At 45.1% G+C, this 71,589-nt stretch overlaps 2 protein-coding genes and 1 non-coding gene across 3 annotated transcripts in view; all 3 read left to right on the forward strand.

The window, feature by feature from the left end:
• Positions 1-271: 271 nt before the first annotated feature.
• Positions 272-45,439, forward strand: HTR3B (5-hydroxytryptamine receptor 3B). The gene is made up of 9 exons (XM_019974182.2): positions 272-753; positions 6,710-6,870; positions 25,045-25,089; positions 25,556-25,665; positions 28,021-28,190; positions 28,700-28,857; positions 39,669-39,879; positions 40,267-40,449; positions 41,879-45,439. Exons 1-9 carry the CDS (start codon positions 714-716, stop codon positions 42,109-42,111), a joined length of 1,311 nt encoding a protein of 436 aa, XP_019829741.2. The 5' UTR covers positions 272-713; the 3' UTR covers positions 42,112-45,439.
• On the forward strand, positions 40,800-40,903 carry LOC139176204 (U6 spliceosomal RNA). The gene has a single exon (XR_011560659.1). It is a non-coding gene; the product is annotated as a U6 spliceosomal RNA (small nuclear RNA).
• Positions 45,440-65,013: 19,574 nt separating the features above from the next.
• Positions 65,014-71,589, forward strand: part of HTR3A (5-hydroxytryptamine receptor 3A) — a 12,931-nt gene continuing 6,355 nt past the window's right edge. The window contains exons 1-4 of the mRNA XM_070803140.1: positions 65,014-65,169; positions 67,429-67,595; positions 68,980-69,024; positions 70,152-70,261. Of these exons, the coding sequence (XP_070659241.1) occupies positions 65,100-65,169; positions 67,429-67,595; positions 68,980-69,024; positions 70,152-70,261 (392 nt within the window). The 5' untranslated portion in view covers positions 65,014-65,099. The remainder of the gene's footprint in view (positions 65,170-67,428; positions 67,596-68,979; positions 69,025-70,151; positions 70,262-71,589) is intronic.

A 71,589-nucleotide genomic window follows, 5' to 3' on the forward strand; every position in this document is an offset into this window, starting at 1 on the left:
TTAATAAGCCTGTACCCATGCTCTCTTATGTAGTTACTTTCTGAATTGTGGGCAGTGAGAATTTAAGAAGCATTTCTGTCTATCAAAAAAAAATCAATGTTTCTTTTAATGAAAGGGGGTTAGGAAAAACAAAACACACTGTTCCCACTGTACTGTTTGCAGTTGCTGTTCATTTGATGATACCAGGTTTCCATTAGCTTAGTGTAATTCAAGAGTCCAATAATCATTGTCAAATGCTGAAGATGTTCTGCATAAGTCTGATTTAGAACAGCTATTTGGATCTCAATTATTAATGAAATTAGTGTCCTGAATGTCAGCAAGAGCATTGCCTTAGGTAAAGGCTGTAAAGGAAATCATATTAGTGTGGAATTTCCCCTCCTTAGGGGCTCCTCTTAGATTACATTATTCACTTAGCTATCTCCTGTCAGGGAAATTGAAATGTTGGCCATGATCTGATCCTGGGGCAGAACCAAATGGAGAAGTTAAGGGGTATTGCAATGGCATCGGCTCCAAAACATTTGTGTGGTGTTGGTACTGCCTTTCGTCCCGTTCAGTGTTTACAAAACAGCATCGGCAAGGACGGCATAAACCGGCAAACAGAGAAGAATGGAGCAGAAAGGAGCTCTTTTAGGAAAGACTGAGTGGCACTCTACCCAGTAGGCAAGCTGTGTTTCTCATCTTCAGGACGTGCCTGGGGAATACTGGCAGGTGTGATGGCTCCTCTGTGGCCCTTCGTCCTGGCAGCTGCCTCAGGTGAGTGCGTCAGTGGTTTTACTAGGCGTCGAGTATTCACACCTAGAACCTAGAGACAAGCCTTTCTACGTTGTGCTGTGTAACTCCTCACAAGTGTTTGCTTTTATTTACCATCTGTAAAATGCCAGGCCTGTGAATCTACAAGGAGACCAACACTCTGTTGTGACTTTGCTCCTACAATTATAGGTGCGTATATCCATAGGGCCACACACAGTGGGGCTTTCCACAAAGTTAAAAGTATGCTCTGAAATGTGAACAATTGTTGGATAAATTTCTCCTTCCTTAGAAATCAAGCTCTCTTTACAACAATTGATGTTGAGGGTTTGGGGCATTCTGTTTCAGATTTACTTTTATGTCTGAAGAGTATATTTTTATTATCCAAAATAGTCTTGGTCTTTAGAAGCCCACGGAGAGAGTCCCTTGGATCCATCATAGCTACAGGCACCTGAGTGTCATTTTGGTGTTAGGGTTTTACATCTAGTCCTACAAAGTCTGTATAGACGTGGAGTATTTCTCTAAAGATGAGCTGTAGAAACTTGCATGTTTTGAATGTACAGTTCCCCTAAAAAAATACTTAAGAAACCAACACATATATGTTGTGTGTGTATGTGTATATATATATATATATATATATATATATATATATATATATTTCCCCCCCTACATTTCTGGAATTAAACTTCCATGGTGCCAGTATTAACTCTACCCTATTGAACCATTTGAGTTAGAATACAGTTGGTTCCTAGAAAACATACACAAATCAAAAATTTATGTTCATGCTAGTGTTTCCCAACACCCCTTGTTCCTGAAGGTTCTCCTAGAGCTCATATCTGAATTTCCATGTTTTAAAATATAACTGAAAGTAGAATGAGTCAATTACAGAGATGAGGAAGGAATTTGGTGGCCAAGCAGCTGGAAATGATTTTTTTATTGGATAGAGAAGAAAAATAGCCACTTATCATTAAAGTTTAAAAATCCTGGATGTTGAACTTAAAGGATAAAAGCATCTTAATTATAAAAATGAAAACAGAGGAAATTTCATTAAATGCCAAATGGGTTTCTTAGCAGAAAATAATTGTCAACATTAAACGAAGCAAGATAAAATAGAAAAATGAAGGTTTTGAAAATAGAAGAAATTCTTCTTAATGATTTCTCTTTTTAATGTTTTGTATTACGCTTGATTTTTGTTCTAAATGTGGCAGAGAAAGTGTTTTAATAGCATCTCATAGTCAGCACTTGACCATAAATCATACTGAGAACGTTCGTTGCAGAAAAATTTACTCTTTGAAAATTTTACTGGGTTAATATCAGGTTGATTTATAAATATAAGAGCACTTAACAAACCACCAATTTAGAGCTGAACCCAGAGGCAGTGTGCTGGAATAGGATAGGAGGCCTGAATTAGAACCTCGTGGTCCTATCACACTGCTCACCAGCCATGTGACCCTGGGTGAGTCCATGTACCTCAGAGATTCTGCTTCCCTGTAAGTTAACTTTTTATTTTGCATATTCATGAAGGCCAAATAAGAAAGCGTTATGAAATCATCAGGTGCAATGCAAATTTAAGATATTGTTGACCCCAAAACACACAAACCCAGAAAATAACAATGAGCTGTTTCTTTTCCAAAACTGTACACCATGCAACTCTTCCTTTTTGTTTTAAATGTTATTTATTTATTTTATGGGAGTATAAGTGCTTTACAAGGTTGTGTTAGTTTCTGCTGTAGAACAAAGTGAATCAGCCATGTGTGTACATAAATCCCCGCCCTCTTAGCCCTCCCCCCCAGCACCATCCCACCCCTCTAGGTCATCACAGAGCGTGGAGCTGGGCTCCCCGTGCTCTACAGCAGGTTCCCACTGGCTGGCTGTTTTACACATGGTAGTGGGCGTATGCAAGTCTTCCTTTTGAAGGGCTACTCACGCTGTTCCCAGGATTCTCAGGGAGCCAGGTCGGTGTAGTATCAGAGTAAGAGCTTGGTCTTTGGATCCAGATCTGCCTCGTTTCAATTCCATCCTCTTCGCTTGCAAGCTGTGTGATCTTCAGCAGTACTAACCTCACCAAGCCTAGAGTCCCTCACCTGTGAGTCCTAACAGGGTTGTAGGGTACCTATCTCATAAAGCTCTGGTAGAAGTTAAATGAGATAATTTACATAAAGGACTCAGCCCAGTGCCTGGCACACAGCAAGTCATTTAATCAGTATTAGATATTTAATAATACCACACACCTAAACCTTGTAACCTCTCAGATATATGTATTGTTATCTATTGTTCAATAGAAATTGATCAGAGACTAGACAGGAAATTCAGGCAAGTCTTTACTGGGGCCCCTGCTGCAGCAGGGAGAAGTTACACAACAGGTTCCCTAGCTCACACTCAGAGCTGAGCTGGCTCTTTACATGCGATGAAGCTAGGGGCAGGTCTGTGATCGAGCCAGAGGCGTGGCTTAGGTGTTTTGCCCACCACTTTGGTAGTGTTGTAAGCAGGGGGCAAACAGGGTAGCTTTTGCTCCCCACTCTTCAGAAGTGGCGTTTGGGATTTTGGTCTTTTTGTATCTTGTTCATAATTTGCCCCCAACTACACATGCACATGGTTATTTTTAGTCCCTTACAGCTTCTTTGTATTCTGTTTCTCCAGGAGACGTTTGCCCAGGTACAAACACTACAGCAGAGGACCCTAGGTCCCAGGTCCCAGCCTGTTGCAGTACTAGTCTCTTATATCCTAAAGGTGGTATACTCATAAACCAGAAACAGCTCTTTTCATCAAAGTGCCCAGAACACTTTAAGATAGGTGTGTATGTAACTCATTGAAATAAGGAAAGCAAAGGAATAATTCTATTATATTCTTATCTTTTTAAAACCTCTCTTTACCTAGAAGTGCTTCACAACTCAGTTCATAACACATTCTACTTTTCAGAAATCTTACAAGTGCATTGTTTGATGCTGGTTATTAGCATTCAAGGAGGCAGTGCTAGTGTGGTGTCTTTCCTGGGTCTGTTGATAGCCTCCATCAGTGTCTGTTGAAACATCACTGAACTGTGAGTCATTTAGTGCTTGTGTGAATGTCACATTAGCTTTCAAGGGGCATAATTTACTGTTAATTAATGGTCACTTAAATCCTTAATCTCTCTCCTGTAATTGATCTTTCTCCTCAGGCAAATTTGTATTCATAGTAGAAATGTAATTTATTATTTCTTCCCATTTTAAACAAAGAACTGTTTCCCCCTGTAGTTTATTTAGCCATGCTTCCCTTTGCTTCTTTTCTCCTATCACTCCCGGTTTCTCTTTTGTTCTTGTTTCCAGCTTCCAGAACTTTCTCTTTTTACCCAACGACTTTGATTCATTTTTGAAAATATGTTTATCCATTAGGGACCTATATCCCCAGGAAAGATATCAGAGGGGAATTTGAGGCCCTATGAGCAGAGGGTGTAGAGAACATTCATTTCTCAGAATTATTAACTCTGTCTCGGGTGGTTTCCTATATTGAAACACGCACATTTCCGTGTTTTCCCAGCTGGGACTTGGGAGATTCCAAGCGAGGTAAAACTGAAGTTGCCCTAAGTGAAATTCACAAGAAAAACACCATACTAATTTTTCTTTGGAGTCCAGAATTCTCTCCCATGGGGTCGGCCAGCAAGAAACAGTCCCAAGCAGAGAGATTGCAGGAGAAGGGGGCAGAAGATAAGATGGTTGGATGGCATCACCAACTCAATGGACAGGAGTTTGAGCAAACTCCAGGAGATAGTGAAGGACAGACAAGCCTGGCGTGCTGCAGTCCATGAGGTCACAGAGAGCCAGACACAACTTAGCCAGTGAACAGCAGCAAAACAGAGATTCATACCACATCTTTGACCATCGCAGTTCACAAAAACTAAAGATGATGCGTGATGTGAGCCACCCACCTTAGTTCCCGCATGCCTAAAGAGCGGCTGCCTCTTCTGGCGTCTTGTTGGATGAATAGTTAGGGAGTTTAAAACACTCATTAGATTCCCGGCTCGGATGGTAATGAAAGTGAATATTCCACTGCCCACAATGAGTCTGGAACGTCCCCTCCAGCACCGTCGTTAGCATTTTGGTCACACTGACATTGATAAATCATAGAAATTGCTGCCTGTGGCGGCAAGTGACACGGCATCATTCATAAAGAGATGGGTATAAACAGGATTGTCGCACAGGGGGAAGGTACCTCATTTCCAGTTTCCTGCTGGAGCCTGCGTACCTTCAGCAGCTCATCAAAATAACCATCAAAACCGCTGAGAGTCGCGGTGAATTCACGCGCAGGACACCATGGATAGAGTTCGCCCGCGCTGTGGCGGGGGGTGTGCAATTTGCTTCAGTCCAATGACTGAGGGAAGCTTTGAATCCCCCAGGGGCCAACAAAGCTGGTGAACAAAATATCTTTTTGCAATTTCGAGAAAGCCCTCACAGATTTGTCACTTCCAATTGCTGGTGCTCATTTCTCTTGCTTGCTTCCCCCTGGCCTCTCCAGCCTCGACACTCATCACAGTTCCTCCACAAATCAAGATTCCTGGGTCACAGGAAATGGTTGTTCCCTGGAACCTCAGAGAATTTTCCCAAAATGAAGATCTCGTTTTCTGACAAGTGCATTTTAAGACAGACTGAGTGAGAGAACAAATATGAGTTTTGAGGAGAAAAATATGAATAGGATTCTCCTTGATCCATTATTTAGAAATCCACACAGCTCTTTGGATTCAAGTGGTTTGTCCATGTTTCTGCTTAGATTTTTTATGTGATTTTTGAATTATAAATGGAAAAATCAAAAGAAAAATCCAAGGAGGAAGCTGGTTAAGTGCATCAGAAGCTTTCTCCTGTGTACCAGGAGGGGGTGATACAGGAATAAAGAAAAGATGCTGTCTTCAAGATGCAAGATAGCTGTAAAAATGGAAACGTAGAGCAAGTTTGCATCCTCAGAGATGGAGTTGATTTATTTATCTTTACAGTGAGATTTCTCCATTGGGCATTTAGGCCATCAGCTGACTTAATTGTTTATTCTTTATTGAAGTATAGTGATTTACAGTGTTCAGGTGTGCAATAAAGTGACACATTTACACACACACACACACACATGTACAGGCTTTCCAAGTGGCACTAGTGGTAAAGAATCCACCTGCCACTGCAGTGGACACAAGAGATTTGATCCCTGGGTTGGGAAGATCCCCTGGAGTAGGGAATAGCAACCCACTCCAGTATGCTTGCTTTGAAAATTCCGTGGACAGAGGAGCCTAGCAGGCTACAGTCCATGAAGCTGTAAAGAGTTGGACACGACTGAGCACTTTTACTTACACATATATATTCTTTTTCAGTTTCTTTTCCATTGTAAGTTATGATAAGATGTTGAATATAGTTCCCTGTGCTGTATGGTAGGTCCTTGGGCTTTTTTTTTAAACCTATTTTATATACTGTGTATCTGTTAATCCCTAATTCCCAACTTATCCCAACCCCCTCTTTCCTCAGAGAAGGTGATGGCAACCCACTCCAGTACTCTTGCCTGGAAAATCCCATGGACGGAGGAGCCTGGCAGGCTGCAGTCCATGGGGTCGCGAAGGGTCGGACACGACTGAGCGACTTCACTTTCACTTTTCCCTTTCATGCATTGGAGAAGGAAATGGCAACCCACTCCAGTGTTCTTGCCTGGAGAATCCCAGGGATGGGGGAGCCTGGTGGGCAGCCGTCTATGGGGTCGCACAGAGTCGGACATGACTGAAGCAACTTAGCAGCAGCCTCTTTCCCATTTGGTCACTGTAAATTTGTTTTCTGTATCATCAGTGTATTTTAAATGTGTCTGACAAAATGTCCATGAGTTGGTTGTGAACTTCAGCAGATTGGGGTGAGCTAAACACTGTATTCTTCCAGGAGCGACCAAGCCCTGGGCAGTCTGAAGTCTCCTGAAGATGCTAAGTTCTTATTTTCACCCTCACAGTGATAGCTTTCTTTTTCAGGAATCCTGGCCATAGGTATGCCTCATTCCAGGAGTCCTGCTCTGCATCATCTCACCAAGCAGCTATTACAGACGTATCGGAAGGAAGTAAGGCCAGTTCACAACTGGACCCAGGCCACCACTGTGTATTTGGATGTATCTGTTCACGCCGTGCTGGATGTGGTAAGGACCATCCCACCGTCTCCTAGTCCCATGATTCTTTTGTAAAACTACCAGCTATTTATGCAAGAGAAGTTTTTTCTTGAGACTCTCATTGAGCCGATAGAGAAGTTAGTGTTAGATTCATCTTAGCAGTGAGCCTGGGGTATCTATTTATTAGGCAAATCATGCTGACTCGCCCCCAACTTACACTGTGAGGGGCAGATAGTCTAGAAATAGGAATTTCACAGAATTAAGATGCTTTCAGAATTGTGGGCATAGGTCACACACATATTTTATGAGTATTGCTGCAACCAGAAATGGTAATAGATATTATTTTCTGTGGTTCGCATTTCTTAGTGGTAACAGTAGGTTTATGAAAACAACTTCTACAACTTACTGCTTGCAATTTTAAAATGAGGAAAAAAAATGTCTTGGTTTCCTGAGTTTTTAAGGGACTTTATACCTAAGACATTTGCTAAGGGTGGTAGAAAGATTTGTTTATTAAAGTGTGTCTTTCCTACTATGGCTTAAAAATAGGTTATTGTGGGAATTAAATGAGAAAATGCATGTAGTTACTAGAGATCTTAATAAACCCTCGGTAGATGATAGACTGTATAATTATCTCTGCTTCTTCCTTCTCCTTTTTCTTCATTACAAAGTCTTCAATATTAATAGATTCTATATTTACTTTGATTTCTTTTAAAATCAGACTTTACTGAGCTTGTTTGTTAACATGGTTTAAAATTTTTTTCAATTTACTTTTCAAAACCTTTTTCCAGTTGAGAAGTAATATACAGATATTGAAATGCACAAATGTTAAGTGTACAGTTCAATGAGTTTTGATAATTGCATGCACCCACATAATTCATATCCCTATCCATATATCAAACGTTTCCATCACCTTACAAAGATCCCCCATTTCTTTTCCAATCACCATCCCCTCCATCCGCAGGGAAAACCACCATTCTGATATCTGTCATCATAGATTATTTTTGCCAATTCTGGAACTTCATAAGAATGAAAATTTACTGTATGTACTTTCTTGTGTCTGGATTTTTCATTCAGCATAATTTTGTTCCCTGTGTTTATTTATTTTTTAATATTTTTATTGTGGTAGAAGCCAAGTAATATAAAACATACTATTTTAATGATATTTAACTGTACAGTTCAGTAGCACTAAGGACATTCACACTATTATGCAACTTTCATCATCATCCATCTCTGAAATTTTTCACCTTCCTAAACTGGGACTCTGTCCTCATCAAACGCTAACTCCCCATATACCTTCCCCACCCCACCCCACCCCACCCCCTGGCCCCTAGCGTCTACCAGTGTACTTTTTGACTCTCTGAATTTGGCTATTCTGGGTACCTCATATAAGTGGAATCAAACAATATTTGTCTGAACCTAATGTATATTGAGATGTTTTTCGAGGTTCATTCATGTTGTACATAGTAGCTTTTCTTTTTTATTGATAGGTATTATTTGGTTATGGCTATACCGTGATTTATTTATCCACTCTCCTGTTGATAAGCATTTCTGTTGTTTCCAGTTTTAGTATATTATGAATAAAGCTATGAATGTTTCTGTACAAGTATTTTGCTGTACATATGCAAAACCTAGACGTGGAATAAGCACCACTTCTCATAGAATAGATGTATATTTAATGAGAAACTGCCAGATTGTTTTAGAAAGTGATTGTACCTTATAACTCCCACCCGTCAGCTATGAGAGTTCTCATTTCCCCACATCTTCACCAGCATCAGGTATTATCGGTTTTGTTTAACTTTAGCCGTTATGGTAAACATGTAGGAGTATTTCACTGTGGTTGTGTTTTTTTATACATCCCATGACTAATAAATAGGGACTCTTTTCTAATGTGCTTATTGACCACGTGTGTATCTTTCCTAGTGAAGTATCTGTTTAAGTCTTTTCCTCTTTTTTATAGTGTTGGTTGTTGTTGTTTTTTATTATAGATGAATAGGAATTGCTTGTGTATTCTGAATACAAGTCCTTTGTCATCTATGTATTGTGAATGTTTATTCTCACTCTGGCTTGCCTACACATTTCCCTAATGGAGCTTATGATGAACAAAATTTTAAAATTTAATGAAGTCCAATTTTACCAGTTCCTTTATTTATGGTAGTGTTTTCTGGATATTGTCTTAAGAAATCTACTCCACGTTCATCAAAACATTTCCTATATGTTCTTTCAGAAGATTTATGGTTTTTAGTTCCTTATATTTAATTCTATGATATGTTGAGAATTAATTTGTATAATGGTGTGAAGTATAGGTCAGGGTTTTCATTGTTGCTGATGTGTGTTTTGTTTTTGCATTTAGAATTTGTTCCAGCACCATTTTTAAAAAAGTTTCCCTTTTTCCATTGAATTGCTTTGGTATCTTGACTGAAAATTAAGTTAACTGAGAAGTGTCAGATTATTTGTTATGTTGAAATCAGATAGTATGTGTCCTTGAACTTTATTCTTCATTTTTAAGATAGTTTGACTTCTTAGGACCTTTGTACTTCCAAATAAATTTTATATTCAACTTATCACATTTTACTTAAAAAAACCTGCTGGGAGTTTATTTGGAATGCTGTGAAATCCACAGAGAAATTTAAGGAGAGAATTGATATTTTAACAATATTGAGTTTTCCAATTGTTGAATATGGTATTTCTCTCCATTTATTTGGGTCTTCAGCAGTGTATTATTTTTAATGTAGAAGTTTCGTACATGTTTCTATTAAACTTTTTCCATAGTATTTTTGATGCTGTTATAAATATTACTTAAAATTTTAAATGTTCTATTTATTTGTTGCTATTATAAAGAAACTGGATTAATTTTGTATGTTGACTTTGTATCCTGGGACTTTGCAAAATTCACTTACTAATCCAGTAGTTCTTTTAAAATTAATATTTTCTATATATGCAATCATTTCATTTGCTAATAGTTTTACTACTTCCTTTTTTAATCTGTGTGCCCTTTATTCTTCTTATCTTGTCTTACTGCATTGTCCAAGACCTCTACCAGTGTTAATGGGAGGGACAAGAGCAGATATCTGTAATCTGTTCCATCCTCAGGGAAAAATCTTTCACCGTTAAATATGGTGTTAGTTATAGATTTTTCATAAATGATCTTTATCAAGTTGAAGAAGTCCCCTCCTATTTTTGTACACTGAGAGATATTTTTAAAATCATGAATGTTATGAATTACACCAATATTTTTCTCAATCAATTTGAATGGTCATATGATTTTTATTTTATGCAGTTAATATGGTAAATTATTTTTGATTGATTTTCAAATGGTAAACCACTCCTGCATTCCTAGAATAAACTTTACTTGATACTGATATGTTAACCTTTTTATATATTTCTGAATTTGAATTCCTACTTATGATAGGTTGCATCTGTGTTAATGAGGAGTATTGGGCTATGGTTTTATTTCTTGTAATGTAGTTGTCTGTTTTTGGTGTTGGTTTTATAAAACCAGATGAAAAGTGTTCCCTCCTCAGTTTCCTGAAGGAATTGTGTTAATACGGATAATTTTTTCCCCTAATGTTTGATAGAATTCACCAGTAAAACCATCTAGGGCTGGAGTTTTCTTTGTGGGAAGGTTTTTAAATATAAATTCAATTTCACTAACAATATACAATTTTTCAAATTTTCTATTCTTGTGTCACTTTTGGAATTTATATTTTTCAAGGAATTTGTCTGTTTTATCAGAGTTGTAAACTTATTTTCTCATAATATTCCCTTTTAATTCTTTTAATGTCCAAAGGATCATCAGTGATGTTACCTCTTTCATTCCTCATATTAGCAATTTGTGTTTTCTCTTATTTCCCTTGACCAATATTGTCAAATTGTTTATCAATTTCTTTCTTTAAAGAACCAAATGTTGCTTTTGAATTTTCGTTTCAGTTTCTATTTCACTTCTATCTACTCATGTTTATTTCCTTTATTCTGCTTGCTGGGCACTTAATTTGTCCTTCTTTGTCTACTTTCTTAAAATGGAAAGTTGTATTATTGAGTTTAAACCTATTTTCATTCCTACTTTTAGCATTTAAAGTTATAAGTTTTCCTCCAAACACGAACTTAACTGCATCTTATGAAATTTTGATGCATTTCAAAATTTGAGGTATAAATTATACAGACTGAAACTCATCTTTTTAAAGCCAATCCCTTCCCCCGCTGACCCCAGTCTCTGGCAACCACAGATTTTATTTTTCTCCCTATGTTTTTGCCTTTCTCATATACATGGAATCATATTGTGTTTTCCTCTTTGTCCTTTGGCTTCTGTCACTTAGAATAACGCCTTTGAGATCCATCCACGCTGTGTTGTATGTGTGTGTGATCCATGTATCAGTAGTAGTATTCCATTGTGCAAATGGACTGCAATTTGTTTATGTGTTTACCAGTTGTTTGACATCTGAGTTATTTCTGAGCTCGAGCAATTTTGAATAAAATCACTGTAAATATTTGCATATGTTTTTACTTCTGTTGGATAAATACTTGCGAGTGGGATTGTTGAGTTGTATAAGGCAATTTTAACTTTACAAATGAAACTGTCAAACTGCTTTCCACAGTGGCTGGACATTGTACATTCCACCTGCAAATTATGAGCATTTCAGTTCCTCCACATGATTACTACACTTGATATTGTCAATCTCTTTAAACGGTAACCATTCTGTTAGCTTTGTGGTGGTATCTCAATGTGGTTTTAAACTCATTTCACTAAAGACTAATGATGTTGAACATCTCTCTGTGTGCTTATTTGTCAACTATCTATCTTTTAAAATGAAGTATTCACTCAAACCTTTTACCTTTTTTTCAAATCTTTTACTTTTTAAAAAAAAAGTTGTTTGCTTTCTTATTATTGAGTTGCAAGAGTTCTTTGTAGAGTGTTAGTCTATTTCTGGATTCTATTCTGTCCAGCTAGTCAATATATTTCTCCTTACTTACATCAATATATTGTGTCAATTATTGCACATTACAGAAGTCTTGAAATCAGGTGGTGTGAGTCTTCCAAACATAATTTTCTGTTTTAAAATTGTTTTGACTCTTCAAGGTACTTCGCATTTCCATACACACTTAAGAATGTATGTTCATTCATTTACTTAGTTCACTCATTCACTTAGTTCACTCATTTCTGTTTTTAAGACTGACATATTTTTTATTGAGGTTACATGAAATCTATAGATCAATTAAAGGAGAGTCAGAATCTTAACTTCTAATCCATGACAACACTGTATCTCTCCATTTGTTTAGTTCTTTAATTCTTTGTGTAATGTTTAGCATTTTTCAGTTTTGTACTGTTGCTGCTGCTGCTAAGTCGCTTCAGTCGTGTCCAACTCTGTGCGACTCCATAGCCGGCAGCCCACAAGGCTCCCCCATCCCTGGGATTCTCCAGGCAAGAACACTGGAGTGGGTTGCCATTTCCTTCTCCAATGCGTGAAAGTGAAGTCACTGAGTCTTGTCCGACTCTTAGCGACCCCATGGACTGCAGCCCACCAGGCTCCTCCGTCCATGAGATTTTCCAGGCAAGAGTGCTGGAGTGGGGTGCCATTGCCTTCTTCATCAGTTTTGTACATATCTGGTTAAATTTAATCTCTAAGTAATGCACATTTTTGATGCTATCATAAATGATATTTTAATTGTAGGTTTCTGTTTCTTGCTAGTATACAAAATATAAATGATCTCTATATATTGGCCTTAACCCTGCCATTACATTAAATTTTGAGCCTTTTTGTAGATTTTTTTCAGATTTCCTATGTAGAAGATCATGTTGCCTGTAGATAATGAAAGTTGTACTTCTTTCTTTCCAATCTTTATACCTTTTCTTTTATTGCTTATTGCACTGGCTCAAACCTCTAGTACAATGTTGAATAGAAGGGGTACACTGTTCTATAAATATAAATTCAATAAACATGTTTACAGTATTGCTAAGGGTTCTTAAAACTTCAATGTTTTTTGTTGTTGTTCTATTAATTCATGGAGAGGTGTGTAAAAATCCCCAACTATATTGTGGTTTGTCTCTTTCTCTGTCATGTTATTAGATGCATATACATTTAAGATTATATGTCTTCTTGACAAATAGAACCTTTTACCATTATGAAATACCCTTCTTTACCTCTGGTAATACTTTTTTTCTTGAAGCTTTTTTTTTATGCTTACTTTTTGCATGGTATATATTTTGCCTTCCTTTTATTTTCAGTATCTGTGGCATTGTATTTAAAGTCATTTCTTAGAGCAAGTAGTTTGGTCTTGCTTTTTCCCAACTTTTTATTTTTAAATAATTATAAATTTATTGGAAGTTGCAAGTAAATTTATAGAGAGGTTCTGTCCACCCTTCACCCAATGCCCCCTGTATTTATCTTACATAAATTTGGTATAGCAGCAATACTAGAAAATTGACATTGGTGCTTATTCTGATTTCTCTAGTCTTACATATACTTCTTTGTGTGTATGTGTATTTGTGTGTGTGTTTCTCTGTAATTTATTATACATGTAGCTTTGTGTAACCTCCACTACCACCACATCCATCTACACGATCTTCACCATAGGGTTCCCTGATGCTGGTCACTTACAGACACAATCCTTTCTTCTGACAACTCCTGGCAACCAATGGGTCTCTCCTCCATCTTTATAATTGTGTTATTTGAAGACTACTATATAAGTGGAACCACATAGTATGTTCCCTTTGAGGTTGCCTTCTTTCATTCAGTAGAATTCCCTTCAGGTTCACCCAGGTCTCTGTGTGTATATCAATTGTTCACTCCTTTTTGTTGCTGAGTTCCAGGGTACTGCTGTTTTAACCTGTCAATCTGTGCATTTTAATTGGAGTGTTTTATCCATTTATGAATACCATCTTGTTATTTGTTTTCTAGCTGTCTCATCTGTTTTCTGCTCCTCTTATCCTGCCTTATTTGGGATAAACTAAATATTTTTTAATATTTGATTTTAGTTCCTGTAAAATCAAATTGACTTTTTTGCAGTCCCTCTGTGTATTATTTTTAGATGTTATTTTAGGGGTTTCCATACCCATCATTAACTTAATATAATGTACTTAGAATTAGTGTTATTATAGTTCATAAAATACACAAAACTTACAACAGTAAAATTCCACATACCTGTTCCCTTTACATTTGCATACATAATGTATCCTACAATACAATGTTATTATTTTAATGTAGTTTGTTAAAATAATTCAATAATTTCTCTTTAATTTATTTTAATGGAGGTGGTTTTCTACGTTAATATTTGAGTGCTATGCTATGAATTACAGACTCTGATTTTTTGACTGAGATTCAGGTATTGAAATTGATGGAAAATAGTTTAAAGTAAAAGTATAAATTATCTGTTATAACAGGGTTCAAATTATTTTTTATCTGATGTAAGTTATTTTAGCATAATTTTTCTCTAGCTTAGATAAACCCCTACTCATTAGTTCCTCATAAGCACGTGCATTTAAATGGAGCACACACAAAAAATCCCCCATTTAGCAAACAGTTTCACTTTATCCAGCTTTACTTTCCCATTCACACTAGTAAAAGCACTATATCCAGGATCCTAGAAAATACTTTTTAATCAAATGGCAGAAAATGCCCACTCTTACTCTCCACAATGTAGTCTTACACAATGCTCCAATAGAAAACTCCTTTAAATCTCTTTTCTATTTTGATGTTGATCTAGAATTTTAGAGACAATTTTATGGGGCTGCATCTTCACTTACTTAAGAGATATTCAGTTCAATTCAGTCGCTCAGTCATATCTGACTCTTTGCGACTCCATGAATTGCAGCACACCAGGCCTCCTTGTCCATCACCAATTCCTGGAGTTCACTCAAACTCATGTCCATCGAGTCGGTGATGCCATCCAGCCATCTCATCCTCTGTCATCCCCTTCTCCTCCTGCCCCCAATCCCTCCCAGCATCAGGGTCTTTTCCAATGAGTCAACTGTTTGCATGAGGTGGCCAAAGTATTGGAGTTTCAGCTTCAGCATCATTCCTTCCAATGAGCACCCAGGACTGATCTCCTTTAGGATGGACTGGTTGAATCTCCTTGCAGTCCAAGGGACTCTCAAGAGTCTTCTCCAACACTGCAGTTCAAAAGCATCAATTCTTCAGTGCTCAGCTTTCTTCACAGTCCAACTCTCACATTCATACATGACCACTGGAAAAACCATAGCCTTGACTAGATGGACCTTTGCTAGCAAGGTAACATCTCTGCTTTTGAATATGCTATCTAGGTTGGTCATAACTTTCTTTCCAAGGAGTAAGCATCTTTTAACTTCATGGCTGCAATCACCATCTGCAGTGATTTTGGAGCCCCCCAAAATAAAGTCAGCCACTGTTTCCACTGTTTCCCCATCTATTTCCCATGAAGTGATGGGACCAGATGCCATGAGCTTCGTTTTCTGAATGTTGAGTTTTAAGCCAACTTTTTCACTCTCCTCTTTCACTTTCCTCAAGAGGCTTTTGAGTTCCTCTTCACTTTCTGCCATAAGGGTGGTGTCATCTGCATATCTGAAGCTATTGATATTTCTCCCAGCAATCTTGATTCCAGCTTGTGCTTCTTCCAGCCCAGCGTTTCTCATGATATACTCTGCATAGAAGTTAAATAAGCAGGGTGACAATATATAGCCTTGATGTACTCCTTTTCCTATTTGGAACCAGTCTGTTGTTCCATGTCCAGTTCTAACTGTTGCTTCCTGACCTGTATATAGGTTTCTCAAGAGATATGTCAGGTGGTCTGGTATTCCCATCTCTTTCAGAATTTTCCACAGTTTATTATGATCCACACAGTCAAAGACTTTGGCGTATTTCATTAGTCCTCGCTATTTAGTTGTCAGTAGGTTATTATGTCTGTATTGTTTATTGGACATTGTCCAATGGGAGAAGCATGATTTGAAAAAGACATGATATGAACCATGTTACATGAAACTCCAACACGGGGATAACATCAGCTTTGAGTAAGAGACGAAGACAGGTTTCTAGGTCTTTCCTCATCCTTCTACTTTCTGACTTCATATTGATGAAGGTAAAGTAGAATTGCTCAGACTTTGCTTTACAGGCTTATTTTGAGATAAGGGAAAGGAGTAAAGTTATATTAATATTTTCCCTTGGAACAACCATATCAAATTGAGTTTTGTTTTGTTTTTTTTTTTAGAAGTTTAGTGTTTATTAAAAAAAAAAACAATAATCACCAAAAGAATTACTGAAAACCAGGGCAAATTAGTTAACATTCACCAAATAATTTGACACCCTTAAAGCCTGGGATTATCATTGCTGTAAACTATAAAAACACTAGGCCTCTGCAAGAACTTAATGCATCACTCCATCAATGACAGTGAACTTGGAGCTTCTGGTCTGGCAATGCTTAGCTGCCCACATGACATCTGGAATCCAAATCTGTCCACATAAGTGCAAAGAAATGCCCTGTAGGCCAAAGCTTCGAGAACAGTACAATTCATGCCACTCCACTCCTTGTTGCCTACCCAGTACCTCAGGGCAACTGACAGTTTTAGATCGCTTACATGACAATCACATCAAGAGATGAGAATTATTAATATCTTTTGAAATAGTGGTTTTTTAAAAAATGTTTCACTTGTCTGTACTAGTTGAAGGTATTGAATTTGAATTTTTGGTCTAACTCTTCCTACCCTGATAAGAGAAAACAAATCATATCCATTATGATAGGTAAGGAGAACACTGTTATTTTTTCAAAGATAATGCTTTACTCCACTGTTGTGAAATATACTGTTTTTTACAAGAATATGTTAGACATATCCTTTTACTGGATATGGAAAACTTGTCTTCTGAAATATGGAAAAATCTTACATTCCACCCCTCTAGTTTCTTCCCTATCTCCTGTCTTGACTTTATCTTCTACGTGTACTCAATGTTACAATGAACCTGAACTTCTTGGATCCTGTCTGTATGCTGTTCATTCTGCTGTTTCCTCAACTGAATGTGTCTTCTTTATCATTCTCCATCTACAAAAGATTAGAACCCTCAAATCTCAGCTCCTAAAAGAGATTTTACTCAGTTCTCCAATCTGGCAGCAATGTCTCCTTCCTTTGAATACAGTGAAGTATGTGTATTTCTCTATGCACATGGTTGACAGTTAAAATGACACATACTATGCTGCTGCTGTTTCATCACTAAGTTGTGTCCAGCTCTTTGCGACACCATGAACTGAAGCCCACCAGCCTCCTCTGTCCTTGGAATTTTCCAGGCAACAACACTAGAGTGGGTTGCCATTTCCTTCTCCAGGGGATCTTATCAACCCAGGGATTGAACCACCATCTCCTGCATGGCAGGCGGATTCTTTACCACTGAGCCATCTGGCAAGCCCAAAATGTCTCACACCCTAATGTATTAATAGCTACTTGAGGGACTTCCCTGGTGACGCAGTGGTTCAGACTTCACCTTCCAATGCAGGGGGTGCCAGTTCAATACCTGGGGGAGCTAAGATCCACGTGCCTCGTGGCCAAAAAAAAGACGTAAAACAGAAGCAATATTGTAGCAAATTCAATAAAGATTTAAACATAACCTATATCAACAGTAATAATAATAATAATAATAACACTATTTAAAACTAGCTACTGGAGGGAAGGGTTTTCAAACTCATGATCCTATTTACCACAATATCCAGGACAATATATCTTACTTCGGGCTTCCCAGGTGGCTCAGTGGTAAAGAGCCTGCCTGCCAAGGCAGGAGACATAAGAGATGCCAGTTCAATCCCTGGGTCAGGAAGATCCCCTGGAGAAGGGCATGGCAACCCACTCTAGTATTCTTGCCTGGAGAATCCCATGGACAGAGGAGCCTGGTGGGCTACAGTCCATAGGGTCACAAAGAGTTGGAAATGACTGAAGTGACTTCACTCACACACACACACACACACACACATCTTCCTTCAAAGCTAGCTGTGTAGATATTTGCTTAATCAGTTAATTAGGATATGTGAATTCAATTCTAGAATCATCTTTATGAATGACTTAGTCTAATATGCTTTGCAAATGTCTATATTACATTCAGGTGGGCTGATCCTAAGGTTCATTCCAGAGGCATGACTGGTTTGAAGAACTTGATGAAAATTGCTCACAGATTCTGCTCAGGCAAGGACATTCCCAATGTGAATAGATAACTTGCTGGATGCATCTGCCAGCAGCTGAACTGCTGGCAACTTTTGTTTAGAGTGAAGAGCTTTCAGCCCAGCTTTCATCACTGCACCTCACTTCCATTATAATGTTTTGCCTCCTGTTTTATTTACATGAAAGACTACAGTCTCAGAATTTCTGGGTATTATGAGTACCTTAGGGAAATCTGATTATAGAGATAATCTACTCAACAGTGAAGAGTTTCCATTTGTTTCTATTGAGTTTTGTCAATTCCGAATCACAGATACCTTTGTATTCCAGTCCATTGACTAGAGCCTCCCAGCCAGACGTTGAGGCATCTGTTTCTATAGTCTTCAGAACTGGGAAAGATAAATAAGAATGTGCGGGAATTATCTGTATATTTGCTAACCACCAATTTAGATCTAAATAGACTCCCTCTGTTAGGAAGACTAATGAATTCCAATTCTCTGAAATATCCTTTGCTTTTAACAAGCAGGATGGAAGGTATCTAAAGAAAAAAAAAAGAGAGAGATACACAGAGGGAAAAGCTGTGAATAATGCCACCAGAGAACCAATTATGTTCACCAGCTGGCATTGAGAAACTTGTTTCTCTTGACAAAAAAAAAAAAAAGACTTCAGTTTTAGCCTCAAACTTCTTTTTGACATTGTGTTCTTTAGGGCTGAATAACCAATCCTCCCAGACACCCCCTCTAAGATGTTAGGGAAAAAAATCCTTGACACTATTATTATGTGTAACATGACAAAGGGCTGGACAGGAAGAGAAAAACAAGCAAAGGCATCAACATGGCAGTTAACAGAACCAAACTGGGTACAATGACGGTGGAAAGGAAACATTAGGATATGGAGACCTTCCTCTCCAGCCGTGTGACTGAGTCAACAAGACACACAGTGGGGAAGAAACTGGTCCCGACACTTCCTAGATGTAAAAGTGTATTTGTTAGGAGAGAGTAGTGAAAAGCTGTATTACTTGGTAATGGAAACTACATTTCGGACTTTTTCTCCCTATGATGATTTCTCCCTGGTTGATTGGAACTAAGCCTATATACTCTCAGACACTCAGTAGTGTCCAACTCTTTCAGACTCCCTCGGCAAGAATACTGCAGTGGGTTGCCATTTTTCTCCTCCAGGGCATCTTCCCGACCCAGGGATCAGACCCGTGTCTCCTGGATTGGCAAGAGGATTCTTTACCACTGAGCCACCTAGGAAGCAACTAAGCCTAGAACGAAGTCTTTTTGTGCTTTCGTGGGTGAGACATGATCCATTTCAGGCTGTCTCAGCCAGTGGAACTTGGAAGAAAGAGGTGTGCCCAACCCGGAGCTCTCACTAGAGGTCTTATTTTTTTAAGTCTTTATTGAATTTGTTTCAATGTTGCTCCTGTTTTATGTTTTGATTCTTTGGCCACAGGTAAGCTCTCCACCCTGAGCCTCACAGAGCTGATATTGTCTGGGAGTCCCCTCTGTCCCTCTTCCAAGCTGTTTCTTGGGGAAATGCTGTGAATTCAGTGCTTTCACTTTGTACAATCAGTCCTCCATATCTTTGGAGATTGCAGATATTTGTGGATTGAACCAACTCTGCATCAAAAATATTTTTATTTATTTATTTAGCCATGCCCAGCAGCTTGTGGGATCTTAGTTCCCTGACAGGGATTGAATGTGGGCCCTCCAAAGTGAAAGCATGGAGTCCTAACCGTTAGACCAAAAATATACATATTTTTTAAATTCCAGAAAGTTCCAGCAAATAAAACTTGAATTTGCCTGCCGTGCACTGACAACTATTTACATGGCATTTATATTGTATTGGGTAATTATGGGTATTCTAGAGACGATTTGGGCTTCCCAGGCGGTGCTAGTGGTAAAGAACCCATCTGCCAGTGCAAGAGACACAAGAGACGTGGGTTCAATCCCTGGGTCAGAAAGATCCCCTGGAGGAGGGCATGGCAACCCATGCCAGTATTCTTGCCTGGAGAGTCTCATGGACAGAGGAGCCTGGTGAGCTACAGCCCATGGGGTCGCAAAGAGTCGGACACAACCAAAGCAAATAAGCAATTACAGCACAGAGATGATTTAAAGTATACAGGAGAATGTGTGGAGGTTATATGCAAATACTTCTCCATTTTACACATAAGAAACTTGAGTATCTGTAGATTGTGATAACCAAGAAGGTTTTGGAGCCACTGGAGCCAATCCCCCATGGATACTGAGGGATAACTGTATACCATTTTAAAACCTGCCTTTCCCAAGTATCTGTTTGAAGTTCATAAAAATCTGTAGAGTAAGTTCACTCAGGCTAGCCTTTGTTGAACAACTATAACAGGGTTACTGTATCTTTGAACCATCCTTTTTTTCTAAAGGTACCTAGAAATATTTATGCAATAACAACTTGCTTTCTTGATTGTAGAAAGGGGGAACTTTAAAAGTTTATTGTTTCTCTTTCAAACTATGCCACCCCCTGTGCACACCTATATAGTATTGAGTATTGCACAATTCCAGGTGCACCCCCTCCAAAGAGAGGAGAAGGTGATGGCACCCCACTCCAGTACTCTTGCCTGGAAAATCCCATGGATGGAGGAGCCTGGTAGGCTGCAGTCCATGGGGTCGCGAAAAGTCGGACATGACTGAGCAACTTCCCTTTCATTTTTCACTTTCATGCATTGGAGAAGGAAATGGCAACCCACTCCAGTGTTCTTGCCTGGAGAATCCCAGGGACAGGGAGGCCTGGTGGGCTGCCATCTATGGGATCGCACAGAGTCAGACATGATTGAAGCGACTTAGCAGCAGCAGCAGCAGCCCCACCCAGCCTGGATTGAGGACAGTGGTAGTCTTGGCCCCATGCACAAACATCATCTATCTTTGATGTGGTTGGATAATTCACTGGATAATTAATTTAATGTATCTTGTTCTAGGGAAGAAAATGGACCTGTTATTTGCTTTCATGCCATAACTCCCCAGCTCCATTGTTTTACTGAAATTGATATTATACTTAATATTACAGAAGTACAAATGTTAGTTAAATGACTCTATACCTTTGAACCAAAATCAGCAGAAGCGTTTCACATTTTATTTTACATATTTTCATCTTGGATTTTCTATATCTCTATTCTCTTTGAATGATGCAACTTTTAATGATGGATTGTGAAAGTGAAAAAGTTGCTCATTCGTGTCCAACTCTTTGGGACCCCGTGGACTATACAGTTCATGAATTCTCCAGGCCAGAATACTGGAGTGGGTAGCCTTTCCCTTCTCCAGGGGATCTTCCCCATCCAGGGATCAAACCCAGGTCTCCTGCATTGCAGGTGACTTCTTTACCAGCACAAAGGAAGCCCAAGAATACTGGAGTGTGTACCGTGTCCCGTCTCCAGGGAATCTACCTGACCCAGGAATCGACCTGGGGTCTCCTGCATTGCAGGCAGATTCTTTACCAACTGAGCTATCAGGGAAGCCCATGGGAAGAAATGGATTTATCTGCAGTCTATATCAGCCTCCTTACTTATACATTCCCTGGAAATGTTTTCAAAGATGGTTTCCTTTTTCTCTATTCATACATTTTTTAAATGGCAGCTCTATTGATGTACAACCCAACTACGAAATTCATGTATTTAAAGTATACAATTCAGTGGTTTTAGTATATTCACAGAGCTGTGCAACCATCACCACTATCTAACTTCAGAGCATTTCATCACTTCAAAAAGAGCCTTCATACCGTTAGCAGTCACATCCTGCATCCCATCCCCACCAGCCCTAGGCAAACACTAATCTAATTTTTACCTCTATAGATCTGCCCATTCTAGACATTTCATATAAATGGTATCTTACAATAAATGGCCTCTTGTGACCGAATTCTTTCATTTAGCATAATGTCTTCAAGGTTCATCTATATCGTAGCATATATCATATTTCATTACTTTTTAGTGCTGGAAAATATTCTATTGAATGGATATATACTAATTTTGTTTATCCATTCATCAGTTGATGGGCATTGGCTTATTTTCACTTTTTAACTGCTGTGAACATTCCTGTACAGGTTTGCTTTTTTTTTTTCTGTACAGGTATTTTTGAGTGTGTGGACTTGCTTTCAAGTCTCTTGATTATTCACTTAGGAGTGGAATTGCTAGGTCATATGGTAACTCTATATTTAACATTTTAAGGAACTACCATATTATTTTGCAAAGTGGCTGCACAACTTTAAAATCCCACTAACAATGTATGAGGGCTCCAATTTTCAACATTCTTCCTAACACTTGTTATTTTAATTTTATTCCTCCTAATGGGGTAGAGTGGTATCTCATTGTGGTTTTGAATTGCATTTCCCTAATAACTAATGATGTTGAGCATCTTTTCAAGTGCTAATTGGCCACATTTGTATATCTCTTTTGGAGAAATATCTATTCAAGTCCTTTGCTCATTTTTTTTTTCAAATTTGTATTGGAGTATAGTTGATTTACAATATTATATTCGTTTCAGGTATACAGCAAAACGGTTCAGCTATACATATACATACCTATTCTTTTTCAGATGCTTTTCCCATTTAGGTCATTACAGAACATTGAGTAGTCATTTGAAAAATTTTTTTGGCCGCACAGCATGTGGGATCTTCGTTCCCTGTTCATTCAAACCCATACCTCCTGCTTTGGAAGTTCAGAGTCTTAATCACTAGACTGCTAGAGAAGTCCCTAAATTATTATTTTTGTTGTGGTAAAATACACATAATATAAAATTTACCATCTTAATCATTTTTTAAGTGTACAGTTCAATGGCACTAGGTACATGCTCATTGTTTTGCAATCATCACCACCGTCCATCTCCAGAACTCTTCATCTTCTGAAACTGAAACTTTATACCCATTAAACACTAACTCCCCGTTTCCCAGCCCCTGGGAAACACTCCATCATTCTACTTTCTGTCTCTCTGAATTTGACTGGTTTAAGTACCTAGTGTATAGTGGAATCACCTTGTCCTTCTGTGACTGGCTTACTTCGTGACTCAGCATAAAGTCTTCAAGTTTCATCCATATTGTAGCATGTGTCAGAATTTCCTTTCTTTTAAAGACTGAGTAAATATTACATTGTATGTATGCACTACTTTTTGTTCATTTATTCCTCCATTGATGGACACTTGTGTTGCTTCCACCCCTTGGCAACTGTGAATAATGCTGCCGTGAACACGGATGTGCAAATATCGGACCTAGTTCTTGTTTTCAGTTCTTTTGGGTAAACGCCAAGGAGTGGAATTGCTGGACCACGTAGTAGTCCTATTTTTAAGTTTTTACGAACAGCACACTGTTGTCCACAGCAGCTGCACCATTTTACATTCCCAAGAACAGTGCACAAGAATTCCAATTATCCTCACCAACACTTATTTTCTGCTTAAAAAACAAAGTAGCCATCCTAATGAGAGTGAAATGGTATTTCATTGTGGGTTTCAATTTGTATTTCCCTAGTGATTAGAGATTATATAAGCCAGCTCTGACTCTGACTGCCATAACAAATATCATAGACATGGTGACTGAGACAACAGAAATTTATTTCTCACAGTTTGGGAATCTGGGAAGTTCAAGATCAAAGTTCTGGCCAGTTTGGTTCCTAGTAAAAGTTGTCTTTCCGGCTTGCAGATGGCTGCCTTCTCACTGTGTCTTCATATGGAGGAAAAAGAGATCATTCTCTCTTCCTCTTTCTCTAAGGCCACCAAGCCTCTTGCATGAGGGCCCACCCTTGTGACCTCATTTTACCTTAGTTATCTCCTGAGAGTCCTGTCTCCAAATACAGCCACATATGAATTTTGGAAGAACACAGTTTGGTCCATAGCCGTGATGCTGAGCATATTTTCCTGTGTTTATTGGCATTTGAATATCTACTTTGGACAAATGTCTGTTCAAGTCTTTTGTCCATTCTTAAATAAGGATTTTGGTTTTGAGTTGTAGAAGTTCTTTAATATTTGGGATAATAACCCTTTATCAGCTATATGATTCACAAATATTTTCTCACATTCCATGAGTTTCCTTCTCACTATATTATGTTCTTTGATGCTTGTTTTAAATTTTGGTTACTTATCTTTATTGTTGAGTTGTAAGAGTTCTTTATATATTCTAGATACAAACCTCTTACTAGCTGTGTGATTTGCAAGTATTTTCTCCCACACTGTGGGTTGTCATCGACTTCCTGTCATTTGACTTTAAAGCACAAAAGTTCTAAATTTTGATGAAGTCCCATTTACTTCTTCTTCTGTTGCTTGTGCTTATGGTGTCTTATCTAAGAAATTATTGCCTAATTCAAAGTCATGAATATTTACTCCTATGTTTTGTTCTAAGAGTTTTGTAGTTTTAGCTCTTACATTTAGGTTTATGATCCATTTTGAGTTAATGTTTGAATGTGGTATGAAATATTCCTTTTAATCCCTAAGAACATAGTAACTATAGCATGTTTTTGTTTTTTTACTAGATTCAATATGAAAAAAATTTAATGAAGAGGATTTTTTTTTTTGTTTGGGGGGGTGGTCTTTGCTTTTTTAATCACTGATTCATTGCAGAATGGGGAATCACATCTATTTATATCATCAAAAATATACCTCACTTGGATTAAGCTCATTCAATCTGTTATATAAGCAGAGAAATCCAAACATAAGGTAACAACAGGAAAGGCTGCCAATGGCAATTGAAATAATAATACTCATTCGAAGATTAGGAATAACATCTTAATTACAGATAAGAGCTTGGTCTCATCTTTTTAGTCCAGAATTGACTATGACTATATATCATGTTTTAGTCTGATTAATGGCAGAGTAACTATTAAAGTAGGAAAGAGATTAGCAAATCATTTAACATGTCAAGTGTGGTTAAAGCATCATTTTGTCATAGATAATACAGTAAAGCTTATAGCAACAGGTGTATGTAATAAATAACTGGGAATACTCAGATCTTAAAGAGTCAAGGTGATGTTTTTAAAATCAGCATTATTTACCTGGATGCAATTTTCTTCCTCTGAATTGTCATACTGTTGAATTGGGCTTTGATTTACTGACTCTCTAAGATTTGCTGTGTATTTAATTTTTGCTTTGCAGGATACACAGAATCAAAAATTAAAGACAAGCATATGGTATCGTGAGGTAAATGATTATTTTTTTTCCTTCTATGCATGCTGGACTCCTGAAATTGATCTGCTGAAAAATGTAATTATTTGAAAGAATAGATATTATCCTTTTTTTCCTTTTTTTGGCTGCATCATGTGGCATGTGGGGTCTTATTTCCCTGACCAGGGATCAAACTCATGCCCCCTGCAGTGAAAGCTCTAAGTCTTAACCACTGGATTGCCAGCGAAGTCCCAGGAATAAATATTATCTTTCCTTTTAAATTTCCTTACATCTGCAGCAGACCTGATTTATTAGAATCCAAGTAAGATATATGGCTGTTGTTTCTGATTAGGGCAAACATCTTTAGGAGTTGGATGAGAAGTCCTCTCCCCTAACAGATAGTAGCAACAGGCTGATCAATTGAGTTACTCATCTAAATTCCTCTTCAGTTCTTTGATGGAGCTGACATTACCTCTTTGTGACATTTTCTTTTTGGCTACAGGTTTGGGATGATGAGTTTTTATCCTGGAACTCCAGCATGTTTGATGAGATTAGAGAGATCTCTCTACCTCTAAGTGCCATCTGGGCCCCTGATATCATCATAAATGAGTAGTAAGTGTGTTCGGGTGTGTTTCTGTGGGGTGTAGACTGCTTAGAATACTCAAACCAGTTGCTGCTTCCTTTCAGACATTGTTATTATTTTTTGTCTCTCAACTTGAAGAGGAGCTGTATTGTTGGGAGCATTCAGGTTAGCAGTATCAAAACCGTGAGTTGACATCATTTAAAATACAGTGTGTACATGCATGCTAAGTCCCTTCAGTCGTGTCCAACTCTTTGCAATCCCATGGACTGTAGCCCACCAGGCTCCTCTGTCCATGGAATTCTCCATGCAAGAGTACTGGAGTGGGTTGCCATGCCCTCCTCCAGGGGATCTTCCCAACCCGGAGATTGAACCTGAATCTCTTCCATTTCCTGCATTGGCAAGCAGGTTCTTTACCAATAGCGCCACCTGGGAAGCCCTTTAAGATAAAGATTTGATTGCTAATGCTTGATGTTACCCATGGATTATGTCTATGTTTTAACAGTAGCAAGTGAGTTGACCCATGAGGCTGTCATCGCTGAACCCACATTTGCCAGGTGACTGTCTCATGGACAATGTGATTCAGTCTTTGCACTTCTGGGCTAGTCTGGGATGATATATGGTCACTACCGGAAACCAGATGATATATGGTCCATACTGGAGAAATGGTATGGACCTAACAGAAGCAGATGATATTAAAAAGAGGTGGCAAGAATACACAGAAGAACTGTACAAAAAACATCTCGACAACCAAGATAATCACGATGGTATGATCACTCACCTAGAGCCAGACATCCTGAAATGTGAAGTCAAGTGGGCCTTAGAAAGCATCACTACGAACAAAGCTAGTGGAGGTGATGAAATTCCAGTTGAGCTATTTCAAATCCTGAAAGATGATGCTGTGAAAGTGCTGCACTCAATATGCCAGCAAATTTGGAAAACTCAGCAGTGGACACAGAACTGGAAAAGGTCAATTTTCATTCCAATCCCAAAGAAAGGCAATGCCAAAGAATGCTCAAACTACTGCACAGTTGCACTCATCTCACACACTAGTAAAGCAATGCTCAAAATTCTCTAAGCCAGGCTTCAGCAATATGTGAACCATGAACTTCCAGATGTTCAAGCTGGTTTTAGAAAACGCAGAGGAACCAGAGATCAAATTGGCAACATCTGCTGGATCATGGAAAAAGCAAGAGAGTTCCAGAAAAACATCTATTTCTGCTTTATTGACTATGCCAAAGCCTTTGACTGTGTGGATCACAATAAACTGTGGGAAATTCTGAAAGAGATGGGAATACCAGACCACCTGATCTGCCTCTTGAGAAACCTATATGCAGATCAGGAAACAACAGTTAGAACTGGACATGGAACAACAGACTGGTTCCAAATAGGAAAAGGAGTACGTCAAGGCTGTATACTGTCACCCTGCTTATTTTACTTATATGCAGAGTACATCATGAGAAAGGCTGGGCTGGAAGAAGCATAAGCTGGAATCAAGATTGCCGGGAGAAATATCAATAACCTCAGATATGCAGATGACACCACCCTTGTGGCAGAAAGTGAAGAGGAACTCAAAAGCCTCTTGATGAAAGTGAAAGAGGAGAGTGAAAAGGTTGGCTTAAAGCTCAACATTCAGAAAACGAAGCTCATGGCATCTGGTCCCATCACTTCATGGGAAATAGATGGGGAAACAGTGGAAACAGTGGCTGACTTTATTTTGGGGGGCTCCAAAATCACTGCAGAAGGTGATTGTAGCCATGAAATTAAAAGACGCTTACTCCTTGGAAGGAAAGTTATGACCAACCTAGATAGCATATTGAAAAGCAGAGACATTACTTTGCCAACAAAGGTCCATCTAGTCAAGGCTATGGTTTATCCAATGGTCATGTACGGATGTGAGAGTTGGACTGTGAAGAAAGCTGAGCGCAGAAGAATTGATGCTTTTGAACTGTGGTGTTGGAGAAGACTCTTGAGAGTCCCTTGGACTGCAAGGAGATCCAGCCAGTCCATTCTAAAGGAGATCAGTCCTGGGTGTTCTTTGGAAGGAATGATGATAAGCTGAAACTCTAGTACTTTGGCCACCTCATGTGAAGAGTTGACTCATTGGAAAAGACTCTGATGCTGGGAAGGATTGGGGGCAGGAGGAGAAGGGGACGACAGAGGATGAGATGGCTGGATGTCATCACTCAATGGGCGTGAGTTTGAGTGATCTCCGGGAGTTGGTGATGGACAGGGAGGCCTGGCATGCTGCGATTCACTGGGTCGCAAAGAGTCGGACACGATTGAGCGACTGCACTGAACTGAACCATCTCATGATCAGTTCTGTTTATGTATTAGAATGATGAAAGCTCACTCTGTAACCACAAGATCTCTTGTGTTTCTCACAGTGTGGACATTGAAAGATCACCTGACCTTCCCTATGTCTATGTGAACTCATCTGGGACCATTAAACACTCCAAGCCCATCCAGGTGGTCTCTGCATGCAATTTGGAGACATATGCTTTTCCATTTGATGTCCAGAATTGCAGCCTAACCTTCAGTAGCATTCTGCACACAGGTAAGTCATGAGAGGTGCAGTCTGCTAGTGGGCAAATACACTTGTGCTGGGTGGGCACGCAAAGGTGAAATTATGTTATGTGGTCTCTCAATTGATTTTATTTTTGCACATAACTGATTTTTTATAAATCTAAAATCTTCTTGCAGTTATTTGGCTCCTGGTGCAATTCAGACTAACCACAATATTGTGCCCAGAGATAGGGCCCTTTGCTGCTGTTGATTTGAAAACACAATATTAGGCCTCCATTGCCATTGAGAACATTATAGAATTCTCGTTCTATAGAATGAAGTGCAAACCCTAAGTTCATAGCTGCTTTTTTTTTTCACGACCAGAAAGTTTTTGTTCCTCATCATTACCCCTAATTCAAAATGGTATATTGAACCCCATCTCAGTAAGACTGTCCATATGGGAGCAAGAATTAAAAGGAAGGGTTTTAATTGGGAATTAGAAAAGTGGGCTGTCTTTGGTGCCTGTTTCTATGGGAAATCAACTGTTTCTGTTATTTTCAGTGGAAGATGTAGACCTGGCCTTCCTGAGAAGCACAGAAGACATTACACATGACCAAAAGGCATTTTTGAATGACAGTGAGTGGGAACTTCTTTCTGTGTCCTCAACCTACAGCATCCTGCAGAACAGCGCTGGAGATTTTGCACAGATTCAGTTCAATGTAGGTTCCACCCCTCTTCCTGTCCCCATTGCCTGCTTCTCTGCAGTCTTTCACCTTCCCTATCAGGCTGAGCAATCTCTGCTCTCCTGCATCTTCTCATTCGTATCCCCTAAGCACAGCTGATTCAGATGGCTCCAGACATCCGTTTGCATCTGAGACCAGAGGTTCAGCCGTAGATCCTGGACTCCTGCTGGAGTGGTTCCATACATGAACATAAAGAGGATGGTTTTCAGACACAGAGCCCTGAACCAGCCACTGCAGCAGGAGTCCTCACACCTTTCAGCACATATAACATTCTCACTTCTAACTGCTACTGAGAAGGAAAAAGAAAGAAGAAACCCACACACAGCAACCAAAATTAGGAGAAAAACATCTCTTCAATATGAATGTCCTGTGTGACATTAAGTAAATTATTAATTATTCCAGATGCAAATGCATAAAATTACCATATTATTAACTTAAGTATCTTGAGGGATTAGCTAACCTGTCATCAGGAGGATCCTCAGAGACCACTGGTGGTTTCCAGATCTGAGAAGTACAACTGCTCAGCAAGGACCTGATAAAAACCCAGACTTCTCAGATACGCCACCAGGAGTGCTTTTGGGTGTATTGTTCCTGGGGAAGTGCGTCCACTGGGTGCCTGGAGCGGGCAGTGGGGAGCAGGACAGTGAAGCCTGCTGCTTTGCAGTCCAGAGGCACCGTTCCTCCTTCCCGCCTGACAAACCATCCTGACATGTGGTCTGCAGCAAGTTTCTGCAGCCAGTAGACTTGTCATTTGCGTTCAGCCCTGCTTTTCTGCACAAAGTCAGCTAGTGATGGTGGTAGCTGGGGGTGGGAGGGTCCTTCAGACCAGGTAATCTGCCTGAGAGCTAGAGACTACAGACAGGTCAGGATTAAGCACAGCTGAATTCTCCTAGAAACAAACCTTTTGGACAAGAAGGGAAAATTTAGACTACACCAAGGTGCTATGGTTACAATGGATAATTACCTGCTAAGGAGGATGGTGGTGGTGAAATAAGTGATTATTGAGGGCACAGAAACCCTCCATTGGTTAAAAGGTGTGGTATGCAGTTTTCTAGTAAAGCACTTGTTAAAACAAGGCCTCTTAAATACAGCTGTGATTTGAACCTGACTGATGTATAATGCTGGGCACCAGCTAATCCCAATTCATGCCTTCCTTGCGGTAGGGCTTGAGTCCTTGCCTCTTCTACTTGTTTTTTTAGCAAAGCTTACACTGTGGCTTGTTTGTCCACTTTTTTACCGAGGGAAAGGGAGGGGGGTGCGGAAAAGAAAGCTTTTTTAATTTCAATGAGTTTCTTAGCTCAGAGTAAACACCTCATTAATTTTAAAGATATCAGCCTGCAAACATTATTAATGCAGCCCGAATAATGGAGAGCATTAAAGGGAAATGTGAGGGAGTAGCACGTGCAAGGTGGAACACAGTCACCTACCAAGCACTCCGGAGAAGGCTGCACACACCATTACCTACACTGCACGGAGGAGAAAAACAAAGACGGGAGAAGGGGCAGGTAAGCCAGAGTGTGGGAGGGCAGCACACACACTCGCTCCCCCTCTCTGCACAGCGCAGCCGCTGTTTGTAGCTACACGCCACCCTCTAACCTAAATATTGTCTTCTCAACGCTGGTCAAGTTTTTCTGTGTCCTAGCTCCATTTTAAATATGATGAGCACAGGCATAAAATATTGTTAAAGGGAGGAGAGGCTTCCCTGAATCACAGGGAACAGGTCCGCGTTTCTTTGCTGTCTTCTGTGCCATGCTTCTTCTCCATTCAGGGTTTACGCTGAGGGCAGCCGGAGAGGGCAGTGAACCGATTTCTTGCTCTGGGAGCTTTTCCCAGGGTTCTGTTGCCGTGGGGGCTACGGTGGGTTGTTTGCTGGGGTTGGGGGAGCAGGGTTGCCTTCCACCCTGGCCCTCGGGAGCAGAATCTTGAGAAGAGTCACAGATCGTGCTTGGTGAGGCAGGGAGCCGAACTCAGGAACATTTCTGCAACTCTGGAAGACAAAGTAGACTGAGTGACTCTCCAGGTCAGTTCTCAGCCCCCTTGACCTCTCTCAGCCTTCACAACTCCCCCGTTCCCACTACGAGCACAAAGATGGCTCATGTTCTCTTACTCCGCGCCAGATATCCAACTCCGAATTGAGCAGTCAAGTCACCTTGGTGTCCTTCAACAACCTTCAGGCAATGATGTAAAATTCAGAGACCAGTTTCCTGCCCACGTTGGACTCTCCAGGGTCCTGACAGCAAAAGGCCAGCTTCCTCTTAACCTAATCACCTGCTGTGTCCCCATCCTGGCTGCCCAGCACGGGGTTGGGGACAGATACGGCAGAAGGAGGAACAAAGATCTAAATACACGTTCCACCTGGGCCTGATGTACACGCTGCTGCTGACACTGAATCAAATGCTTCGGGTGCCCGTTGGTTCCTGCTAACGTGCAGTCTGTCTGTGGCTCCAGGACATGTATTGTTGATCAGAGAGCACCGCTGACACCTTGGAGTCAGGCTGCATTCCACAGGGAGCCCAGAGCAGAGGCACGTCTGTGAGCAGCCTGGTGCCCAAGCCAGCGGCCACGGGAGGGGAGGCTTCCTTCAATACACTGTTGGAGGCGCTGGTTCCCAGAAACAGGATGAGCATTCAATTTCTGTACAGCAGTGCTTTTTGAAAAAGTAATTTTATTTATTTATTTATGGCTGTGCTGGGTCTTCATTGCTGCGTGGCTGCTACTCTCTGGCTGGTGTGCGCTCGGGCTTCTCATTGCTGTGGCTTCTCTTGTGGAGCACGGGTTCTAGAGCACTCGGGCTTCCAAAGTTGCAGCTCACCGGCTCTAGAGCACAGTTTCAATAGTTGTGGTGAATGGGCTTCGTTACTCTGTGGCACGTGGTCTTCCCAGACTAGGGATCAAACCTGTGTCTCCTGCATTGGCAGGCGGATTCTTTACCACTGAGCCACCAGGAAAGCCCATGTGTGGCAGTGTTTTGTTTCCTTTTTGTTTTCTAAAGAATGACGGTAGAAGTGTGAGGAGGTAGAAATGATACTTTAGAACTCTTATTGGGTGCAAGGGCTTCCCAGGTGGTGTTAGTGGTAAAGAAGCTGTCTGCCAATGCAGGAGACATAAGAGAGGCCAGTTTGGTCCCTGAGGCAGGAAGATCCCCTCGGGGAGGGCATGGCAACCCACTCCAGTATTCTTGGACATAGGACTCTGCAAGCTGCAGTTCATGGGGTTGCAAAGAGTTGGACACGACTGAAGTGACTTAGTATACACGCATTGGATGCAAACTGGCAGACAGTTGTGGGAGCTGTAGTGAGGCCTGACCCCAGATATCCTCTCTCGGAGTAAATGCTCATGCGAGCAGGAACTGGGACACCTACAGGGGCCTCCTAGAAAAATGAAGAGGGGCATTTGTGAAAGGAATGTGCCTCATGTATCCCATTTTTCAGATGTAATTTTCCTTTCTATATTAGAGTAGATTAATTTTGTTGAGATATCGATTGAATCCAGCTCATAAACTTGATAGAAGATCCTTCCAAGCTCTACAGGTCACTCCAGAGAGGAGAGAGAAAGAGAGAATTTGGACCCCTAGAAACCCTCCAGGGTGAATCATGGACTTTCTGCTAAAGCAACTCGACCCATGGTCTAGATCCAAGAAGCTCTCACTCTTGCACAAGGATCTTACTTAAATGGCAGCAACTTTCCCATTCTTTCTGAATTGGGAATGCTGGGAGGGGCTTGGGAGAGGAGGCAAATGGGCTTCTGTATGAAGCGTGAGTCTGGCCGTCAAAATTCCAAGTATGTCATAAAGACGGTCATGCAAAATTGAGTACTGGTGGGGTCTATCATCAAGGAGGCAATTAGAGGCTAACCTTGGGGCCTATTCCATCTCCAAGGAGCTCTCCACACACACATTCTGAATTAGATTGATCTCTTTCATTAACATCAATAGGCTCCAAATACCTTTGTGTACTTATTATTACCTGGCTTTAATGGATAATGAAATTGTGGCATAATATTGCTAACACCTGAAGGGTGTCTAATGGAGAACACGGACTGAAACTAAAGTGCTTTTTCTTCCCTTTCTGTGGAATTTAAAGGCACCAGCTCCTTTAGTCCATTAGAAATGATGGGCTCTAGGTAGGGGCAGTTCTGCAGAGAGCAGTGTCTTGCCGAGCTAGTGATGTACCATCCCCCTGGCATACGGGGGGTCACTGCCTCTGACATGAGCTGCAGAGAAGTGGCCCCCAGAAGACTGACTTCAAGAGGGGAGCCCCACTTTGGGCTCACTCCACTCTCTCACCCATTGGAACTAAAAGAACCATTATTAGCAGACTCTAATACAACTTGATGCACCTCTTTTGAGTTCTTATCCCGTGCCAAGCTCATTGCTAAGCACCGAGGACAGCAGCATGGATAAAACAAGACTCTAGGTTCCTCTCACGGGCCTCAAAATCTGTCCAAGGAGGCACGATAACAGTGACCACAAAACCAAGCACTGAGTCTATATTAGGCAGCATTTTAAAGGTTTCTGTATTTAATCCTTACATCTCTACGAGATGAGGACTCCACATATCCGCATTTTTACAGGTGGTTGAATTGGGGTGCAGAGAAGTTAAGCAACTTAACCAAGGTTAACAGGTGACCGGTGCAACCAGGACTTGACTGACACACAGCTAAAGAGAAGCAGTATGTTCCAGTCCATTTTGTGGCATTTTCCCACTGCGTGTTACTGGCCAGGTCACCTGTATCAGGTTTTATTTTTTAATTATTTATTTTATTTATTTGGCTGTACCGGGTCTTAGTTGCAGCAGGCAGGATCCTTTAGTTATTGCATGCCAGATCTAGTTTCCTGCCCAGGGATCAAACCTGGGCCCCCTGCATTGGGAGCCTGGCCTCTTAACCCCTGGACCACCAGGGAAGTCCCCACCTGATTAGTTTCTTTGGGTTGCCGTAACAAAGTACCACTTTAAGACAATAGAACTGTCTTCTCTCATAGTTCTGGAGGTCAGAAGCCTGTAATCGAAGTGTACGCAGGGTTGGTTCCTTCTGGGCACTCTGAGGGACAGTCTGCTTCTTGCTTCTCTCTTAACTTTTGGTGGTTTCTAGCAACCTTGTCTTCCCTGGGCTTGTAGGATGTATCACTCCAATGCCTGCCTCCATCTTCACATGCCTACAAAGGTATTATCCTTTGTATGTCTCGTCTCTTCTTTTTACAGGGACACCTCATTTGCAATGATCTCATTTCCAAATAAGGTTGTATTCTGAGCTTCTGGAAGGACATGAATTTTGGGGAGCATTATTCAACCCAGTGGAGCTTCCGAGGAGGCTCAGTGGTAAAGAATCCACCTGCCAATGTAGGAGACGCAGGTTCCATCCCTGGGTTGGGAAGATACCCTTGAGAAGGAAATGGCAACCCATTCCAATATTCTTGCCTGGAAAAATCCCATGGACAGAGGAGCCTGGTGGGCTACAGTCCACGGGGGTCACAAAAGAGCTGGACAGAACTGGTGATAAACAGCAACATTCAACCCAGTAGAGTCTGCCACCTTCTGACTCCCCCAAATTCATGTCTGTCCCACGTGCAGAATATAGTCACCCTATCCCAACATCCCCAAACATCTTAACCCGTTTCAGTACTGATTCTAAGACCAAAAAGTAGTGAAAGTGTTAGTCACTCAGTTATGCCTGACTCTTGATGACCCCATGGAGTGCAGCCCGCTAGGCTCCTCTGTTTATGGGGTTTTCCAGGCACGAATACTGGAGTGGATAGCCATTCCCTCCTACTGGGGATCTTCCTGATCCAAGGATCAAGCCTGGGTCTCCTGCATTGCAGGCAGATTCTTTACAGTCTGAGCCACCAGAGAAGCCCTCTAAGATGAAAATATCATCCAAATATAAACTCAGAAAGTCCCAAATGTTATCATCAAATCAAGCATAGACTCTGGGTATGGTCCATTCCGGAGCAAACTTCTGTCTGCAGACCTGTGAAACATCTAACTGTCAGAATCTGGTTCCTGATCCCATAAGACGTGGGGTCAGGAGTCAGGGGCAAGAGCAGGGACCTGTCCTGTCAGCAGTTCTAACTCTAGGATTTAGGATTTAGGATTTAGGATTGTGCCTGACCTCTGTTCATGCTCAATTCATGTTTCTTGAACATGAGCATAAAGGGCTTTGAGGCTCAAATGAGATCATGGGAATAAGACATTTCCCAAAACTGTAGGATAAAATTAGAGTTTCTTTAGGCCGCACTGGGCTTGTAGAGAAAAGTAGACTAGTCCATGGGTAGTATTGCCCCCAAATCATCCTAAAGAAAAAGGTGGGTCCTTTGTTCTTAAGAAAAGCAAAACTACAGGTACTGTTGGACCGAACTTAAGAACTGGCCCATCCTCGCTAAAAGGCAGAAGAATGGATGAAGTGGTTTTGGAAGGCCTAAGTTTATGATTTTATGTCAGCTTGTAACTTATACAATTTTTTGAGTTGGAGAACTTTCTGCTTTATGTCACAGCCCAAGCTAATTGTCTACCCCTGTTTCCTCTCTACTTTCAACTACTCTCGAAATCCAGTGAGGAATATCCTCACAACAAGACTGGCTACATAAATTTGTGGGGCCTCATGCAAAGTGGAAATGCAGGGTCCCTTGTTTAAAAATTATTGAGAACATCAAAATGACACCAAGCCAAGCATGGGGCTCTTCTAAGTGCAGGACTCCCTATGACTGCATGAAGCCAGCCTGCCTCCCAGCCTCTCAGTTCTTGCCATGCCTCTGCCCTGACACCTTGTGGAACCTGAGGTTCGGTGAAATTGCACTTGCTTGGGAACCAGGGACCCTAAGGAGCCACACTGCTTCTCTTTGGTTCTGACCCAGATTTCTATTCAGCATCAGCATCTGGGTGGAGAGGAATCGTCTCAGCATGTGCTATTTACATGGGAACTTTATTTAAAGAGTACAGCAGCTGATCTCAATTGTACCCAAGATGCTTGGCGAGGCAAAAGTAAACTGTTCTTTAAAAACGGGGGGAAAATCAAGGCTTGAAGAGGTTTGATACCATCCAGAGTCCCTGAAACCAGCACATGGAATGGAGGGGCTCAGGGCCTCTGCTGTTCCTTTGACTCTAAGTCTGGGCTGTCTCTGCTTAACCAACATGCCTGCTTGTGCTTTTCTTTGGGGTAGCATTCTTATTCTCTTCATCTCCTTTATGTAACGTCCACCATGAAGTCTCAGGGGATCTTCTTGCTCCTACCCTCCAGAGACAGCAGACTTGGTTGCCCCTCCATCCCCACAGCCCAGGTGGGGCCCACAACACAAGACTTTGTGTGGACTCTGGCCCTGAACTCCCTTCTCCCCAACCCCCCTACCGCGGCCACACCTGTCACAGCACAACAAAGCAAGGAGAGAGATGCAGGGTTTTGACAGTTCATGGTTTTTCTTGTTGACTGCACTTTGGTAAAAATGTATTTTAACCAAATGATGGCAAAACAGTGAGTGTCACTCTGGTTTAGATGTTTGCAGGCAATTAAGTTTAATGTGGAAGACCACAGTCAGACTACAATTGGCCAAATGGCCTTGGTCTACTGAGCTCCACTGAGTCAGGATATGCTTCCAGACCCAAAGGCTGAGGAGCCCTGACTCCCACCAGCAAGGTGACATCTCATCTCATCCAGTCAGGCTCCTCCCCTACCACCTTCTGCTCCGTCTTCCGTCTATGCAATTCTTTTCCAAACAGGGAGGCCAAGGTGAGAGAGAAGACCCTGAACTCAGCTCAGAGGTCTGATCAAACTGAGAGGAGGCTGTCTGGGAAACAGCGGAGCTTGGAACCAGAAGGTGCATGGGCACATCCCACTTACTCAGCTTACTTACGGGGCTGAACTTTATTCTCAAAAATCTACAGAGTGGGATGCCATACTACCTGCCAACAAACTCACACTGAGTATGAAATAAATCACATCCCATGTGAAAAAGGGTCTAGCACACTTTCTGACATGCAGAAATCATTCAGTTGTTTGGTGAACCAGAGTAGTGGGAGGTTTCAGACATTGGTTTTTTTTTTTTTTCCTTCAAATCTAGCAGCACCGGGCCCAGAACATTCATTTGTTTAGTGAACATTTACTGAATGTGTGTGTGTGTGTGTGTGTGTGTGTGTGTGTGTGTTTTCAGTTCTGGAGTCATGTCCAGCTCTTTGTGACCCCATGGACTATAGCCTGTCAGGCTCCTCTGTCCATTGGGTTCTCCAGCCAAGAATACTGGACTGGGTTGCCATTTCCTTTAGGGGATCTTCCCAAATCCAGGATCAAACCCATGTTTCCTGCATTGGCAGGTGATTCTTTACCGCTGAGCTACTCATCAGTTCAGTACAGTCGCTCAGTCGTGTCTGACTCTTTGCGACCCCATGGGCTGCAGCACGCCAGTCTTCCCTGTCCATCACCAACTCCCAGGGCTTGCTCAAACTCATGTCCATAGAGTTGATGAAGCCATCCAACCATCCCATCCTCTGTCATAAAATAGGCATTATTTTTGACCCCATGAGGGATTAAAAATTACTATTCCCACCCTCAAAGGGTCCATAGTCTGATGGGGGAAGCAGCCCTGTCATATCCTGTTTCTCTCCAGGAAGGATGAGAATAGATTTTGTGTTCATTATAGGCACGTCCTATGACCATCCTGGAGAAGGAAATGGCAACCCACTCCAGTATCCTTGTTTGGAAAATCTCATGGACAGTGGAGCCTGGTGGGCTGTAGTCCATGGGGTCGCAAAGAGTGGGCCACGACTGAGCGACGAACACTAACACTATGACCATCTCAGAGAAGCTGGGTATAACAAAATGGCAGCAGCTCTCACTGTAATTTTATGAGACTTAAATTCCCAGCTATAAGACTTCTCTCACGGCCCAGTGGTGAAATATCCACCTGCCAATGCAGGAGACGCAGCTTTGTTTTCTTGCCTAGGAAGATCCACATGCCACAGGGCAGCTGAGCCCCTGCACCACAACCACTGAGCCTGCGCTCTAGAGCCCGCACGCTGCAACTAACGGAGCTCACGCACCCTAGAACCTGTGCTCTGCAACGAGAAGCCACCGCAGTGAGAAGCCCGCACACCGCGACTGGAGAGGAGCCCACACTCGCCGCAACTACAGAAAGCCTGTGGGCAGCAGCAAAAACCCAGCACAGCCAAAAAATAAATTAATTAATTAAAAAAAAAAAAAACAATTCCCGGCTACTGGACCAGCTCTCTGCCCAGCCATGCTGTGGGCTCTGGTGGATTTCTGCAGTTGCCCCACTTCACAGCTACTTTTGCTCTTGGAGGCTGGACTGTGGCCTGTAGAGATGGGAGCCCTGGTCCAGTTTGGGAGTAGCGGGCAGGGGGAGCAGTGGCCGGAGGTTGGAGGGAGGGAGACACCGAGTGAGGTGTTTATCTTTCCATTTCTCCCCACTCCAAGGAGCCTCCACCCACGGTCCGGGCTCCTAAGAGGACGCCACACGTCCCCCAGCCTTCTGTCCCCTCAGATTCAACCACATTGCCGGCCCTGGGCCCCTTCAGGCCTACAGATAGGAACAGCTCAGCCAGTGCCCCAGTCCCTGGGGGATTGCTCTCCTCCTGTGATCACCTTATGTCCCACCCACCTCTTGTCAAGCCCGCCTCGGCTTTCCTAGTTTCATTGTGCTATTTGCTCCTAGCCAGTCTCTGACACACACACACAGGTACTAAAGTGTGTGCATTCCAAGAAAGAAGAGACTAAACCAAAACCAGTGTAATATTTTGCAAACTAAGTGGTTTAAGAAGAAAGATTTTGAGTGTGAGACCTGATTTTAAAACAGTTTCTCACTCTCCAGCTATGTGAATTTGGACAAGCCATTTAGTCTCTAGGATCCTCTGTCTCCTGGTTAAAATGGAGGTTATAATACTCAGCCCCCAGCGTTGCTGTGAGGACTGCTGCTGCTGCTGCTAAGTCGCTTCAGTCGTGTCCGACTCTGTGCGACCCCATAGACGGCAGCCCACCAGACTCCCCCGTCCCTGGGATTCTCCAGGCAAGAACACTGGAGTGGGTTGCCATTTCCTTCTCCAATGCATGAAAGTGAAAAGTGAAAGTGAAGTCACTCAGTCATGTCTGACTCCCAGCGACCCCATGGACTTCAGCCTACCAGGCTCCTCCATCCATGGGATTTGCCAGGCAAGAGTACTGGAGTGGGGTGCCATTGCCTTCTCGGACTGTGAGGACTAAAGAAGACAAATCGTATGAAATGCTTAGTCCAATGCCTGGCACACAGCAGGTGCTAAATAAATGGTGGCTTCTTCTTCTTATAATTATGAATAATATTATTAATATTTTTATACAGAAAAGCTTAAAGGATTCCCCTCCTATTTTCTAAACCACAAAATAACCTCCTATTTCTGAACGACATGAGGGACTTCCCTGATGGGCCAGTAGTCAAGAATCTGCCTTGTAATGCAGGGGACACAGGTTCAGTCCCTGGCGGAGGAACTAAGATCCCACATGCCTTGGAGCAACTAAGCCCATGCACCTCAACTAATGAACCCGTGCTCTCTGGAACCAGTGGGCTGCAAATACTGACCTGCACACCACAACTAGAGACTTCGTGTGCTACAGTGAAAGATCATGCATGATGTAACGAAGATCACATGTGCTGCAGCTAAGACCTGACATGGCTAAATAAATACATTTTTAAAAAATAAAAATAAATTATGTAGACTTTTCATATTATGTAAAAATGCTGGGACGGCAGTGTTGTTGGCTAGTCCATTGGCTTGGACCCTCTTGTCAACAGACTGTGTGTCCCTGCCCAGGTCGTGATTCGCAGGCACCCTCTGGTCTACGTGGTGAGCCTGCTGATCCCCAGCATCTTCCTGATGCTCGTGGACCTGGGCAGCTTCTACCTCCCGCCCACCTGCCAAGCCAGGATTCTGTTCAAGACCAGCGTGCTGGTGGGCTACACCGTCTTCAGAGTCAACATGTCTGATGAGGTGCCAAGGAGTGCAGGGAGCACCCCTCTGATTGGTGAGCAGCCCCGGGGTCACCAGGCCTTTAAAAAAATTATTCATTTATTTTTCACTGTGCTGGACGTTCATTGCTGTGCATGGGCTTTCCTTAGTTGAGGGGAGCAGGGGCTACTCTCTAGCTGCAGAGCACAGGCTCTAGGCTGGTGGGTTCAGTAGCTGCAGCGCTGGGCTTAATTGCCCCAGGGCATGTAGGATCATCCCAGACCAAGGATGGAACCCATGTCACCTGCGTTGGCAGGTGGATTCTTAACAACTGGACCATCAGGGAAGTCCAGGTGCCCATCTGGCATTACTTCTGTCCAAGATCTGATGTTGCCTTTCAGACAGGGAAGCAAGGGGCCCAGAGACTCCTGCTAACCCCACCTCCTCCGTCTCCTTCCCTCAGGGGTCTTCTTCACGGTCTGCATGGCCTTCTTGGTTCTTAGCTTATCCAAGTCCATCCTGCTGGTCAAATTCCTCTATGATGAGCGGTGCAGCCAGCAGGAGCAGACCCTCCTGTGTCTTCGAGGGGACATGGATACCAACCAGCGTCAAATGGATCCCGGGGCCCAGCTTGCTGGGGTAACAGGTTTGTGAGAAGCCTTGAGGTCCCTGTTTGTCTCACTTGATCACTCAGCCCCAGTGCCCACAGGTGGAGCCGAGGCCACGCATCACTGTGTGAAAAAATGGAAACATCTGCTTCTTAGCCTCTGCCCTGCATTTTACATCAACTCTCTGGAGACAAGACAGTCTTCTGCTGGCTCTTTGGAAAGCCTAGAGATCAGCCCCTCATCCCCTTAGCTAGTTTTACTTACCAGTTTGGAGCCACCGACCTCAGAGTAGCAAAATGCCTGCACACGCACGCACACACATGCACAAATAGTTTGCATACACTTGGGTTCTAGTTGCCAAATGTGCAGAAATATACAGGTCATCCCAGTGCCCCCTTGCTCAGCACTTACACTAAAATTGGAGTGATACAAAGGTGAGTATGGGCCCTGGGCAAGGATGACATGCAACGTCATGAAGTGGTACATATTTTTACTGTGTTTTTTTTAATTATTTATTTTTAAGGAGAATAATTGCTTTACAATGTTGTGTTGGTTTCTGCCGTACAACAATGTGAATCAGCCATAAGTATACTTATGTCCCCTCCCTCTTGAACCTCCCTTCCACCTCCCACCCCATCCCACCCCTCTAGGTTGTCACAGAGCACCAGGTTGAGCTCCCTGTTATACAGCAACTTCCCATTAACTTCACTGTATTCTTGAAAGTCAACAAGACACTATATTCCAGAAGTTCTCATCACAAGAACAAAAATCTGTAACTGTGTGAGGTGATGGGTGTTACCTGCTGCTGCTAAGTCGCTTCAGTCATGTCCGACTCTGTGCGACCCCATAGACAGAAGCCCACCAGGCTCCCCCATCCCTGGGATTCTCCAGGCAAGAACACTGGACTGGGTTGCCATTTCCTTCTCCAATGCATGAAAGGGAAAAGTGAAAGTGAAGTCGCTCAGTCGTGTCCGACTCTTAGCGACCCCATGGACTTCAGCCCACCAGGCTCCTCCATCCATGGGATTTTCCAGGCAAGAGCGCTGGAGTGGGGTGCCATTGCCTTCTCCGGGTGTTACCTAGGCTTATGATTATCATCTCACAGTATATACAAATATTGAATCATTATGTTGTATGCTTGAAACTAATGATACATATCAATTATACCTCAATTTAAAGAATCATCCCTGCCCTAAAGCTTTAAGTCAATGAGGGCTGTGCTACCTCAGAAAAATCTCCCAGAAGGATGTAACCTGGACTCATCACCCTGCTTGCTGTGTTCTCTGGGGTTCCTTCAGCACAGCCTTGCCTCCCCTCAGTTGATAGGGAGAGAATCCCCAATCTTCCAGCCCATTGGCCACTTTTGCCCACAACCTTCCTTGAAGGATAAAGCCATTGGCTTCAATGGGTAGGCAGGGGGAGCCATGATGTCCCCTGGCTCACCTACAGTGTCTTCCTCTTGTGCAGAGTCCCCCGTCTGTCAAGAGGACCAGGCCCCATCAGGGACCCTGAAGGAAGTCTGGTCCCAGCTTCGATCCATCAGCAGCTACTTCCAAACCCAGGACCAGGTGGACCGACAGGAGCTTGGGTGGCTGGCCCTCCTGGAACGCTTTGACCGCCTGCTCTTCCAAAGCTACCTCATTGTGCTGGGGCTCTATGCCGTCACCCTGTGCTCCCTCTGGGTGTCGTGGAGTGGCTAGGAAGACCCAGGGTTGCTAGTGTCCATCCATGGGCTCTCCTGGCACTTGGGGAAGGCTGAACATTTTTTAAGGAGATATTGGAAGGAGAGGAATGGTGAGTTAAAAAGCTCTCCAACCCGTTTCTTCTTTTCACTTACCCCAGAACACACATCATCTAATGTGCTATTGAATGACCCAGGAGTAATACGCTCATGATGAAAATGCATAAACAGTGTGAGGTATCCGGGGAAAAGTAAGCCTGCCTTCTTTCCCAGTTCACTCCCCAGAAGGGACCACCATTAGCAGCCTCTTTCAGAACGTTTCTAAGCACATACAAACATATGTGTATGTTTAAACTGGTTTTTAAAAGGTGTTAAGAATGCACTCCTTCTCCCAGCCCTGTCGTGGTTACTTATTCAGTTAGTCATTCAGCGAAACTTGTATTGAGTGGCCGTGAAGCCCCAGGCATTATGTTAGGCATACCAGAGAATACAGAATAAGTCAATCTCAGGTTATTCTTCACTTGACTTGCTTCCTGAAGAACCTTGTTCCAACCAGAACACAAAGTTCTGTATCCCGGAGCCATGTCTGTCTCCTGGAGCTCTGGTTCCCACCAGCCCAGGTGAGTCCATCTCCCCTGTGCGTTCCTATTGGAAGGGATCCAGACCTAGCACATCTCATAAACACACACCACGTGTGAGGCGCTGAGCTGGGGGGGAAAGCTTAATGCATGGCCCTTGGGAGTTTCCAGGAGTTTATAATCCACTGTCCGTGCATTAGTCTGCTCTAACTGTCATAGCAAAATACCACAGACCCGTGGGGGCTTAAACAGATGGATTTTCTCACACTTCAGGAGGCTAGAAGTCCAAGGTCGAGGTGTTGACAGGGTTAGTGTCTTCTGAGACCTCTTCCTGGGCTTGCAGATGGCTGCCTTCTCCCTGGGTTCTCATATGGTCTTTCTTCTGTGTGTGCACATATGTGTCCAACCTTCCTCTTCTTCTAAGGACACTAGTCATATTGGAGTGGCCCACCCTAATGAACTCATTTAATCCTAACTACTTCTTTAAAAGCCCCTTTTTTTCTATATGCATTCCCATTTGTGAGGTGCTGGGAATTAGGACTTCAACACAAGGATCTGAGTGAGACACAGTTCAGCCCATAACCCTCACTTGACTGTGGAGACTTGCCAGGTCCGTAATCCAGAGGGTATTCTGGCAGGCTAGAGACCCAAGCAAGAATTGCAGTTGGAGTCCCAGGCTGGTCTTCTAGCAGGATTCTCTCTGCTTCTGGGGAGGTTGCTCTTTCTCTATAAGGTTTTCAAGTGACTGGATGAAGCCCACCCACATTCAGAAGGTTAATCTGTTTTACTCCAAGTCTACTGGTTTAAGACTTTAAACATCTAAGAAACACCTTCAAAGAAACATCAAGAATAATCTTTGAACAAATATCTGTGACCCAGCTAAGGTGACACCTAAAATTAGCCATCAGAGTCTCGATGGCCCCTTAGCTTCCCATCTGTGCCCACAGCCACTTGTCTAGATAGAAGAGCCCTGATCACCTTGCACTTGGGTAAGTAACCAACTTCTGGTTCAGTCTCCTCAGTAGTCAGTTCCGGATTGGTGAACCGATCTTATGCCATTTCCTATGACCTCATAACCTGAAGACTAAGATTAGAACTGAAGCCTTCCACAGTGTTTGACTTTCTTCATTTCTCATTGCTTTCTTTTTTTTTTAAATAATTTTTATTATTTTTTGGCCACATCACATGGCATGTGGGGTCTTTGTTCCCGAGCTAGGGATCAAACACAGACCCACTGCAGTGGATGCATGGAGTCTTAATCACTGGACAGCCAGTCCGTCTTGTTGTTTTCTATTAGAGTCTTCAATCTAGCCAAGCCAGCCTGCCTGTCAGCCTCCTCAGGAGAGGCTTTGCTGCCACCTAAGCCTGTACTTCTAGTCTTCTGTTTCATCCATCTGTATGTCCCTGTGTGAAGACGCTGCTCAAACTCCAGCCTTCTTCTCCCACCCTTCCCACCTGATTGCCCTATGACTGTGTCCGCTCTTCTCTAACTTTGTTGTTGCTAAGTCACTTCAGTCGTGTCCGACTCTGTGCGACCCCAGAGACGGCTGCCCACCAGGTTTCCCCGTCCCTGGGATCCTCCAGACAAGAACACTGGAGTGGGTTGCCATTTCCTTCTCCAATGCATGAAAGTGAAAAGTGAAAGTGAAGTCGCTCAGTCGTGTCCGACGTTTGTGACCCCATGGACTGCAGCCCACCAGGCTCCTCCACCCCTGGGATTTTCCAGGCAAGAGTACTGGAGTGGGGGTGCCATTGCCTTCTCTGTCTCTAACTTTAGACGTACCTAATCTCATTCTCCTCTCCTTAGATATTTCATGGCCTTGTGTGTGTGTGTGTGTGTGTGTGCGTGTGTGTGTGTGCGCAGATGCATCACTTGTCAGATCAATCACACACTCCTAGAACAGAAATCTTGTTTTCTAACTCATTCCCATCTTGGCCCAGGTCCATACAGAATTTTTTTTTTCACGGTAATTCTGCTGTAACTATTGCAGAGATATGCATTCTAGCTCACCGCTGATGGTGGACAGATTTCTAGTGTGTTTCCGCAAGTCTGAAGGACTGAGTCTGCCAAGGGTCAGACACCCAGGCCCTCAGCATCCCCCACTCAGAACAGCCACTAGGAGCTGGTGGGTAGAACACAGAGGACTGAGAGACAGGCGTCACTCCCAACACTGCTTACAGAGGACTGCTGTTTTCTTGGAACTTTTTCCAGCACTGAAATTGCCTTTAAAAAAAAATCTGCCCCCCCATCCCCCCGAAGAAAGAGAATTTAAATTCAAACAGCCTTTACCTGCCTCCTCCCTCTCTCATTACCTCCCAGTTAGTGCTCAACGCCAATTGTCCATGAAATTCCACTGCTGCTGTTAATGAAATGAGGAGCAGAAGAAGTTTGTGAACAGGAAGTGTCCATGCAAACCTCCACCTGTTTCTCTCCTTGCTTCCTACTTCCTGTTCTGGCCTCCTCTGCCTTTACCTTCTCTGTTAGCCTCTAAATTGATCCTTAAATCTCTCTTCACTTCCTCGGTTATTAGAGGAGGCAAAGGCTTGCAGTAAGTCCCCACCACAGGGTTTCCATCCTTTCCATCTGTCTTGGAGAAAGCACCTGACTTTGCTCCTGGCTCCATCACTACCTAGCCAGGGGGACTTGAGACTGATCTCTCAGAGCTTCACCCTACCCTGTTTGACATCAGGACTGTGTATACTTATTCTGCCCATATCACAGAATTTTGAGGATGAGAATGAAGCAATGTACTCAAGCACACTTTGAAAGATAAGTCATATATTATGAAATAAAAAGCCTGCCTGCTATCAGCAGATGGATTCCAATCTTGAATCTTTGGCGTGAGGTTCTCTTCTAACTGTCTCTATCAGAATACAGTTATAGACTGGATTCCACAGAAGTGTCCTTGTTCCAGAATCCAAAGGCCAAGGGCTGAAGCCACTATATGCCTCCTTGTTGGCAATTCGGGTTGGTGGGGGGGGGGGGCGCTGCCCAAGGGACTTCCCATTTCATTTCCCATGCAGTTCGCCTTGGCTTCCCCTGCCCAGGGAATAGCTCCCAGGTTCTCAAGGTCAGCCTCTAGGAAGCAGCCCTTCAGGAGTGAAGCCTGGATGCTAAGCGTGGCCCCAGTGTGTGGATCTCCTCTGTCCAGTTGCCAAGCGGCCCTGATCGCAACATGGCAGCCGGGGACGCATTCTAAGCCCTCAGTCAGGTCAGCATCCTGAAGCAAAGCCATCATTAGCAAATGGCACTAGAGCCCCCCTCCCGGAAGAGGGCCCCTCTGCAGTGGGAGGAAGACAGGGTGCCAGCAGCCCTTACTTACAAAGCATTGTTAGCTCAGCCTCTCCAAGTGTTTATCAATTTCATGATTCCTGTTTCACAGAGGAAGGAAACTGAGGAACAGAGCAAAAATGGGATTTTCCCAGCTGTGATTGCTCCTACCATCTGCTGTTTCCCAGAATCTCAAGTCTTTTCAGCACTCACCAAGAAATCACAGCTCCAGCTCTTGGAGATGTCACTGATATCTAGAATAAAGAGTTGGTGGAGCACAGCCCCTGGCTAGGCAGGCAGCCCTCCGTTTGTCATTCTGTCTCAGGAGAACTTCCAAGGGCTTCTGCTAGGATCTCCCATAGCTTCCACAGGGGTCTCACTTTCCCCCCAGGACATCCCCACCTCTCCCCCAAGTTGTCCTACAGGAGAGGATCCCTGTAATTAAGGATGCTGAGCCCTTGGCCTCTTATATCTCCATGACTCAGCCAGTCTCCCAGGGGCCATCTTGAAGCTGGATAGTTTAGGTCCTCAAGTGAACCACAGAGCAGCCCTGTGAGCCACCAGCACAAAGCTGCCCCCGAAGGCATCAGCCCTCCCCTGGGTACAGCCTTAAGGGCTCCCAGGCCCTCTCACTTCTCAGGGATCTAATTATACATCTAAAGGCAAGGTTAGTAGAAAGGGGCAGGGTTTAAAATTTTACCCTAGTCTGTGGTTCTGAGGTTCCAGAAAACTTCAGGTCTTTGGGTTTAAGGTAAAGAGCTTCTCTGCCAACTCCCAGGTGGTAAGTGGTCACCCCAGGGCAGAGACCGAACTTACTGTGTCCCCTCCAAGAAGGCAATGCCTCTCTCCCTGCCACAGGGCCCATCCCAGGCTTCTCCCTGTCCCGTTTCCCGGCTCACACGCCATCTCAGCAGCTGGAAGCTCTCAGTCCTGAGTTATTCACCTGCAAGACAGTAAGCGCTTCACAATTAGCTGAGCACCAGCATGGAGGCTTTTATGAGCTGCCACGCCCCCAGCGCACTCCGGTGTGCGGAATTGAAATGACCCACACCGGTGATTAGATTAGGGGCTGAAGCAGCCCAGCATGCCACTCCAGCCCCTCCCCATCCTATCAGGGTTGGAGAGGGGTGATGTAGTTAAGTTCGTGCTTCATTTAGCAGAGACCGTAAAGTGGGGATTGCAGCGCGGCTTTCTGCTGGCTGGGAAGCAACTGCTGGGCAGTGGGCGGGCTGGGTGGCAGGCAACAAAATCCAGAGCCAGGGTGGAGGAGCCCCTTATTCACCCCTTACCCTGCCTTCTACTTCTCCCCAAGCCTAGCACCAGGCTCCCAAGACCTGGGGCCCACTTGAGCCTTGTTGGATTTTCAGTCCTAATTGGTGCCACGAGGGACAGACCTCAGGTAGATGACCAGCCCGTGATCAGAGTCCACTCTCGTCACCCTGCTCATCCTCTTTGGAGAGCTCCAGGCCAAGAACCAGGGATTGAGGGCTGTGGGCCGTTCTTTTTACCCCCCACCCTGGTCAATCTTGGCTTCCCTGCTCTTCCCCATATGCGCATCCCTGTCTCTGTCCTAACTGCCTCCTCCTGGTGCTGACACCACGGGCTTTGGGGCAGAAACGCTCATTTGTCCCACTCTAGACAGTGACTCAGAACTGACATAGCTTTGGTCTCAGTGCAAACCTGAGGCTTAGGCAGAGGCTGCCTGGAGGGCTGTCTTGAGACCGATTTTTGGGCCACAGGCCAGCTCTGCGGGAAAGAATCACAGCTGTACTGTGATCATTAGTGATGTCTGCCACAGGCAAGAAAAGAGGCAGAGAACAAGCAGAGCTGATTCTGCCATGTGCCAGTCACTATGGTGAGTGCTCAGTGGGTATTATTCTAGGACCCCTAGCACGTCAGTCCTGGGAGAGCAGGGGGGGTTATTGTGTTCACTGCTGTATTTTCAGTGCCTGATACATTAGAAACACTCAATCACTGTCAAGATGTGTTGTGTGAACCCCACTGGGTTCAAATTCCAGCTCCATCACTTATTAGCTGTGTGATTTTGGGCAAGTTGTGAAAGCTCTGAGCCTCAGTTTTCTCTTCTATACAGTGTGATGAATATTACACCTAGATTATAGAGTTATTATGAGAATTAAATTAGTTACTACATTAAGATGCTTAGAAAAATGTCTGACACAAGCTAAGGCCATGATTAAATGATGGTTTTTATCCTTAGTATCCATATCACTGTTTTACAAGTAATTAATATCACTGATTTCGGTGCCAGACACTTCTCTAAGTGCTCTCTCTCTGTAATCCCTTTAGATAGATAATATAAACATTAATAAACAGGAACCTCAATTAAAATAGGGAAGTCAGAAGAGGGAGTTCTCACACCCAAGATGACAGCAGTGTCCAACAGGAAGAAGAAAAAACATTCTCTTCTGGCCTGGCAAGAGCTCAACCAATGAAAAGCCACTCCGCTTAGACTTCTCAATTCCCGAAGTGGACGCTTAGTTTACTATAGCCCCTGCAGCTTCCTTTCCTCTCTATAAAAGAGTTCTTTTCTCCTTGCTGCACGAGATTTGCACTCGCCATGGTTGCAGACCCCAGATTGCAATTCTTTGCTGACCTGAATAAACCCATCACTGCTGAAGAAGTAACTATCTATTTAAGGTCAACAATAGGTAGATAATACTGTGCTTATTACAAAGATTACACATATATATGAGATATCATGGTATATACAGTTGTCCCATGGTATCTGAAGAGGATTGGCTTCAGGACCCCTCCCTCAGGGATACCAAAATCTGTAAATACTCAAGATTCTTATAGTCAGCCCTCCATATCTGCAGGTTCCACACCCACAGAGACAGAAAGCTGACTGCATAATCCTCATAAGAACTCTAGGATTATCATCCCCATTTCAGTGAAAGAAACAGGCGCAGAGGGGTTAAGTAGGTTGCCTAAAATCACCAAGCTAGCAAGTGAAAGAAAAAAGTGAAAAGTGAAAGTGTTAGTCACTCAGCCATGTCCAACTCTTTGTTACTCCATGGATTATGGTCCACCAGGCTCCTCTATCCATGGAATTCTCTAGGTGAGAATACTGGTGTGCGTAGCCTTTCCCTTCTCCAGGGAATCGTCCCAACCCAGGGATAGAACCCAGCTCTCCTGCACTGCAGGCTGATTCTCTACTGTCTGAACCACCAGGGCAGCAAGTAACAAAGCTAGCGTTCAAATCTAAGTTGGGTTCAGACTCTTGGGATCTTTGCTAAAAACAGGCACACTGGCTCCAGAGCTTACATCCTTGACCATTAGTTTTTAAAAGAAGCTTAAACTTGCCAACATTTATATATAATTAGAGGAGAGACCCGGCATTAGAAGATAGGAATTTGAATTCTAATTCTACCCCTCATGGGGTTTATGACTCTGGGTAAGTTACTGAATTATCTCAAAACATCAGTTTCTTTTCTCATCTGCAAATTCTGAGAAAGAACTCTTTTGCTGAGGTGCTGTAAGGACTGAGATAGGGTTTGTGAAGTGCTGAGTTCAGTGCTGTGCATTAGAGGCATTGAGAATGATAGCAATTAATAAATATTATCACCATCTTTCTACAGGGTTGTTAGGTGAGCCCAGAGATCATATACATAAAAAAGCTGTGTAAACTCTAAAGACTTCTACTCAAAACGTGGTACCTGGATCAGCAGCAGCAGGGGCCTGGGGAAACTAGCTAGAAATACAAAATCTTTGGCTCTAAACTGGAATCTGAATTCTAACCAGATCCCAGACCATTCACTCGCACTTGACAGTTGGAGAAGCCTGGGTCTAAAGAACGATGAAGGCAAAGCGGGCCAGTCTGCGTTTTGTGAAGGAGACGCACAGGAGTCCTGGGAGCTGGGGCTTCTCGGGCTGTACAGTGTCACGTGCAACCCGTTTTTGCTACCAGGACAGCTGGGCCCCGGGGCACCTGCCAATCATCGCGCTCCACTCAGTAATCTGCCCTCCCCACAATCAGAGCAGTGCAGCTGGGTGGCTGAATTATAGGCTGTGGGCAGATGGCGGAGATGGCTCTGTGTGTGCCGTCCAAAGAGAGAGGGGAGTGAAGCCCCTGCCACTGTCCTCCTTCCCCTGACAGCAGACATCCTCGTTTTTGGAGAACCAGTCTGCCAGCACCAGCCATCGGGCGCCCCCCTTTTCCTCCAGAGCACACTTGTGCTGGAGCAAACTCAGTGCAGCAAACTCCTGAGCCCTCCCGCTAGCCAGGTCATGGTCATGTGTCTCCATGCACCTCCATCATGTGAATCCCTTCCCTCATGGGAGGGGCTTCCTCTAAAAGACTGGCCTTCTGACGAAGGTAGCAAAGTTGTTCACCCGCATCCTCTCCACTCCCCAGAATCTGGTGCATTAGAACATCCAGTGCCGGCACACCTGAGACGCTAGCTTGGGTGCTGGCTTGTAGAGCAAGCCTGCATCGAGCATGCGCACTGGAAATTCGGGATGAGAGTGCTAATCTGCGCTCCAGTTTCCCCGGAAGGCCGCCCGCCAAGCTGCAGTGGGACAAGCGCTTTGCTGCCACCCCTGATCAAAGCTCTGGGTATTGGGGTTGGGGAGTGGAAGAACCCCAGGTGAGAGGGTACGCCGTGCCACCATCGCACCCTCACTGCCTGCCTTCCAGAGGTGCCAGTGCTGGGAGGAGGCACTTAAGTGGAGGCGACGCTCTGTCTCCCCACCCGTGTCTGCGCCACCATGTCTCCGGCCCAGTCCCGGGAGAGATGAGAGCTCTCTTGCCTCCCAGACTTTCTCTGGTTTCAAACATCCATTCGGTTTTATGGGGTACTGCTTCTGGGGCTGCAGGAGATGTCTCTGGGACTTCGATCCAGGCCTTCAGGGTGCCCAACAGCCTGCTGATCCTTTTGATCATTTGGCCTGTCTCCCCTACCCCCTCTGCCCTGTTGTCTATCAGCTGCCTCTCCCTGCTCTCTGAACTTGGAGAACTGAAGGTCACTGAGCAGAGCTCGGGCTTTTAGCTCTGTAGGTCTGGGGTCACCTGTGCCACTTCTTTCGAACAGTAGAGGGTATGTGTGTGTGTGTGTGTGTTTGAGGGGGAGGTCACTCAAATTGTGGATGGTGACTGCAGCCATGAAATTAAAAGACGCTCCTTGGAAGAAAAGCTGTGACAAACCTAAACAGTGTATTAAAAAGCAGAGACATTACTTTGCCTATAAAAGTCTGTATAGTCAAAGCTATAGTTTTTCTAGTAGTCATGTATGGATGTGAGAGTTGGGCCATAAAAAAGGCTGAGTGCCAAAGAATTGATGTTTTCAAACTGTGGTGTTGGAGAAGACTCTTGAGAGTCCCTTAGACTGCAAGGAAATCCAACCAGTCCATCCTAAAGGAAATCAGTCCCGAACATTCAAAGGAAGGACTGATGCTGAAGCTCCAATACTTTGGCCACCTGATGTGAAGAACTGACTCATTGGTTCTTCCAAGTGCCCAGAAAAGGAGACAGTTGGAATATTTGGATCATAGTATGAATGGTCACCATATCTGATTTCTAGTCACATTTCACAGTATCCTGAACCTGTTTCCTCATTTGTAAGGAGGGAATAATAATTCTACCTTTCAGGACTGTTGTGCTGACTACTGTATAAAAAGCCCTATCCTGGGAACCCTGTATCATGGGGGAATCTGTGTCCATGTGATCTGTGTCCATGGGGGAATCAATACTCAGGGGCTGGTCAGCTCAACCTTGGTTTGGTGAAATGACAAGTGGAGCGTTAGAATTTGGAAGGTTCCCAGGAAATAAGGGGACATGCTATGGAAAGTGCTGCTGCTCTCAGTGTGCCTGAAATAACCTATGGGGACCCAGAGGGGAGGAAATTTTCCAGGCTGACGATCACCAGCAACAGCAAGCATATAAATGTGATTATATCAGCAAATATGCAAAGCACTGTACATTTTTGGAAGACTCTTCATTTAGAACTAATTAGACTACTCTTGCCTGGAAAATCCCGTGGACGGAGGAGCCTGGTAGGCTGTAGTCCATGGAGTTGCTAAGAGTCGGACATGACTGAGAGACTTCACTTTCACTTTTCACTTTCATGCATTAGAGAGGGAAATGGCAACCCACTCCAGTGTTCTTGCTTGGAGAATCCCAGGGATGGCGGAGCCTGGTGGGCTGCCCTCTATGGGGTCGCACAGAGTCGGACACGACTAAAGCGACTTAGCAGCAGCAGCAGCAACAGATACTTGAAGCAGGAAGATGGAGAGGGTCTTCCCAGGGAAGCTTCTCCAGAGCAGCGAAACCTTTGGAAAGCATTTGTAAAGCTCCAGAGGAGGAGAGATAAGGAAGGGATGCGATGGATCAACTGCGAGCAACACGAGGCTATCAGGGCTGCCATCACCCAGGACATTGCAGCATCCTCCCACCCAAACGTGAGTCTGTGAGAGTCTGAGGTTCTATTTGTCGTGAGAAAACATACCTGTGCTGGTGGCTGTGAAGGGAAACTGCCTGTGGACTGATCTGCAGTAGATTCCTATGGCTGTTGTAACAAGTTACCAAAAATTTAGTGGCTTAAGACCATGCAGGTATGTGCTCTTACAGCTCTGGAGGTCAGAAATCCAAAATCAGTTTCACAGGGTTAAAGTCAAGGTGTCTGGGCAGGACTGGCCCCTCTAGAGGCTCTGAGGGAAGAATCTGTTTCCTCGCCTTTTTCAACTTCTCATGGCTGCCTGCATTCCTCAGCTTGCATCCCTTTCCTCCTCCTTCAAGGCTCACCACTCTGGTTTCTGCCTCTGACATCACACGGCCTTCTCCTTTTCTGTCATCACATCTCCTTCTGCCTCCCTCTTACAAGGACACTTGTAATTACATTTAAGGCAGACTGGGATGATCTAGGAGAATCTCACCCTCTCAAGATCTTTAATCATACCTGCAACCTTCCTTTGCCATATAAAGTAACATTCAAAAGATTCAGGGATTAATCCCCGAGTATCTTTGGGGCCATTATTCAGTTTGCCACGTGGAGCATGTGAGATGGGTTGGAAAGCAAAGGGGGCAACCATGAACCCAGTTGTACTGCACAGATCTGCTTGGGATTGGCACAAGGGGAACCCATGGCCATGGAGGCAACCTCTGTGGTGACTGCAGGAGAGCCTGTGTACACATGTCTTGCTTTAGCTGCCTACCCAGTACACGTGCTATAGAATAGCAAAGCTATGTCGTGTAATCAATCAATCCAACTATTAAGAAATATGTACTCAGCCCCTATTGTGCTGTATGGTAGACAATTCAGACCTGGGGCCTTGCTGGGTTCTCTGAGTAGGAGATTCATCCAACAAATATTTATTGAGCCCCTATTAGGTGTCAGGCACTGTTCTAGGTATCTTGGACATATCAGCTGACAAAGCCCCCGAAGTTCCCTCCCTTCAAGGAGGTAACAGTCTATCAGTGGAAACAGAACATAAAGAATCAACATGAGTCGATCCTGTAGAATATTAGGAGGTGAAGGGGCTATGGGAAAAAAGAGAAAGAAAAAGCACAGCAGGGTAAGAGGGATCAGGTGTGCCAGGGCAGGATGGGAGCAGGTGAAGGTACTAAATGAAGTAGTCATGATTGGTCTCACCAAGCAGGTAAAATAAAGCCAAAAGCTTGAAGGAAGGAAGGAGGGATTAGCCAAGCGGGCATGTCGGGGGAGAGAGCCCTGGGCAGAGAGAACTAGAGTAAAGGGTCTAAGGCAGGGTGGACAGGGTGATGGGGGAGGCGGTCATAAGAAGAGGGACAGAGAAGTAAGGACAGAGGGAACATGGGCCGGATGGGCTTGAGGCCAAACCCAGAAAGAAGAGAGAAGACAAACTGAAGCAAGTTCTCTAAACCTTCTGGTAAGGGACTCGGGAGAAAATCCCCTGAACTGGCACTAGTTCTGGTGTGAACGATTGTTGGCCTTGCTGACGTCACATTCTCTCTGAGATGCATTTCCTTGCTCTTACATTTAGACACTTGCACCAATTCTTTGCTTCATCCACTTACTCAAGGGACACTGTCCATTACCCATGGGGCCCCAGGCACACGGCATGGCACAGCACTGCAGACTCTAAGCTGGGTCACGCACGGCCTCAGCCCTCCCTGTGCAGTGTCCCTCCTGCTCTACACTCTGCTGAAAGAAGTGAGGGGAGGGGCCTAGAGACGGCGTGATGATGGGACGACTCTGACCTTGAAATGGAGTTCGGCTTCCTCTGAGCAGTCCCAAAGGAAGGCACTGGATGGGTGGAAGGTTTTGCTAAACAGATCTGGGAGACAAGAGAAGGAAGGCTTCTGCAAAAATCCGATGGGCTCTGCTCATTGGACGTCTTCAAGCAAAGGCTGGAAGACCATTTGCTGGAGATGTCATAGAGATTTGGGTGTTGGATGGAGGCTGGATTAGATGGTTTTTAAGGCCTGAGGGAATTTTCTCAGGTATCTGCCACTCTGGAGGACATTGGTACAAAGGCAGGTTGTGGCTGTTGGGTTGTGTTGAGAGTCTTGCTTTGATCTGAGGGTCAGACTGCTCTCCCATGAGCACTGAGGTGAATCAGACGGTGGCCTCTGAAGCAGGGGGGCATGCAGGCTTCTCGGTGGGCCTTACCTCTCCACTGGGTGCTGTGGGCAGAATGTTCCTTAACTGAGTTTGCTTCAAGGCCTCACTGCCTCCCCTTGTCAGGGCTGAGGCTGGGGTTGCTCTGGGCCTGGCCTCGCCCTACTGTCCACCTCTCTGTGTTCTCACACAGGACTCCAGGCTCTGGGACCCAGAGTGTTTCCTTCTTCCAGGTAATGGCAGCTCAGGGGGCCCAAATCATTCTCCATCCCAAGAAATGCATTATTGTGTCAATACAAGCTGCTCGGTAGCCAGTTGAATCCCATATGTCCAAGGGAGGAGCAGACCAGAGTTGTGGCAACAGTTAGACCATGACAGTCTGTGCAGAACATCCCCAGAACCAGAAAAGGCCGCGAAGACCCCAGCTCCAGGGCTGGTGACACACTCCTACCTCAGCTGGCAGGCCCCCCACCCTCCCATCCAAGAAGGCCAGGAGGGCTAACGAGCACTGGAGGAGTTTCCTAGATAGTCCCACTTTTCTTCCCTTCTGATAATGCCATTAACTCATTCACCCAACAAATATTTATTGAGCATCTACTATGTCACAGGCGGCCTTCCAGGTTCTGGGAATTCAACAACCAACAGAACAGATGGGAAAAATAATCTCTGCCTGTAAAGGATTGTTATTTAGTCACTCAGTCATGTCCAACTTTTTGTGACCCCATAGACTGTAGCCCACGAGGCTCCTCTGTCCGTGGGATTTCCTAGGCAAGAATACTGGAGTGGGTTGCCATTTCCTCCTCCAGGGGATCCTCCTGACCCAGGGGTCAAACCTAGGTCTCCTGCATTGCAGGTGTGTTCTTTACTGCTGGGCCACCTGGGAAGTCAGTCACCTGGGAAGCACCTATAAAAGACAGTATCTTCAATAAATGGTGTTGGGAAAACTGGATATTTACATGCAAAAGGATGAAATTGGACACCTATCTCATACCATTCACAAAAATTAACCTAAAATTAAAGACTTAAATATAAGGCTTGAAACCATAAAACTCCCAGGGCAAAAGCTCCTTGACGTTGGACTTGGTGATGATTTTTTTTTTTTGATATGACACCAAAAGCATAATTAACAAAAGCAAAAATGAACAAGTGGGACTACAAAGTAAAAATATTCTGCACAGCAAAGGAAACAACAAAATGAAAAGGCAACCTATGAAATGGGAGAGAATATTTGCAAGCCACATATCTGATACGGGATTCACATCTAAAACATGAGAAACAGAACTTGGTAAAACAACAAACAGTCTGCTGAAAAATGGGAAAAGGTCTTGAGTGGACATTTTTCTAAAGAAGATATACAAATGGCCAACAGGTCTGTGAAAAGGTGCTCAACCTGACTAACCATCAAGGAAATGCCAATCAAACCACAATGAGACATCACTTCACAACATACCTGTTAAGATGGCTACTATCAAAAGATAAGAATGAAGTGTTGGTGAGGATGTAGAGAGAAGGGAACCCTTGTACACTGTTACAGTCACTATAGAAAACATTATGGAGGTTCTTTTAAAAATTAGAACAGCTTGCTCAAACTCATGTCCATGGCATCACTGACTCAATGAACATGAGATTGAGCAGCTCTGGGAGACGGTGAAGGACAGGGAAGCCTGGCATGCTACAGTCCATGGGGGGGAAAAAAATTAAAACAACTACAGTAAACCTTGGACAGCAAGGAGATCTAACCAGTCCATCCTAAAGGAGATCAGTCCTGATTATTCATTGGAGGGACTGATGCTGAAGCTGAAACTCCAATACTTTGGCCTCCTGATGCGAAGAACTGACTTATTGGAAAAGACCCTGATGTTGGGAAAGATTGAAGGCAGGAGGAGAGGGGGACAATAGAGGATGAGATGGTTGGATGGCATCACTGACTTAATGGACATGAGTTTGAGTAAACTCCGGGAGTTGGTGATGGACAGGGAAGCCTGGTGTGCTGCAGTCCATGGGATCACAAAGAGTTGGACATGACTGAGCAACTGAACTGAACTGAACTGAATGGTAAGATCTGGGGCTTCACAGGTGGCACTAGTGGTAAAGAACCTGCCAGCCAATGCAGGAGAACTAAGAGACGCAACCCACTCCAGTATTCTTGCCTGGAGAGTCCCATGGACAGAGGGGCCTGGTGGGCTACGGTCCATAGGGTCGCAAAGAGCTAGACACGACTGAAATGACTTAGCACGCACACGCACGTGGTAAGACCTAGCGATCCCACTTCTGAGTTATGTATCCAAAGAAAATGAAATCAGACTCTCAGAAAGATATCTGCACTCCCACGTCTAATAACCAAGATATGGAAACAGCCAAGATGTAAATAATATGTGGCATATAGACACATGGAATATTTATTGTTCACCCATAAATGAGGAAATCCTGCCATTTGTGACAACATGGATGAATTTGAAACCATCATACTTAGTGAAATAAGCCATAAGAGAAAGATAAATACTGTATGGTATCACCTATAGGTAGAATCGTCTTTTTTAAAAAGTTGAACTCATATAAACAGAGAGTAGAATGGATGGTGGCTATTAATTCTATTGATCCCTTTTATTTGTAATGAGAAGGAAACTATACAGCTTTTGAGTACATACGAGGTCCTTGGCACTGTGCTACATGCGTTACATCCACCATCTCGTTTAATGCTCACGACAGCCTATGAGGACAAGTATGGTTGTGCCTAAGTTAGATATGAGAAAAATGAGGGTTAGGTATCTTGGCCAGGATCATACAACTAGTCAGTTGAGCAACTGACATCTGAGCTCAAGATTAGCCTGCCTTCAGCATCCATGGTTTTTGTAACTCAGACTGGTTATAAATTATGGTTTTCCTGATTGTGTAATGGGGAAGTGGGGAGTAGGTATCAGAATATCTGGGAGAGGAGGCAGGCACAGTTTCAGCCAGGTGATGCTGATACTGCCTTTCCCATTCCAGATTAATAGTTACTGAACTCCGTTATTCTCCAAAAAAGTCCTGTGTGGACATGGAAGCAACTAAATGTCCATCAAGAGAGGAATGGATAAAGAAGATGTGGCACATACATACAGTGAAATATTGCTCAGCCATAAGAAGGAACAAAACTGTGTCATTTACAGAGAGGTGGATGGATCTAGAGACTTTTACATAGAGTGAAGTAAGTCAAAAAGAGAAAAATATTATGAGTTAATGCATATATGTGGAATCTAGAAAAACTGTACAGATGAGCTTATTTGCAAAGCAGAAATAGAGTCACATTCATACAGAACCAAGGCTGGGGAAGGGGGAGTGGGATGGATTGGAGGTTGGGAATGACATGCATACACTACTGGGTATAAAATAGATAGCTAACGAGGACCTTCTCTATGACCCAGGGAACTCTACTCAATGCTCAGTGGTGATCTAAATGGGGAGGAAATCCAAGGAAGAGGGGATATATGTATGCGTGTGGCTGATTCCCTTTGCTGTACAGCCGAAACTAATGCAGCATTGTAAAGCAACTATACTCCAATAAAAAAAGCCTGTGAACTCGATAGACTGGTGAATGTAGTAGTCAGGACAATTATTCCTTATCCTCATTGATAGGTGCTGAAACTGAAGTATAGACAGTTTAGCTGGCTTACCCAAGGTCACACAGTCATGATGGAGCCATGACTACCCAGCTTATATTCCATTCTTCCCATAGCTTCTTTTTAAAACCACATTTTTAAAATAGGTAATATATTTACATAGTACAAAATTTAACAGCATACAGAAAAATCTACCTCCCCACCCAGCCTATCCTATTTCTAGATCCACATTCCACTTGCCCTAGAGGCGACAAGCATTACAGTGGGTTGGGGTTCTTTCTTTGCTTCTTACTTCAGTAGAAAAGGTGCAAGACAGCACCCATTTTTCATGAGTGTCACCCTAGCTTGGCTTAGGTTCCCAAGCAGAACTGGCTGCCTATTAGCTGAGTGATCTTGGACAAATTACTAAATATCTTGGTATGGTAGTTCTTCATTTATTAAATGGGGATAATGTCACCTATTTCAAAGAGATCAAGTGCATTTCAAAGGGAACGAGACTGTGCATCAAAGTGCATTGTAATCCATGCAGTGTGGTACAATGGTTGGTATTCTCTGCCTCTGCTTTCTTTTCTCTGGAAGAGTCTGGAAATGACCACTGTGTTCTCACCACCTCTCAGAGACAATGGAGAAGATGGATAGAGATGCAACTCATTTCTACAGGATGGAAGGAAATGATATAAACTGTACAAAGTGCAATTAAAGTAAGATATTGGAAGAAACTAAGTTTCGGAATCCCAGAGGGGTTTGTGAGATTTCTTTGAAAATTTCTCAGAAAATGCTAATAACAACATATTAAGACTCTAATTTTCCAAAAACAAAGGCATGGATAAGAAGGCCACTCCTGGCCACTCTTATCAAATTCCTTCCTGGACAGGAATTCAAGTAAGGGAGAAATTTAAGCCAAATCATCTTTTGTCCCCATGTCCAGCTCTGGGGTGGCCAGATGGATGAATGGCCATTCACTAAGAATAAGATGTGCTCTCTGGTTCCTTCCTCCCTGGAATTATTCCTTCTTTCGAGTGAGAGAGAAATTGAAGCCAAACTTAAGCCTCTGTCCCAGGTCTGGTTCTGGGGTGGCCAGGTGGACTAATGACCCATCACCATCGCCATTAAGGCTTGCCTTTGCTATCAGCTTGCTAATTCTAGATGCCCTTTTCAGGATGACCTTCTACCCTGGAGACCACCCTAGAAATGACTTTATTTGCAGGGGCGGGGGGAGCGGGTACAGAAGATGAGCTTTGAGCTCAAGGAAGTAAAAAGGCTGGAATTTGATGGAGGTTTGGGGAGAGGAGAAGTGGGAAAGTTTCATCTTTAGGTAGGAGACATATTCAAGAGGCTGGGCCATCCTCTTCTTGGATCCTCGCAAGGACTTGAGTGAGACCTCCATCCTTCTGTGCCAGACGACGCTGCCTGCTCTGCTGTTTCTCACACCCACGACCCACTCCCCCACCAAGGCTTGTGGGAAGGGTTACCAGCTCCCTTGTGAAAACGAGTCACTGATCTCCGAAGATGAGAAGCAGAAAGATCTCCAGGCAGGGGACTCAAGCAGCCCATCGTGGTCCCTTGGGCTTCACTGCACTCGGGGCTTCCTTCTCAGGCCATTGCTGCTGCCACCACGCACACGGAGCGACGTCCCTTCCTTCTCCTCCTCTTAGCGTGGAGGAGTCCCAGATGAGTGCGTATTAAGGGAAGGGATGAGGGAGGCGAGCAAAGGGGTAGGTGAAGCCTGAGACACTGTGCTGTGGGCACAGGGTGCTCAGTCCTCCCAGACCTAGTGCCCCGCAGTAGCTTCACAGGGTCCCAGAGAAACACTAAACTTCACAGGCCTCTTGCCTGGTTTCTTCATTCCTATTTCTTGCCTGTCTGCATGTGGAAGGTGGCAAATACGAGCAGCCACCTCCTAGGAACAAATCCTTGTTCATCTTGACCTTCGGGGATCAAGACAGAAAAAATCCCCCGTGTGCATTTACTTCAATATCTCCATCCTGTCTGATTGGAGGGCTAGAAAAAGCCTCTTCCCCAGGTGGCGGGACCCAAGTAATAACCGCATCCTTCTAATGAAGCCTCACTCCCATTTTCCCATACTCCACAGAATAATATTAGACTCTAAGAATTCTAGAGACTTCCCTGGAGGCCCAGTGGTTATGAATCTGTGCTTCTACTGAAGAGGGCACAGGTTTGACCCCTGGTCAGGGAACTAAACTCCCCCATGCCATATGGCTTGACCAAATAAATAAGTAAAAATAAATTTAAAAACTCTAGCATTGGGCTTCCTGGGAGGCTTAGTGGTAAAAAATCCGCCTGCCAGTGCAGGAGACATGGGTTCAATCCCTGATCCGGGAAGATCCCCCATGCTGTAGAGCAACTAAGCCCATGCACCACAACTGTTGAGCCTGTGCTCTAGAGCTAGGGAGCTGCAGGTACTGAGACCAGGCGCCCCAACCACTGAACCCCACAAGCCCCAGAGCCCATGCTCCGCAACAAGAGAAGCCACCACAATGAGAAACCCACACACCGCAACTAGAGAGTAGCCCCATGGACGGAGGAGCGTGGTGGGCTGCGGTCCATGGGGTCACGAGCAGTCGGACTCGACTGAGCGACTTCACTTTCACTTCTCACTTTCATGCATTGGAGAAGGAAATGGCAACCCACTCCAGTGTTCTTGCCTGGAGAATCCCAGGGACGGGGGAGCCTGGTGGGCTGCTGTCTATGGGGTCGCACAGAGTCAGACACGACTGAGCGACTTCACTTTCACTTCTCACTTTCATGCATTGGAGAAGGAAATGGCAACCCACTCCAGTGTTCTTGCCTGGAGAATCCCAGGGACGGGGGAGCCTGGTGGGCTGCCGTCTATGGGTCGCACAGAGTTGGACACGACTGAAACGACTTAGCAGCAGCAGCAGCCATGACTGGAGAAAAGCCCAAGCAGCAAGGAAGACCCAGCAGAGCCAAAATAACTAAAATTATCTATATGTAAAATTCTCTAGCATCACATTCATACCGTGAGGAAGAACTGCAGAAGTCACTAGTCCCACATTCACTGTGCAGCCCACACCTGACATTTGCAGAAATGGGCTTTGCTGGGACCTGAATGGTAGTGTGTGGTATTTTTGAATCCATTTTGTAGTGGTGAAAATGGTACACTTCACAGTCCATTAAGTCATTATATATTCTTACTTATGATACTCCTCGATAAAAATACCTTTAATTAGTAGACTCTGGAGCTTAGCTTTTCAACAAAACTCATCAAGGTAAGAACGAGGATCCCCATCCATTCCAGGGATTGGAGCCAGAGTCCCATCAGCCTGGATCTCAAAGAGATGCTCTGGGACCCTGTGCAAGCAGGTGGTTAAATGCTCAGGCTTTTGAGTCTATAAGACTTAATACCACACTCTCCATTTAATTGCTATGTAAGGTTGCTTAACTTCTCTGTGCCTCAGTTTCCTCACCTGCAGTATGGGAGTAATATTTTCTTCACAGGAAGTAAGGATTAAATACGATAAAGAGCTTAGCACGGTGCCTAGCACATAGAATGCTTGATAAATAGCAGGTATTGTTGCTGGCGGCCAGGCCCAGGCCATTCCAAGGATCAGATCAGGTCCTTATTAGGGAACAGGTCATGGCGGGATGGGATGGGACATCGAGGAAAGAAAGACCAAGACAGAAGAGACCCTCCAGTGTCTGAGAATGCGATTCCTCTACTCTCCTCCCTATAAAGGCCACTGCTGCCTCTTTGGGCAGGGGGACTAGGGAAACTGAGGCAGGCATCTTCCCATCCTCCTGGCTTCCACCCTTCCCATGAGCAGACAACCCCTAAGTGGCCCAGCCTCCATGCCAAAGTATGTCAGGTCCCCAGAACTGGGTAGTAGAAAGGCTGCCCCCATGCTATAACCAAAAGTGGGATCCAGCTGTTCACCGCTCGAAAGCCAATAAAGAGGCAAGACTGGTGGAGAGGAAAGTTTGCTTTATTTTGGATGTGGCACCTGGGGAGAAGGGCAGACTTCTGTTCAAAGGCTGAGCACCCCCACCCCAGCCATCACAACCAATGGGCAAGAGTTTTTATAGGCTGGGGTGGGGGCTACATGTACAAACCGCACAGCCAGCTCTGACAGTCATCTTGAAATTGGTCATTGGTAGTCTGACCAGCATCAATCATCTTGATTGTTTTAAGTACAATTAATCTTCAGTTCTAAGGTCCGTTTGTTCCCATTTCCTTGAGGCCAGTTCTCAGAGTTGTGGCAGTACAGCTAGCAGTCTGGTCATCGTGTAGTTAACTTCTTCCACCTGGTGGGGGTTTCAGTAGCTATAAGCCAGCTCATGGATATGGCTCAGAACATTATCCATAGCTCTTGGTATCGTTGTTGTTCTGTTGCTATAGCCCTTGAGGAGGAACGAAAGGTCATTGACTGTGCTTAACGACTAAGGTATGACTACTTAGTCTTGGACTATTTTCCCTTGTTTCTGCATTTTCTCGCTTTTTTGATTAAATTTATTCTCTGGCTGAAGCTTTTTCACAGTCAAAACGCAGGCTGAGGACATGGTGGGCAAGGCCCATAGGGTTCTGCTCGTTTCAATGCTCCCCCAGAGGAGAGAGGGGTGGGTCTCGCAGGGACTCAGTAAAGTGCCAAGCCTGAGTGTCCAACCAACCGTGGGGCTTCCTGAATCTCTCTCCTCATGGCTATGGGGAGTATTAAGCTGTATCTCCCACTTAGGACGATGGTGAGAAGCCACACGATTGCCCCGGCCCTTCTCTAGCAGGTGGGCCCCTAATGGGGCCAGATGTTACAGTTTGTTGCAGAATTTTTATAGGTTTATAGGTGTTAAAAGATCAGGCTCTTTGGTGATAAAAGTTTTACAGACCAGTAAAAAATCTACTGGGGAAGATGGGAAACATGCAGCTGTAATGGGAAAAGCTGAATCTCAGCTCCATCCGTAACTAGCTTTAGGAGCTGAGGCAAGTCCTGGAGGCGCTCTGGACTCTGGAGTGTTTGAACCTGGAAACTGAGAGCAAGAAAAGCAATCAGGGGTAAGTCATGAGACAGTACAACAAAGGGTGGAAAGCTCCAGACACATGTGTGCAAACAGTCCTCCTTCCCATGGTGCATGGAGCAGCCGGACTCAAAGGAAGCCCGGGGCTTTGGGCCCTGCAGCCTCCGAGCTTTTCATGACCCACGCTGGCCAGCTGCCATCTGCGTGTCTGCCTCCGCTCCCTGGGAGGAGCCTGGCCGTCTACTGGCAGAGCTCAGGAATCAAATTAGCCAGGCCTCTGTTTATCCCTCATCGCCACTGGCCAAGGAGAGTTCATCAAGGCCTCGCACTAATTCTTATCTTGTTTAAAAGGGGCAAAAGTGAGTCCACGGTTTCATCGGAGGCAATTTACACCCCGCCACTGGCCACGGCTCCAACTCCCTTTGTCTGGTGCGCCATCAAATCCATTAATAGGAAATTTCTTCAGGGGAAACCTGATTGCTGCTCCATCAGAGAGAGACGCATGGGCAATACATCTCCATCGGAGGCTGTGGCCTGCCCAGCTCACTCTAATCCTGTTACCTAAGAAGCTAATTTTCAAATGCACACACTGTGCCCATGACACGCTCTCCCCTGCTCCCAACACAATAGGGCAGTCTCGGAGGGTCCCAGGAGCTCACTGCAGCAATGTGGGCTCGTGGGACGGGGTCTCCAGGCTTCTTCACTGTCCCGAGGTGATCCACACCCAACCCCCAAGAGCCAGGGTCCCATTCCGGAAGGAACAGCTACACTCAGGCCCCCCTGGGCTCAGGGCTCAGCATCTTCCTGCTGCGTCTGATTCCTCCTCCTCCTCCTCCTTTTTTTCTTTTCCCCTTTTTGTCCCCCTCCTTCTTGCCTTTTAATTCTATTTTCCTCTTCCTTCTGTTTCCTACAAATTTCCCCATCTTTTCCTTTTCTCCTTCCTTTTCCCGCTTCTTCTCCAGGTCTTTTCTACAGTTTTACCTTCTGCTTCTTTTCATCTTCCTCTTGCCGTATTTTCCCTCCAGCTTTGGTACTACCCCTTGTAGAACAAGTTTAGTGTTTGAAGTTCCTACCTTCCCGGCTCTGTCTCCGGGGGCGGGCGGAGGGGGTGCCTGACTTGGTGGAAGGCACGGGCCCCCAGGACATACAGGCCAGGACTTGGAGCAAGAAACAGGGGAGTGGGGGTGCCTCACCGATTCATACAGGGAGCCCCAAGGACACAGAATGGGACATTTAGGGACAATGGTTAGGTGTGTCTGGGGAGCAGTTAAATGTATATTTGGTCTTTACTGATGATGCGCAGTCACCTGTTTAGCTGGGGACACGGTGTCACCTGTGGAGGAAGAGCATGGTCCTCCTGCTTCTCCTACCTCACCCCATTCTGCCCCAGTTCAATGCTGCTGCTGCTAAGTCGCTTCAGTCGTGTCCGACTCTGTGCAACCCTATGGACTATAGCCCACCAGGCTTCTCTGTCCATGGGATTTCCCAGGCAAGAACCCTGGAGTGGGTTGCCATGCCCTCCTGCAGGGGATCTTCCTGACTCAGGGATTGAACCCGGGTCTCCTGCATTGTAGGTGGATTCTTTACAGCTGAGCCACCAGAAAAGCCCTGGCTCAATGCTAGCGAGGGGCATAAGCAAAGGCAGCAGCCCAGAGCGGCTCCCAACAGACAGGCTGCCCCCTTGCTCCAGGGGCTCCTGCAGCCCTCTGTCCCCAAGTTACTCCTTGGGGAACTTGGCCAGGCCACCTGGCTGAACGGGAGGACTAAGCTCCATTGGCCCCGTGACATCAGCCTGGCGGGCTTCCTCCCCTGCCCTCCCCGCCCTGAAACCTGATCCAGCGGAAGGATTGATTGCAGGAAAACTTGGCGGCTTCCCAGCCCTGGTGGCCAGAGGCAGCGTAAGGCTGCAGCCTCAGGAGGTGTGGGAGGCTGGCTGATATGAGGCTGGTGGAGCGCAGCGGGCAGGCTGGTCCTCCGCAGCGCTCACCCTGAAGGCCGCTCTGAGAGAAGCGACTATGCTGCCCTGGCTGCCACGGGCGCTGCTCGGCTTGCTTCTGCCCACGCTGCTGGCACCATGGGGAGAGGGTAAGGAGACGGTGGGACAGCACGCAGCACCTGGCAGGCAGAGGACAGAGGTGGGGCAGGGGATGCTTAGCGCCTCCAAAATTTGAAGGAAGGAGGGTTTTGGAGTGGGTGAGGCAACAGGAAAGTCAGGGACCTTACCGCATGTGGGCAAGAGGGAATTTCCACGCCCTGGGGATACAGCTAGAAAGTTGGGCATCTCGAGCAAAGGGTGAGAGCAGAGCTTGCAGAGTGGGGCGTGGCACAGCCTGCTGTGTGGGAAATGCTTAGCGGGCTCCTCTCCTCTTTGCTCGGGCCCCCAGACTCATCGAAGGACAGCTGTAAGGGAAGTTGGAGCTGTCTTGATCCCCTCTCTCTTGTTATAAACGGGAATGCTGCAGTCCAGGGTGGGTAGATTTTACCCAGGGTCACACAGCTCCGCAGCAGTAGAGACCAGGACAGATGTCATCTTCCCTGACTTCACTGCTTTCATTGCACAAGCTCTTTGGGCCTTTGTCTTCTAGAAAAGTTCCTTCCAGGGCTCAGCTCAGATAGCACCAAACTTCTCTCTGCATTCCTTCACCCATCCTTTCCCGCCTCCTGGGGATATGAGGAGTTTTAGCCACAAAAGAATCTATTTCCTTTGTTGCAGACAATAGTCATCCCCCACTTCCACCCTTCGTGGGAAGGTTTTCTCTCCAGCCAGAGCTCTTTGAAGCCAGGGCGGGCACAGTTTAGGATGTGCTTAAATGGACAGCTCTGAAGGGCTTAGGGGCACGATGGTTTTCCTCGTGTCGTTGCGGGTAGCTCAGTGGGACGAGCAGGCCCGGGCTGTGAGTGACGACTGTGGTCTGGGGCTTGTCTGGTTGAGGGGAGCTCTGTCCCTCCCAGCACTGGTCCTTGGCCCTGAGGTCTGCGGCGCCCAGTCTGGTCAGAATCCCAGACGATAAGACCTGGGCTGTTGCTGGTGCAGTGAAGATACGCAGGGACCTGGGTCTGAATCCCAGCTCCCTTGCCTGCAGGACACAGTACTTGCCTGTCTGAGCATTGGGCATCTTCATCAGTAACGTGGGCTCTGGTAGCAGCCGGCCCAGGGGGCTGATACTGAGATGAACGATGTGCTCATTGGTATTATTCCCAAAGGGGACGCTCAGTAAACATCCTCTCATCTTCCCCTCTCTCTCTGCTGTTGTTTTTCTGAAAGTTTACTGGGGAGCGGGGGTGGGGTGGGCAGGAAAGGGAACCTGCAGGACCAATTTGCTGTAGGCATTGCACGCAGGGTAGATGAGGTGGGAGAAGAAGCAGGCTTGTCTAGGGAAAGCCTGGCCTGCCGGGCTCTGGGCTGTGAAAGGCCCCGCCCCCCGCCGCCCCCAGCAGCGCCCTGTGTACTCCAGAATGCCCCCTAACCCCGTCTTTCCCCTTTGTGTTTCTGGCATCTTTCAGGAAATGCTCTTACTGTTTCCCAGAGAGACAGCTGAGGCGCTCCTGTGAAATCCCCGCAGAGCGGGGCGAGGGCCTAGGTGTGGGGTTTCACGATTTTATCCTTGCAGGCCTCTGGATCTGGGAGCAGCTTGGTTTCTACTGGCTTCCTCCACACCCCACCCCAGCCCTCTTCCCAACCCCATCAAACCAGCCCAGAAAGCTAGACTAAGAAGGGGGCCCAGCAAGGACTCCTCGGGAGTTCGCGTGAGCGTGCAGACGGGCTCTCCCTGGGGTGGGCTTTGCAGGTCGGAGAGGGAATGTCTGCGTTCGCTGGGTGCCCACCCTTCTCTCCTCGTCAGCTGAGGGCTGGGGTCCTGGGGACCGTGAGCTGTGCAGACACTGAGCTCTGACCTCTGCTGAGGCTGACACCCTGCAGACCGCTGGGCTTAGAATCTGTGCACTTGGGGCCACACTCTCTAGGATCTCCTGCCAGGGCCAGCTTCCCTGGGCTCCCAGAGCCCCTCGTCCAGGCCCCAGAGGCCCACCTCCTCTGGGCGGGCAGCAACTCTCAACCCTTCTCATCCTTGGCCGACTCGAGACCTCACCTGCCTTGTGCCACCTGCTCTCACAGCCCAGCTTCCTTTCTCATATTAACGGGGGCTGGGGCTACCCCTTGTGAATACCTTTAGGTTTTGGCAGGAACCTCTGTAGGCAAAAAAACGCTCCGGAGATGGGAATTTCAGTCTGTGGGGGTATCTGGGAGTTCTGGGAGGTGGGATTAAGTGGGGATACATTTACTAGCTTCGAAACCAGGGCCAGAGATCTGGGGCAGACTCAGGCTGCGCTGTCTGTCCTTCCCAGCCAAGCACAGGGGGGACCCCCAGCCCCCCAACGCCTCCAGGCCGGCTCTGCTGCGGCTGTCAGATCACCTGCTGGCCAACTACAAGAAGGGCGTGCGGCCCGTGCGGGACTGGAGGACACCGACCACTGTGTCCATCGACGTCATTGTCTACGCCATCCTCAGCGTGGTGAGCGCCCGGCCCCACTGCCCTGCTCCAGGGTGGACCTTCTGAGTGGGAGACCATGTGAGACACAGTCTATGGTGGGCTTTTGGTTGCCCATAGCCCCTGAGCCCTGATACCACAGCTCAGGATGCTCCCCAAACTGAAAACTGGGGTCACCTGCACAGCTGCCTCTCCCACACCCTCCGGCCCACGGGTTGTGCGTACGTGTGGTTCTTCACACATCACATTTCCCTAGGTGAGCTGGGTGAGGGTGCAGACCATCCTATTCACCTCTACACCCTCACTGTCTTACACACGTCTCTGGTACATGGCAGGTGTTACTAAATCGTGGTTGAAGAATTAATCATAAATAAAGCAGTTAATCAATTGCTGAAGTAGGGTGGGATACACTGCCCAGCAGAGGGGGTTGGATGCTGGGCTGAGATAAAGAAGAAGGCAACTTCAGAGATGCAGGTGCTGCCCTGGGGTAGGGTGGGCAGAACTGACTTCTCTGGCCATCTCTACTAGAGTCAGCTGGCTGTTTCCAAAAGGGAGATTGGGAATTGGATGGAAGGGAGGGAGAGTGATGAATTCTTCATTTTATGTGGGTCTGTACCTTTTGACTTCATGCTAAGGTAGGAAATAGGTGTAGATACATACGTACAGATATAATTGTACAGACATACATATATATGATGTTGTTATGTTGTTGTTTAGTTGCTAAGTTGTGTCCGACTCTGCAACCCCACGGACTGCAGCACACCAGGCTTCCGGAGTTTGCTCAAACTCATGTCCATTGAGTCGGTGATGCCATCCAACCATCTCACCTTCTGTTATCCCCTTCTCCTGCCCTCAGTCTTTCCCAGCATCAGGGTATTTTCCAGAGTCAGCTATTTGCATCAGGTGGCTAAAGTATCGGAGTTTCAGCTTCAGCATCAGTCCTTCCAGTGAATATTTAGAGTTGATATCCTTTAAGATTGACTTCTTTGATCTCCTTGCAGTCCAAGGGAGTCTCAGAAGTCTTCTCCAGCATCACAATTCAAAAGCATCGATTCCTTGGCACTCAGCCTTCTTCACGGTCATTATATATGTCTTCTATTATTATCTTTTATTATGTTATTATATTATATATGTTTATGTGAAATATACACAACTGAATAGAAGATAATAGAAGACATATATGTGTGAACACACACACACATATGTTAAAAAAGAAATCCTTGAACTTCTTCCTAGGTGTGTCCTAGTAAAAGGCCGATTTTTTCCTGGCTGGCCCCTTTCCCCACCCCATTTCCTCATTCTCAAGGGAGCAGGCTCACAGAGCAGCAGCTCCTGTTGGGGTTGGTGTGTGCAAGGCGGGCTCCCAGCCCACAGGGCCGCCTTTGCCGAGCTCCCGTTCCTTCCACAGGATGAGAAGAATCAGGTCCTGACCACCTACATCTGGTATCGGCAGGTGAGCAAACCAGCCCTTCCCCCATCCCCATTTCCTGGGACTGGGGTGTGGGCAACCCTTGCTGAGGGCGCACCTCTGTCTCAGAGGAGCTGGGAATCTAAGAGGCCTTGGGCAAGGGAAGGAGGGGAAGAAAGGGGAGAGGAGGGGAGGGGAGAGGCATGCTCATGAGATCTGGGGTCTCCTGGATCTGGGCCCCTCTAACCTCAGGACTGCAAAAGGGAGGCGGCTTAAAGATCAGCGGAGGAGAAATCCCCCAACCTCCCCGGTTTCCAAGGTTTTTCACAGCCTCTCCAGCAAGCGCTTGTCCCGCTTCTCCTGATCAAACACCTCGGTGACTGGCAGCTCGGAAGGCAGCCACTTTGCTTTCAAACAGCTCTGATTGCTAGAAAGTTCTTCCCTCTATGAAAGCCAAATTGGATGACAACCAAATAGGGTGATTGAAACAGGATGATCCCATCACTTAATCTTCCTATCCCCAGCCATTTCCCCACTCCTCCAGCTTCTGATGGGCACCGCTCAGGCAGGGTGCAAGGAGGACTCAGAGGCAAAGGAGCCACACGGTGGCATTTACATTTTAGACCAGTCGTTCTGGCAAGAGAGTGGGGGAGGCATTGATCAAGATTTAGCTATAGCCATACCTTACCCTGTGAGGTGCATACCATTATCCCTGTCTATGTATGTGTACATCAAGACCCAAGAAGGGATTTGTCTAAGAGAAAATGACAACCCACTCCAGTATTCTTGCCTGGAAAACCCCATGGACAGAGGAGTCTGGTGGGCTACAGACCATAGGGTTGCAAGGAGTCGGACATGACTGAAGTGACTTAGCACACATACCTCAGTTGATGGCTAGGTGGTTTATAATATTAGAAATGACTGGATACCTTCCCCAGGGAGAGGCTACATCTGCCTGTGTTGTATATATTCGCATGTAGGGATGTGTGAGTGCAGAGGGGAAGGGATTCTTGGGTACCACTGAGTAACCTGGGTGCCACTGACACCCAGATTCTCCCAAGAAGATGCCCCCCTTGTTGCTTGGGCTCTGAGCGGTGAAGTTGGCCTGAGTTGCGGACCGCCCTGCCCATGACGGACTGGGTCACCCGTGATCATTCCTGCTTCTCTCCTAGTACTGGACAGATGAGTTTCTCCAGTGGGACCCTGAGGACTTTGACAACATCACCAAATTGTCCATCCCCACAGACAGCATCTGGGTCCCAGACATCCTTATCAATGAGTTGTGAGTACTGTCATCAGACGCGTGGCAGCCAGGGGCGGCGGGGGCGGGGGGGGGTGCGGTGCTGGGGACGGCAGGGGGTCAGGAGACAAGATCACTGCTGTTGTATTTGAGATGCTCCACCAGACCTGCAGAAATGGAGGTAAAGTTGCATTGGGCCCTCGTTCCCCTTTATCTTTTTCTCCCTTTTCTTTTAAAAACTCCCCTTTTTCTATGTCTGATGCTGAAACTTTGCTCTTCTCCTTGACCCAAGGATCCCTTTCCAGGGAGAAAGGAGGCCAGTGAATGAATCCACATTGTCATAATAGTCTAGTGGGGAACAGTGTTTTTAAAGGGGACAGGAATATTTCTGAAAGGAATAAAGTGCCAGCGATGGTTGGCAGAGGAGACTTGGGGCCAGGAGACACTCAAACTTTCAAGCCACACATGTGCCTGAGTGGGCACAGATTGCACCCTGGGATGAAGTAGGTCCCACCAGCCTTTATTCCCAGCAGCCAACATTCCTTCTCCCCATCCCTCAGGCTCCACTGCCTGGGCTTCTGAATCCAAGGTCTGGGAAGATGGCTGGGGAGACAGATGGAAGGAGAAGGTGGTGGGGGCCAGCTGTCCTCCACCCAGTACCCGCTGCATTGCCCATGTCCAGGGGGTTCTGCTCACAATTCAGGGAGGCAGCTGACTGAGAGCCTCACTCCCTGCAGAGCTGAGTCTGGAGGGACTGGGGATCTCTAGTTTCAGGCTGGATCTCCATTTTCAACACTGAAGTAGCCTTGGCCTTGACTTCTTGTCTCTCAGCCTGATGCCACAGAAGGCCACAGGCTCAGGACCCCAGGCTTAGCTCCAGGGCTCCCTTGGGGGAGCTCGGCCTGGGGTCTGCCCAAAGAGAGTGGGATGAGCTCATACAGGACTTTGTTACTTGCCCTAATTCTTCTCAATGATTTTTCCAGTTCTGTTCCCACCCCCACCCCTGGAAATGATTGTTTTAATTTCAAGGATTCCTAGGGATGGAACCCAAGGGTCTGCTCTCCCACCAAGCCTGCCTGTTGCCACCAGGCGGTCGATCCTGGGAACTGAGCTCTGCCCATCCCGGGTGGGCGGCATGTGGGGGACAGCTGGGTGTTCTTCTTATGGCCTGGGGCTTTGGGGTCCATGGACTCCTGGCTTGCATTTTGTGGCTAGGTTGCCAGGGGAATAAAGGAGAAATGCTCTTTAACTGCTTGAAAAGTGGCCTTGGCGATGGCAGGTAAGGAAGCCTAAGATAAGAAGCTTAGACACGCCGAGGCCAGACAAAACTGCCAGGTTGTCCTGTTGTCTGGACCCTCTCTGCATCTCTT

The sequence above is a fragment of the Bos indicus genome, chromosome 15 (assembly GCF_029378745.1).
Source record: "Bos indicus isolate NIAB-ARS_2022 breed Sahiwal x Tharparkar chromosome 15, NIAB-ARS_B.indTharparkar_mat_pri_1.0, whole genome shotgun sequence".
NCBI lineage: Eukaryota > Metazoa > Chordata > Mammalia > Artiodactyla > Bovidae > Bos > Bos indicus.

Bases quoted from the DNA above. Each gene is read 5' to 3' on its own strand.
- HTR3B (XM_019974182.2), top strand. From the start codon at position 714: ATGGCTCCTCTGTGGCCCTTCGTCCTGGCAGCTGCCTCAG. The intron at 28,191-28,699 runs GTAAGTCATGAG...TGTTATTTTCAG, and splicing joins CAGTAGCATTCTGCACACAG to TGGAAGATGTAGACCTGGCC. The intron at 40,450-41,878 runs GTTTGTGAGAAG...CCTCTTGTGCAG, and splicing joins CCAGCTTGCTGGGGTAACAG to AGTCCCCCGTCTGTCAAGAG.